Source organism: Terrapene carolina, unplaced genomic scaffold (genome assembly GCF_002925995.2).
Source record: "Terrapene carolina triunguis isolate 2854851 unplaced genomic scaffold, T_m_triunguis-2.0 Scaffold62, whole genome shotgun sequence".
NCBI classification, from domain to species: Eukaryota; Metazoa; Chordata; order Testudines; family Emydidae; genus Terrapene; species Terrapene triunguis.
Genome location: NW_020664413.1, coordinates 14,855,820 through 14,927,908, shown reverse-complemented (window position 1 = coordinate 14,927,908; position 72,089 = coordinate 14,855,820). Strand labels below are relative to the sequence as shown.

Genomic DNA, 72,089 nt, shown 5'->3' with positions numbered 1-72,089 from the left:
TTCTCAGCATCTTCTGAGTAGCCACCTTACAGAACCTCAGCCATAAATTAAAGCTGCCCTTCTCATGACAGAAACCCCAGTGGAGGCATCAATGATGAGAACACCTGTCCTTCCACAGATGTGTGTTCCCTTGTCAGGGTTTCACAAGTGTATGCAATTTGCACCACCCTGCAGCAGCAGGAACAGGGGTAAAACAAACCTGTGAATGTTTTGTTTTAAAAAATTCTGTCTGAGGCATGCAAAGAGTAGAAAACTACAGTTTTCGAGTTGCAGTGCCAAATTTTTCCCCTTCACTGGATGAGACACTTAAGTTGTAGTTCTTCAGGGGTCTGAAAAAAATAGATCAATGTGGTAAGAAGCCTATACATTTTTAAAGGGTTATTGTATTTTTTTGCAACTTAGAGATGTCACAGGACTTTGACTGCATTTTTAGCTGGTAGTGAACTTATTTGCTTCCCATCATAAAATCTCACATGCTGATCTTATGTCTAAACTGCATTAAAATTTGTTTGAATGCTTCATTTCTTCTTTATAAAATTATTTCAGTTTTAGCTGAGTATGAATTAAAGAGTGGGAAATATTCTTTGTAGTGGTGAAATTGCCTTCTTTTCATGTACATTCCAAGTATTTTCTGTACTGCATTTTTGTGTACTTCATATTTAATTGTGAATAACATTTGATTACATTTTAGAGATATGAACATATAAAAACAAAAACAGTACTCCATATCCAGCCAAGGTAAAAGTATTTCTATATCACAACACTATAATCCTTGTATGAATGGAAACACCGTTATCAATAGTGAGTTTTAGAAACTGGAATGACAAAAAATTTATCTTAATAATAATAAAAAAACGATGGGTTTTATTCCTGCAGATTCTATTCATGAGAGTTCTGCAGTTGTCTTCAGTGAGAGTTGGATCAGGCCATTAGGGTATATCTTCACTGCACAGTTAATCTGGGTGATTGGCAGTCAGGTCTGAGCACCCAGATTAGCGTAGCCCAGATGTAAGAATCCCCACAGCAAAGCCGTTCCTGTGTCCTCGCTGTTTCTGCACTTGTCCATGTATGTCTGGGGACATATCCCATGGTTCTTTCTGCTGATGCACTCCAGGATTCTTTCCCTGTCAATTTTCTGTCCTTTGCAGGAAATTGTGGAAAAGGCATTGGATGGTCCTCACTGCAAAGTGGACAGGTTCCAGCCAGAGTTCTAGCCCCAGCCAGGTAAGCTAGCCCAGACTTACAGCACCTCCAGCCCTGGGTCAGGGTTTTCTGTGTGAATGGAAGGGGGATTTGGACTAAAACATGGGTAAGAGCCCAGGTTAACTTGCAATGAAGCCATATCCTGTGAGTGAAATTTACCCCTGTACATAGGCCTCCTACTTGTCCTCTGAATTTCATCCATGTAGAGAAATACTCCCATTCTTTTCAATAGGCTGTGGATCTAGTCCTTAAAGAATAAGAAAGGAGAAATGACAGGGGAAGGAGAATACTGATGACAGTGCTACTGTCTAAGATTAAGTTTTGATCATCTAACTTCTTCCCTGGCTGGAAGAAGGAAGGAGGTGTGGTCAGCATGTTCAGCAATGGTATAGGCCACAATGATATAGGCCACAATACAGCAAAGCACTAAGCATGTGAATAATTCCATCTGTGTTCAGTAAAGCACTTAAATATGTGCTTAACAACCACTGCTCACCATGAAATGCAACCAAGAAAAATGTTACAATACATACAAGAAGCAGACAACACAAACAGTTCTGGCTATGTAGCTTTCTCCGAGGCATAAAGCACGGGGATTAGTAAACAAAATTAGCTTTCTTGATATTCAATCTTCAAAGCTGTAGAAACTGAAACTAAGCTTGAGAGTTTGCTGTGTATGCTAGGGAACACAGTTAACAAACATTAGCCAATAGTATTATTACAAAGTGACATCACACTTGTCGCCTGAGTCTCCTTACTCTCTTGATTTACAGTATGTAAAAAAAACAAGTATCCTAACTGGTAATGGATGTTCCATGACTGAAAATATAGTGAAATTGCTGCCATCCAATTATTTTCAATATATAAAGAATGATAATAAAAAGAACTTTAAAAATCAACCAAAAGCTTAACCATGCAAAACTAAAAATGAAGCAGACATTCACAATACTTTAAATCCAAAATTTACCAAGCTATCTATAAAAACCACAGTTTGTGGGAATGAGCATAAAATTGGGCTACCGGCAGTCTGTGGGCCAGATTTTAAATCCCTTGCCTACATTGGTGCAAACTTACTCACTTGAGTAACTGATCACTGTTTGTGAAAATCTGGCCTTAGATCTGAGTCCAGTTCAGATCTTCTTACTCATGTTGAGTACCTTACTCTGTAGCTAGTCCATATAAGTGAATGGGGCTATTTACAGAATAAGGTACTAAATTTCATGAGTAAGGATGCAGAATCTGACCTTATATTTTCTGAGGTATATTGGAGGACCTGATTATTATACCCTTATTTATCATGAAGAGCATCTTACTCCTTGAGTAGTCCCGTTGGTTTCATTGAGACTACTTGCAAGTATTGTATTACTCAAAATGAATCAGAATCTGACCCCTCAATTATTGGTAACTGACCCATGTTGTAGGTGCAGATGTTTCAGGATAGTTTAAATATCCTCATAAGAAAGGCTTATAAACATAAGAAACAGAGGAACAAACACTTCTGTGTTGATTCCCACAGCTCCAGCAATGACTTATTATATAGAGCAGGGATCGGCAACCTTTCAGAAGTGGTGTGCCGAGTCTTCATTTATTCACTCTAATTTAAGGTTTCGCGTGCCAGTCATACATTTTAATGTTTTTAGAAGGTCTCTTTCTATAAGTCTATAATATATAACTAAACTATTGTTGTATGTAAAGTAAATAAGGTTTTAAAAATGTTTAAGAAGCTTCATTTAAAATTAAATTAAAATGCAGAGCCCCCCGGACCGGTGGCCAGGACCCGGGCAGTGTGAGTGCCACTGAAAATCAGCTCGCGTGCCACCTTCAGCACGCATGCCATAGGTTGCCTACCCCTGATATAGAGAGATGTAGAGCATTAGTGAAGAACATTCTAAAATTAATTATACTGGTCATTCATTTATTGGGCCCCAATAGGACAATGGCAAATTGTGTCTGGAGACACCATTATTTTGTGTTTTTTTATGACAATCTGTAACAACACAACATGCAGTGGAGGTTTTCTTACGGTAAATGACTGCTCCTGAAGTTTAAAAACATCTAACTTTGGTTTAGATACCTTTTATCCCTTTGGGTTTCCTTTCATTTTTGTATTTATTTTTGGTACAAGTGGGGATGCAAACCCTTTCTGTTGTGGGTATTTTACCATATTTAACGTTATTTTTACTATGCAGCATGTAAGAATATGATTTAGAATATCTAATTTTTAAAAGGCCTCAATGATATGGCTGAGTCTACATTAGAAAATACTGCTATGTTTCACAACTAGTATCAAATATGGCTGTTCCTACCCACTCAGACAGTGGTGAAAACAGTTTTCCAGTTGATGTAGACAGGATAAACTGAGTTCAACTCCTGTTTTGACAAAACATTTCTATCAGGGGTTAACCATGATTTCTTATAATGGATATTGAACTTGATTGACCCTTTTCGCAGTACAATTACAGTACAGTCAACATTAATTGAAGGGGATTAGGGTGTGGATAATGGGGAGCCATGTTTGACACCCATTGCCAAATATGGTTAGATTTTGTAGTGCAGACACAGCCTTGAAATGTATCTTCCTTTCTTTTCTCATCATCATACCAAAATAAAAAAGGAACTTCTAAGATCTTGTTAAGATTGGGGGCAACACTATTCTAGCCTCAACCATATTTAAATACAATTATTGCTAGGAGGGTATTAGCACAATTTCCCTGAAAAAAAAATTCCACCAGAAATTTTGTTCTGAGAACTGTCCTAGCCCAACTATGACATAGGCTACCTCCTTCTAAGTACTCCGTAGCATGATTTTATGAAATATTCTTACACAGTTAATCACCAAAATAGCTTTGGGAACACTGTTCAAAGAAACCACCTAGAATCCTTCAGGAACATGTGTGCTAACGCTGACATTATATTCTTAAAATTGACACTAAAAATACCATCAAAAGCAGGGCTGGATTTCCAATTAGGCACAGTAGGCACGTGCCTAGGGGCACTGGCGTTCTAGGGGCGCCTAAAAGTTAAAAGTAGGTTAAAAGTTAAAAAGTTAATACATATGCAGTTAAAAGTGACTTTCCCTAGGAAAGAGATGCTCCCTTCATCCTGCTACGTCCCTTCATCCTGCCTTACAGTGGGTGGCCAGGGTCCTGGTATGGGTTGGTGACTGCCCAGCATGTGGCGCTGGAGCAGGGTAAGCATCCGAGTCAGCCCGCCTGGGGCACTGTGAGTCACAGCTGGGTGGAGTGGCTGCTGAAGGCGCTAGGAGCGTCCCAGCCCCTTCCCAATCTCGGCCGCCCCAGTGCCTCTGCCCGTGCTGGGGAGGTAGAGGGAGGGGCGTAGCCAATGCCCCATTCACTTGCAAAGGCAGAACCGGAGCGCAGCTGCCGCGCCGGGCTGCAGGAGGGACGGAAGACATCCATGGACCGCTTGCCATGGGGAGAGGTACAGTCTCCCCCTTGCGCCTTGCCTGAGGCAGGTAGGTTGCACTCGGGCTGGGAGCACCGTATGTGGCAGAGGGTCTTGTGCCTTCCTGGGGAGGCTGTGCTCTGGCCACCCCGGCTGCTCCGCCCATGGAGAGGGGGGCTAGGGGCGGGCATCCCTGCTTTGAGGAGCTACTGCGGGGAGGAACAGAGCCAGTTCTGGGGCTGTGGGGGCAGAGATGGGGAGAGTTTAATTTTTTATGGAAAACACAAAGATTGCTGTAGGCCGGTTGGGTGCTGAAGATGCTGTGCCTAGGGGCGCGTAAGGTGTAAATCTGGCCGTGATCATAAGGTTGTATATTTCTAGTCCTTTAATGAGCCTATGTCAGTTTTGCTCACTTTACAAGCCAAATCACTTTTTTTCTGACTGCCAGATCTGGAAGCTCTACCTGGAAACTTGAAAGTATCTTGAAAGTCAAGATGGAGTCTTGCTTGCTTGTGCATCATAACTACGGTAGTAATAAAGATTCTGCAATTCTGTTGATGCATGGGTGGCAATAGTATCTAGCTCAGACTTTCATAGCTGTTTAGGCTCTGCAAGACTAACCAAGCAAGTAGTAAAGCAAGCTTATTTTTGCCAGTGAAATAGGAAGACATAATTCAGAATACTCACAAGGAGCCGTTCTGCTGCATAAGAAGATGTTGATTGTCTGATCATAGCCAAACTGTAAACAGGGTTGTTACTAATATGAGTCTGCTCCCAGTATGGACAGAGTGGGGTTTATTTTTTATAAATAGGAGACAGCCAAAAGCAAAGAATCATGCACCCTTCTGCTGTGCTGGGAGCATTCCAGCAGCATCTCTGTTTATTCACTAACAGTAACTTTATACATGAGCAACAAACAGTATATTTGCTATGAGCAATCACATGGTGGCAGCATAAAAGTAAAAGCACTACATTTAATGAATTTGAATGAAAATTTGAGGTCTTAAGTGGTACATAGCGTTTGTGCTGGCTCTCTGCACAGGGGTGAATTTTACCCTTTGTAAGAACACGACAGAGAGGATTCTAGTTATCTTTGTGTTCATTATTTGTTGCACTGTTGCCCTAAACGTGAGCACTTTGAACATGACCATACTGAATGAGGTCCTGAGGATCCCCTGCTGTTTTACCACCCACAACTCCTTTAAACCATATGCCTCCTCTGTGACTGCTGCTATAGCTATTCCCAGATCAACCAGTAGCATTTCAGCATTTCACATGTGCATTCTTCTTGGAAAAATCAGCAAATGTCACATAAATATCAGCTATGAAAGTCAAAGCTGACCCAATGCAGCTCTGACTTACGCAATTATCAAATTTGCACCATAACAGTAGCGATAGATACTCCTTTCTTTTTCACAATAAAACAAGTTTGTGGAGGAACCTTAAGCCGGGGTTATATCATATTATTTTTTTTTCCGTTATCAATAAAGGCCAATCTCAGGAAAGGGGCATGCTTGGACACTAATTCAGGGTCTCTGTTCTTTGTTGCGGATGGGATAGAGCAGGGTCGCAACCTTCAGCACACGGCTCATCAGGGTGATCTGCTGGTGGGCCGTGAGACGTTTTGTTTATATTGACTGTCCGCAGGCACGGCCTCCACAGCTCCCAGTGGCCATGATTCGCTGTTCCCGGCCAATGGGAGCTGCGGGAAGAGGTGCGTGCTGACCGCCGCTTCCCACAGCTCCCATTGGAGATATTCTATGATTCTATAGGGATATATTGGGGATATTCTATGATTCTATGGGGATATATTGGGGATATTCTATGTTTCTATGATACCCTGATGGGCCGTGTGCCGAAGATTGCTGACCCCTGGGATAGAGTATCAGCTCATTCACAACTAGTTTCCTAGCATTGGAAAGAGAAAGATTTACTTTAAAAAAGGAATTAATTGTGGGACAATATTGAGTCGGGTGGTGTTATGCCAAGATTGGGGAAGAAACAAGGTTTTGTGGGTTTTCCAGCTTTTAAATTTAGGAGTGGAGCATAATTGAGGGAGGTTGTGCAAGGGGCTATGTGTACCATTGTGTCTCTCATTCTCCATGCTGTAATGATGTATCTTTAGTTGCTGTGATGTCTAAGGACTCAAAATGGCATATTATTTTACCATTGCTCCACTGAAAGTAATTATGTTTACTATTGTACTTCTATGTACATACAGCCTTATTAATTCGTACTTGTGATTGGGGAATTCTGTGAATTAGACATATTTGTGAACAATCAAGTGACAGGGTAGGAATTGCAGGCCAAGGAGATAAGACAGTAGCATTAGGTCTGTGCAGCTGAGGAGGTGATCAGGGAAGACAGAACTTCTGTCTTCTCCCTTGCAAGTTTGAGCAGCTGACACAGAAGCAACTCCATGTACAGAACAAAGAGCTCCACATAGGGTCCATAAGGATACCACATGACAGCCTGCAAAATTGCAGAGATAGGGAGAAGAACTAATAGCCATTTTGGGACATCCCAATTGGCCAGGCTTATCTGTTACCTGACAACATTGCTAAAGGAATAAAGATATAATGGCATGCAGATTCCTTCTGTCTCAACAAACACACACGTGAATTCTGAGCACAGTGTCATTAAAACTTTGCTCTTTAAATATTCTGTGAAATTTACTGGAGAGAAGATTGCATGAGGAATAAGGTGAAAAGAAAATTCTCTTCACATGTAGTTTTTCTCAGTTTGCACGATTAAGTGTATCAACTTCTTCTTCTTCTTCGCCACTTCCCTATTTGGGGTCTGGGACTTTTATAGCCTTCTTCCAAAACTCACAATTGGATGTCTAGCTGTCCTGCATGTAGCATATGCAGCAAAATGTAACATAAACCTTGCATATTATTTTTTAGGCTCTTGCCACCTAAGGAAGCAATCACATTTGAAATTCCAGGCTGCACATAATTGATCGTCTGTTTAAAGCAGTGGTCCCCAACCTTTTTCATCCGGCGGGTGCCAGACGATGAGCCACGGGGACCGTGGCGGTGGACGAGCATCTGCCGAAATGCCGCCGACAAGCGGCAACGTCAATAGGTGTCGCTGCTGAAATGCCGCCTAGAAGCAGCAGCATCCAGAGGCGGCGCTGCCGAAATGCTGCCAAAAAATCGGCAGCATTTTGGCGATGACGCTGCTTCTCGGCGGCATTTCGGCGGATGCTCGTCCACCGGCCAGTACGTGGGCGCACTTAGACGCCCCGCGGGCACCGCGTTGGGGACCCCTGGTTTAAACTATACAATTTTTGATACAATAGCAATGATAATGTCCAATGTACTAGATTCTCCTTTGCCAGCAGTTCTGACAAGGTCTGGGGCCCTTTTCTCACCTTCCTCTAGCTGCTAACATTCCTATGTTGGCTGGCTTGAAACTTTAGCTGTTGTTGCTGCTTTTTTTCCTGCTTCTTCGTGATATTACAGATCGCCTAATTACCAATAAGCTTTGTTAATAAAGTGTTTTTACTCACAGATTAGAGAGAGCAGAATAAGAAAGAGAAAATAATTGTGACATCAGGACAAATTTAGGACTGAGACTTTATTGTAAATGTAGGTGAAATTATCTTTTGAGTGATATATGGCATGATTTACAACTCATAGGCTAGAAGCAGTTATGTTCCTACATTCGGAATGTCCAGATTATATGCAGTTATATACACATACATACACAAAACTATGTTAAAAGGACATTATTAAGGCTGCAAAGTCAAGTACTCAAAAATTAAGGAATGCCAGAGTTAAGGTTGCCTGTGCAACCTTAATTTGCCCCTCCCTTGCACACGTGTATTATGATACAGTCTTTAATTACATGATCACATATTGGTTTTTTTCCCTACAAACCTCTACCTCATTCAGTGTGAAGAGTGGACAGTGCTCACTTAATGATCAGCAATCCAATATTTTGTTTTCTCCTAACTGGGCAATGTGTGACCCAGTGCCTTATTTACTGTTCAAACGCTGCTCTGAAGACAGAATTATTAATTTACTTTATGGGCTTTTCTGTGATGCTCAGCACTATAGTATATGATTGCTTTACAAATACAGTATTAATGCATTCATTTTCACAATGCCCCTGCAAGATTAGGGGAACTGAGATAGAGAAAGATTAAGGTCAAAAGTATCCACCTAATATTGGGTGCTCAATCTGAGATGTATAAGACCTGATTTTTCAGAGGATTTAGCATTAGTCCTTTATATGTTCAAACCACAGCTTCTGTTTACTTCACTTACAGTTGTGAACGCTCAGCACTCCTGCCAATCGGACCCCAGTGTATCTTAGTCACGCACCCAGGAAAATCAGGAATACTCAGTTAGTGACCACCTGTAAAAAGTTTGGATTAAGTGACTTTGCTTGCATTATATAGGAAATCTGCCCCAGATTTTCTATTTAGGCATTTAACTTCCATTGATTTCAACTGAAGTCAGATGCCTGTATACTTTTGAGGATCTGGGCATTTGGAATTTTAGTTCAAAGTGGGTTATGATCAGAAAACTAATGGGGATTTCTAAAGAGTCCAATCACAGTCACTAAAGACAAACAACTATGGAAATAAATATATTAAGATGGGATTCAATTTTTTTTAAAATAGTCTGAATTTCAGTAAAATTTGATCAGACACCCTCCCTGCTCTCCAATGTATGCACACACATTAAGCATTTCTAATTTTAAATATTTTGGAAGAATTATTCTATTGGCTTCATCAAATTTTGTTTTAGAAAGACAAAATGCACATGGCACTGTGTAAATATTTAGCTATATATACATGTTTTCTTGTAAACTAATAATAAAAAGGAAGGTGTTTTATTTTCAAATGTTCCAGCAAAAGAACATCTGCTTTGCTGGTGCTGTGAAATATTCCTGGCTTTAGGACTGCATTTGAATCCATTTCCATTGTTCCTTTGATTTCAGTGATCACAAACTACACATTCTGTCTGGAGATCTCAGGCACATACAGAGTCAAACAGATCCCCAGGAGTTTTCCCCTATTGCAAATAATTGAGATTGCAGAAGAATAATACAAACAGCAAAGCTGTAGATTAGCAAGGGAATTTATTCACTCTTCTTTTGGGAACATATCCCTGCACCAAGGTTAATTTGTGAGTTGTAAATATTTTCTATGTACACCAATACCCCAATATAATGCGACCCGATATAACATGAATTAGGATATAACGCGGTAAAGCAGTGCTCCGACGGGGTGGGGCTGCGCACTCCGGCAGATCAAAGCAAGTTCGATATAACGCGGTTTCACCTATAACGCGGTAAGATTTTTTGACTCCCGAGGACAGTGTTATATCGAGGTAGAGCTGTATTTTTGATGGAATTAAACAATAATGGATGTTTCTAAATCCAAGACAAACTACTGAGCGGTGATTAGATACCAAAATGATATATGCCTTAAATATTCCACGTATGGACACACAGATAATAAAGAAAATAACTGCTCTCCTTCCTGCTAATTACTTTATTTTCATTACAAAGGGGACAAATACTGGACCTGTATGAAGTAGCCCTCAAAAGCTACGCATGGTACTTATATGGCTTCCATCACCATAGTATCTGTGCACCAGATAATCTTAAATGTGCTTATCCTCACAACACCTCACGAGGTATTAAAGTAATATTATTCCCATTTTCCTGACAGGAAACTAAGAGACAAAGTGACTTGCCCAGGGTTACAAAGGAAGTCCATGGCAGAGCCAGTTGAACCTGGGCCTCTTAAATTCTGAGCTAGCACTCTGTTGGATCAAAAGCGGTACACATACGTGCTCCAAAAAGTATCATTCGTGTGTATCTGCCCAGTCCTTCCCCACCATCCAGCAGTGGCACCTTGTTACACAAAGTGCAATTCCAGGGATAAATTTCTAATTCCTTTCTTTTCTCCATTCATTGCATCTTTCTTTTCATTTTGCTCTTTGGGCCTGAATCTGTATTTGGATACACATAGCTACTTCTTTTGTATCCCAGAGAGGAGGTCAGTAGCTGGAGGAGAATGGCCCAGCATGTTTGGGACGCTGAAAAGCATCCCATCAAGTTTAGTAATGGCATCAGCACTGCCAAAGTTTGGATCTGGCATCTGAATCGTGCAAAATCCTGGGACAAACTCCCAAAATTGTACCATCAAAATAGAAATAAGGGTTACTTCTACTATTACATTAAAAAAAATCTGGTCTGGAACACATCCGGTATACAAAATCTCTAATTTGGCACCAATATCCTTCTGAATCTATATAATTTTTGTATATATACCATCCATTTTTACCATCTAAAGTTAGTATATATGTAACTTCTCCCTGTCCACCAAAATAGTCTAGATACCACTGTATCATGGGCAACAGTACCACAAAAACACATATCCAGCAACTATGTCCAGCTTGGTCCATCTGGGTTTTGGCACTGAACACCAAAATCATGCTGTTACTATACAATCATATGGGACTTAAAGTTGAAAAGGTGGGCACATGCTTATATTCTTTGCTGTATTGGGGCAAGAGTGCTCAAAACTTTGAAGAATTGATTAAAGAAAAAATGAGAACTCAACTCACAGCTGAAGGGGCTAATTCTGCAGCCTTTTCCCTAGAAAAACTCTCATTGGCTTTAATGGAGGTTTTGCCTGAGCAAGAGCTGCAGGATTCCAACCCTTAGTTTGTATTGTATTCCAAAAAGAGGAACCTACAGTATATCACAAGGTACTAAGGAAAATGCTGCAAATTACACATACTCTATTTGTGAACATCTCAGTATAAAGATAAAATCTGTGCGTTTGGCTTTTTGCATGTAAATCGAATTGTAATTTAGTAAAACAGAAAATGAAATATCATTGCTCTTCTGCAATGTCATTTTTAATATAGACTCAGACCAGAGAAACAACACATAAACTGATAGAAAAGGACTGCAATGGAATTATTTGCTACATTTGTATCACTTTCCACATAAACTACTCTACTTTTTCCTAGTCTTTGTGCTGTCAACCCACAGAGAATGCTTAGACCAACAGAAGAAAACTACTGGACATTTTCCATAGACTGCATTAAAGTAAGTGCTTGTGGGTTTGATTTTACATTTACTAGTAAATGGCACTACTATTGAAAATAAATAATCAATATACTCTTATAGCAGCTTTTTGATTATTTCTTCTCCATTTCAGCTAAAATGGCTTATGTAGACTAATCAGAGGCATTATGTTAGGATATTGGATGCTATAGAGCTATTAGTCAGTTATCATGCTTTCACTGTTTTTCCTGGACAAAAGTCCCTACAGCAAAATGTGATCAAGTAAGTACTGCAAGGGATTCTGTTTTGCTCCCTGAGTCACGGTCTTCTTTGATATTTGAAAGGAGGCCAGCCCTCAGGCTATAGCAGTGCCTTTTCTTTGTCCCATGAAATTCCATTCTGCTTTTGCTGAGATATTAACCATTAAAAACTTCAATTTTACCTTCCCTTTACTTGCCTTCTTCAGGAAAATGTTGGCAGCACCCAAATGTTCTAAGGCCGAACTCACAATGCTGCTAAAGAAGCAGCAGCACACACTGTCCTGAGAACACATGGGAATTACAAAAGCAGCTGTAACAGTGAGGTAGGAAAGACACTTGGCATAGGTTCCCCATCCCCAAGCCATTGCACATGGTCCCATTGAACCATACCTTCAGGAGGCCCTGAATGAGACAGAAACCAGGCCAGGCTCTCTCCCACCTCCAAATCCTCCCTAGAACTGTTATCTGAACCCAGTAACCATTCCTCCCCCATGGGGATGTCATGACATCAAGCTTGCTATGAAGCTGTAGATGTGTAGAACCATAGTTGCACCAACTCTAATGTACAAAAGTAAAATGTGGGCATAGAGGAGGTCTGAGGAACATCAGATGGATGATTCTTGTCATTTTCATCGGCTGCTCCATATCAAGTGGCAGGACAGGATTAGAAATTAGGATATTCAAAACCGAACCCAGCAACTGCCTTCATCAGCACTGGTTTGGTTTTAGGGGTTTTCTTGGGATGGACATATTATTAGAATGACAGATCAATTAATTTCAAAGCATGTGTACCGAGAAATGTGCCTACATGGCTGGCAATCATGTGGGTGTCAAAAGCTTTGGTGGTGTGAGAAAATTGCCAGTGATAGATATAAACTGAATATACAACTAGGCCACCTTAAGCACTTTGCCAGAGATCAATCAAGGTGCTCAATTTGCAAGGAGGCCACAACACTTTGAGATTTGCCGATGATGGTGATAAAACACGGGGCTTGTGGCAAAGCTGCCATAATTGACCCCCTGACCTCTTAGATTGTACAGTTTTTTGGGGGTAGGGGGTAGGGAAATTGTCTTTCTATGTCTAATGTGAAGCATATGGCACATTTCTCAGTGCTATAAATAATTAATAAAAGGACACTGCCAAACTTTTTAAACCAGGTCTTATTGTTATTATTTTCCTACTTATTATAGGGGATTTTTTTATTGTAAGAAGAGCTACTTGCTTTTTACCAGTGGAAAAAATGCATATACTTAGCTACCACAATGAGTACATGATTCACAAAATGTACTGCTGTGAGACAGCTACTTCTGTCTGCTCTTGCATTTGGACGCTTCAAAAACAGAACCAAGCAGTATCCACTTCTGCATTTAATGCTTAATCCATATTTATATGGAAACTGATCCTGCCATTTCAAAAGATCCTAATTACTGAGACTTGAGTCTGGTGGTGCCTGCAGCCGTCCTCCCCAATCCCACTATTTCAACAGGGCCAATTTACAGGAACTTGGTTGATTGTGGTTTAATCTTTGCAACTCTTCCTCCCTCCATCTAACAATCAATTGTCCCTGTGTCTTTTCCCATATAACAGAAGGTGAATAATTCTTTCTGCCTGTTTATTCAAATAACTGACAGCTCTCTTTTTTTTTTATTGATCCTCCTTCAAAAGGACCTTGAAGAATCAGATGGTGAAACCAAGGCTCTTTAAAGAAAAATAAGTGGGCGGAGAGGCGCCCGCCCGCTTTACTTCACACCCTCTCGTAGGGACGAGGACGAGAAATTGGACGTCACTGAATGGTTCGGTTGTTGCGCCCGCCCACCTCGCCGTGCTGCGTTGGGAGGGACGAGGGAGTCGGCCATCTTGGGTTCGCCCGGGCTGTGAGCTACGAGCGAGCGGGGGAGGGACTGGCTGGGTTGCGGAAGTGGCCGCGTTCGCTCCCCCGTAGTGGAGCGAGAGAGGCGAGAAGGAGCGTCCAGGGGCCCCCACCTTTCCCCGGCCAGCACCAGCTCTAGCGAGGAGGATGGCAGGGCGGCTACCGGCTTGCGTGGTGGACTGCGGCACGGGGTGAGCGCGGGGGCGGCGAGCCGGCGATGAATGGGCAGCAGGGCGGCTGCTGACAGTTTGGTACCAGGCACCGGGGGCGCCCCCTCCCGTGTGGGTGCCTCAGGCCGGGGGGGGGGGTATCTCCTCCAGCCCCGGTGGGGAGGCTGCAGGGACGTGTCTTGCCCCACAATAGCCCCCCTGGGGCGGTGGTGTCAGCGGGGAGAGGAGGCTAGAAAGCGGGGGAAGGGGTTGAAGTGAGCACCCCCCCCCGTTTCTCCCCACCATCCCCTTCCAGCGCAGCTCCTTCCCTTCTCCGCATACGGCTTTGTGGGGGTGGGCTCCCCCCCAAGAGCACCCTCTCCCCCACACCTGGGTGGGCGCGGGCTCCCACCCTGACTTCAGCACCCACCCCCTGACTCCCTGTGGGAGTGGGCCTCTCCCCAAGTAGCACCATCTCCCACCCCCAGTTCATTTTTGGCTGACTGTGCAGGGTCTGCTCTGACCCTCCAAAATCAGTCTGACTCAGGGGCAGGGTCACACCCTAAGGTGAGCATTCTTCCCTGGTCCTCTTGGGGTTTTTTTGTAGGGTCTCCTCTCCACCCTAATTTCATTCATTCCCTTTGCTGCTCTAGAAATCTTCCTGGCTCGGTCATTCAGGAAGCAGTGTTCCCCACCCTTGCCTGAGAGTCTCCAATCCCAATCTTGCTGCCTGTGTCTTGCAGGAAGCAGGCTCCTGCTCAGGGGCTGCTGAGGTTAGGGTGGACCCTACTCATAATCCAGCTAGGATAGCAAAATGATAAAAATATTATTTATATTGTTCAGTCATTTAATTGTGTGCATTAAATATTCTGAGCTCACGGGTTATTGCTAAATACCATGTTTTTTTTTTTAAATATATGGATCAAATCATTTATTCAGTATTACTTCTCTGTAGGGGAAACCCTCCCCCCTCTTCTAGTGAGCAAGCGCAGCGGAACTTCCTTAGTTTTGTCAAAGCCTCTTCCTGCTTTCAGGCTTTTATACCTTATAAGGCAGTTTTCAGTGTCAAACCTGAACCAAATCCCTTTTAGAAACTATTTTGTATTTAGTAACTAGCCGATGACGAGTAGAGAGAAAGTACCAGTGAGAGCTAATGCAAATAGATGGAAGGGACAGAGGTTCAGAATTCCTTTCAGTTGTTGCCTGTGTTTGCTGCTCCTAGTCTTCCTACTGTGTGCAGAGACCCTGTAGGTAACAGTAGGAAGTAAAGACTGAGTTTGAACTTGGGAGGAGTACATTGTATCCTTAATGGTAGTGTACTGAGGAAATGCAGGATTTTTTTTCCTTCTGTGAGTTACTGATTAGGGTATGATTTTTACAGATGGAATGATTTATTTTTAAACATTCCAGAAGGCTTTATTGTAGAATCTATCCAGATTTTTTTGTTGTGGTTCTAGCTCCTCCCTCTTTCCTACGGAAAGTGAATGTGTTAAGTGACTGTGCTATCTAAGGTTTCAAATAAGCTGCTCTTATTTGTTTCACTTCCCATCCATTTTTTTGATGTTTATAGAAAGTTTTGTTTTAAACTAAAATTGATTTTTTCATAATCTATTTGGCATATTGCAAACTCAGAGTAGATGCATATTTAACTTTTGGGGGGGGACTTGATCTTTCAGAATTGTGAAAATTGGTTTACAGTAGTAATGTGAACCCATCATCCTCTTTAAATTTAAAAGTGCCAATTTGGACTAACAGAGCATCAATAAATTTTCATTTTTATAAACTGCACACGTGCATATGTATATAATGGTGGTGCAGTAATGATAACTTAGGTAAGGTTGCATTTAGAGTTACAGCAGGAATAAAGACCTTGAATTTATATGAAGTCTGAATGTACTCTTTCCTTTTGTATTATCACATTTTATGTATTAGATAGGGAGTGCTTTGTCATATTCGTTATTTTTGATCATGAAGTATTTCAGTAAATCATCTACTACAAGTGAGTACATGGCCCCTGCCCTGAAGAGTTTACAAGCCCAGAACCTGTAAAGAGAATTACTTATACTTGCAATGAATTTCCATTGTTTACACTAGTCTTTGTACAGGAGTAAAGGATCCCTTTTTATTATTGGGGCCTACATTCAAATAGGGGAATAAGAGAATATATAAAACAAGGATTACAGTAATGTGGTTACTCAGCAAAGACATGTACAGGTTTTGAGGGTTCTGTTTCTTTTTTTTTTTTTTTTTTTTTTGATACTTTGGTGTTTGTAGGCCCCACTAAAATGTACTTTAAAGAGTCTTGTACTGACATTCTAATTATGGGACTTTTCCCACCAGTTTTCATTTATACCCACTAAACCAGTGGATCTCAACTTTTCCAGACTACTATATCCCTTTCAGGAGTGTGATTTGTCTTGCGTGCCCCAAGTTTCACCTCACTTAAAAACTACATGCCTACATAAAAATACCAAAGTGTCTCAGCACAGTATTACTGAAAAATTGCTTACTTTCTGATTTTTACCATATAACTATAAAATAAATCATTTGAAATATAAATAGTTTACTGACATTTCAGTGTATAGTATATAGAGCAGTATAAACAAGTCATTGTCTGTATGGGATTTTAGTTTGTACTGACTTCGCTAGTGCTTTTTATGGAGCCTGTTGTAAAACTAGACAAATATCTAAATGAGTTGATGTGCTCCCTGGAAGACCTCTGCATATCCCCACGGGTACTTGTACCCCTGGTTGAGAACTACTGCACTAAACTATCATCATCATTATTTAGAATAACTTAGTTAATTATAGTATCTTTTTAAATAGTTGATTACAATGAGACTTTCTTTATAACCCCAATTTTCATATGCTATGATATTAAAAATTCTCCTTTTGGGGCTACATTTTCCATGTTTAGAAGTGATCTTTTGTGTGGGGAACCATGAGCAAAATCTCTTGAGCCACTCATTAATGGAAAAGGGAAAAATACCATTTCAGGATTTGAAGGGCTTTTTTGCTTGCCAGTAACTCTGATGGGGGCAGAGGGGTGCCCTCTATGCTTCACGTGTGAATAGGCTCTTTGCTAGATTTTGGAGGTGGAGTTGAAAATTTTAAAATTAAAAAGTTATAAGATTGAAAATAACTTTTGAGCATGCACAGTTAGTAGCTGCATGGACTTTTAGAAGAGCCTAGTGAATCCTAGCCCACTTTGTGACATTAAAATGTACATGTGGAGGAGCTGTTGACACAACTTACAAAAATGTCTCATTGAAATACACATCACAGTTCATCAAAAATAATGTCATTTATATTTCTATCTGTTGCTGCTGCCATCTCAGTTGCTTTTTCAGATCTGCTACTGTCATTTAAACCACCTGTTGAAGAAAAGTAATTGGAGAATCAAACTAATTCTAAAAAGAAGGCCAGATCACTTTTATATTGTCCATTGACCAGACGGGAAGCTTGCACAAAGATCAAGGGAGAATATGGCCCTGATAGTAGTAACTCAACATTTAGTTGAGGCTATTTGAGAAATATTAATGCAATGAGGGAAAAACTATGCAGGGTACTTTTCAGCTTCTGTTATGTTTTTTGGCCATTTGCCCATGCTAGTACCTGAGTTGCCCACATCACACAGGTAATGTGGTAAATGTGCAGATGAAATACATATTTGGGCGCCAAAAGTAGTTGAAAATTTGGCTTTTAGGAACACAGAACCAGTGGTCTGTCTAGTGCAATATTATGTGGGCAGTAGCTGGATGATTTAGAAGAAGATGCAAGAAACCCAGCAATTGGCAGTTATGGACTTTTAACTCATGGGCCTATTTACAGCAGCTCATCAATGCATTGAGATGGATGGGGTAGTGGCGTGCTGTCAATTCAGAAAGACAGTGCTACCTCAGTTCCAAACATGATCTGAATGCAAGTTTTCTTTTCAGAACCATAAGGGCTAGAAACTAACTTCTTAACAAAATGAAAGCTTGAGAATCTAATCTGTCATGCGGGCTGGATAAATAGTTAGGTGGGACTGTGGGTCACCTGTTTGACACCACTGACTTAGTGTATGAGCAGTTTCCTTTTTATCAAAAGTAAAGTAAAGGGGAAAAAAATAAAATGTAAAATTACCAGAATATATGAATGCCATGCTAAGGCTACTTTTGTAATCAAAAAAGGTCTGGGAATGCAGAAGTTATCCTTGGACAAACAACCTTTTACAAACATTCCTAGTCTGAAAGTAGGCCTTGTCATGTAGCTGGTTCAGGAATCTTTATGTAAGCTACCAGGTGAAGCAAGTACTACTAGAATTTTAGGTGATACACATCTTGCCTAGATTTATTGATTTTTTTTTTTGAGAAATAATTCAATAAGTCAAAGAAGATGATATCTCTAAATTGAAAAGGTTGTTGAACCAATTTCTATTTTTCTCTCTCATCTGAACATAGGTTCTCCATTTTGTTTGATTCTAAACTAGTGTTCAGGTGTGGGAAGTGTCTTATTCTGATGCCTTTCTTGTGAGACTCCTTTTCCCCCACTTGTGGTCATTGCATGGTCTTAGAACTTTACAGCTGTGTAATGTGGACTGACTTAGACTGTGAGGAGTGAGACACAGTACATGCTGTCACTGGACTGATTCGAGTTTTAATTCTTTGGATGATGCAATATCTCTTGATTTTTTTTTTCTGACAATGTTGCATACTTATTAGCATTGGGGTTTTTTTTGTCATGAGTTGCCTTAGATTTATCTCCATGTTGTTCAGCATCTGCAAGAGATTTCAGAAATATCACTGCTCTTGTATATTTACTGTCAGATTTGAGCCTATGTGGTTTAAAAAAAATCTTAAACGAGACTAGCTTTTATTAAGACAAGATTTAATGGCATGTTTTTGTCTACAGTTCAGTAGGATACTTTTTCAGAAGACAACTGCTTCTAATTTAAACATTGTCCTGAAGTAGAAACATGTTGCAACATAACTATGTAAACTGGTATTTTAATGCAAGTCCGCTCTTGACAGACAAACATCACTTGTTTACCTCCTTAAATTAATATGTTAAGTGGTTAAACTAGTACAAATGTATATGATGCTCTGGACATTTTTATTCACTGTGCAGAATGTCTGCATCACGTCTATATGGAAGAAATGCAGTTAAACAACTGTATATTTTACATACTTCCCCAAAAGATTGGGGAAAAGCTTTAGCAAGTCATGATTGATGTGGGAAAAGTTTCTTAATTTCCCTTTGTGTACTGTCATGAAAGCAGAAGTCAGTGGGGGTGGTCTTGTGTGTTGGGGGACCAATAGCAGGGTTTTCTTCAAGTAGAAGACTTGACTTCGGAATTTGCTGATTCTATCGGCCCAGCAGACGCCTAGCTAGTTGACTTCAGAGCTTAATAGATGATAAATCTTTTTCTCTCAGGCTTCTTCTGATGGATGTCTGAAAGCTGTTGGCCTATTCTAGGGGATGGGCCTGATTTGTTGACTTTGTGTAGTGGTATGTTTGTGGGTTTTTTTTCTTAATGATAAGAAATTTTATACATACCTGTATACTAAAATCTCTTCCAAAATTCTAGGGCATTTTGTTTTACCCTTTAGTTGGACACACTTTCACATATATTAGCTATAATATAAAGTGCAGTTTAATGTTTTTCTTTAGGGTAAGTAGATTATGTGGATGAATTTGAAAGTAATGACCAATTAGCAATGCAGCATATGTCCAGCTCTGTCTTGTGTGTCGAAATACAGAGGCATACTGTTAGGACACTCAAAAATGAATGTGCAGGTCCCAGAGGATGTGGTAGGAGAAAGGGAGCATTCTGCCAATGCCAACACAAATTACATTTGTAATACAAACATAACATTCAAAGCCATGTACCATTTCCTATTTTTGAGAACGGCATTCAAATAAAATATACTTTTTTTTTTTTGGCATTTTTAAAATTACTTAAAATGAGTTTCACAAGTGGAAAGCAAATAGATTCAGAAATACAAGTTATCAGGGAGGTATGGTAATATATGTGTTTGTATTAATGCTTGTATTTGGCTTTGTTAATCTGCTATGGTATAACATTTACAGATATAATCCTCTTTATATAGCTTACCCTTCATAGATGGCTAAACCAGTGGTTCTCAAACTTCTATACTGGTGACCCCTTTCACACAGCAAGCCTCTGAGTGCGACCTTCCCCCCCCTTATAAATTTAAAAATACTTTTTTATATATTTAACACCATTATAAATGCTGAAGGCAAAGTGGGGTTTGGAGGGGAGGCTGACAGCTCGTGACTCCCCCCCACGTAATAACCTCACGACTCCCTTGAGGGGTCCCAACCCCCAGTTTGAGAACCCCTGGGCTAAACTATAAATTGAGGAGATTCTGAGTAAGTTCCCATTTTGAGCAATGGTATATTTTAAATGGCATGTTATCGTCAGATCTAACTTTTAAATATAAAGATACAATTTCTAAAGAGTCAAGTCACTAGTGCAGTTATTTTACAAACCTTGAATACCTGTGAATTTAACTTAGTAGCAAATTATATTTTGGTACCCAAGCCACTTTGAACAGTTAGAGGAGACACCTTTCTCTATGCTTTCTAGTAGCTGCCATAGTGCTGATGGCTGCTTGACGTGATCTTAAGGTAGGTGCTGAAATGACATAGCATGGAAAACTTGATTTTAATTGGGCTTTCATTTGTACATCTTTATCCCAATCGGAGTAAAAACTAACTGATACAGCAATTGTGATCCTTTCATTGTTTGTGTGGTTTTTTCTTCTTCTTGACACATATTAAAATCTGTATTAGCAGCCATCACAACAGCAATATAACATAACATTCTTCTCAAATGGAACAACATTAGAAACTGTAAGCACATGGCTTCCTCCAATATTTCTACTGAACTTCTTTAAGCTCCAGAGAATTAAAACGCCACATCTGGTTTGCTTTATCAAAATTGGCAGTTTTGTTGCATATCTTAATATTTGAAATATAAAATTAAGGCAATAACTAATTTTACCCAAACTGGATAAAAATGATTATCTTCCGCAAAAGCATATCCTAATTGTCAGAGACACCCAAAGAATTGGATAGGTACAGTTTGTATGCACACAAATATCTGCTTCAAAAAATAGGTATCTTAATATGGAGCTCTGTCTCCCCCCCCCTCTCCCCCGGCTACTAGAAACTACTTTTCCAACTCCAAAGCCTCCTGGTTGCTTCAGGAGGAACAGGTCTCTCTTCTAGCCTCCATTTTTGTGTTGTCATCACCCATGAATAACCCCAGTGTGTGGCTCCTGCTGCTCTGGTTTCTGTGCTGCATCATGAAATTGACATGATTCTTGAAATTTTTTTTGCTACCTAGAGCTTTCTGAATGTCAGTAGTGAAACTGACCAGAATGTTGTTAATGTCTCTCTGCTGCTGCTTGACAAAGCCATAAGTAGTACCACACATAACACCTGTCTGTGCTGACTCAAAGATAAGTCTGATTGTTTTTTCCCAGTAGGAAACTTATTTTACCAACCATAACAGCCTGACATATTTGATATGTTTTAATTTACTGAAAACTTAAGTATAATAGACACTGATTAGCATTACTTTCCCCAAGAAAAACTTCCCTCTGGCCACTGGATTCCCAAAGTATTGTATTTATAGAATATCAGGGTTGGAAAGGACCTCAGGAGATCATCTAGTACAACCCCCTGCTCAAAGCAGGACCAATCCCCAGACAGATTTTTGCCCCCGATCCCTAAATGGCCCCTTCAAGGATTGAACTCACAACCCTGTTTAGCAGGCCAATGCTCAAACCACTGAGCTATCCTTCCCCCCTAAGGATTGGACTCACAACCCTGGGTTTAGCAGGCCAATGCTCAAATCACTGAGCTATCCCTCCCAAGTATTCCACCCACCTGTGGTATTCTGGTAACAGTTTTTAGACATGTGTAGTGCTGCTAAATATGGTATATTCAACAAGAAGAAAAGGTCAAACAATGAATCACCATGACAATGAGGATTCCAATGGCATAGACCAGGGGTGGCCAAACTTACTGACTGTCATATGTGGCTCAGACAATCTTCAGAAGTTTGAGAGCTGGGGTGTGCCTACCAGGGCTCCAGTGTAATAGCTGAAGCCCTGAGACACCCCCCCCCACACTGGGCAGAAGCCCCTAGCCCCAACACCCTGGTGCAAGGCAGAAGCCCCAAGCTCTTCTCTTCTGCCCCCCCCTCCCCCCAGTCTGGTAGGCAGAGAATGCAGGGGGGCCCTCTGTGAGCTGCATTTCAATTGTAAAAGAGCCACATGCAGTTCGTGAGCCACGGTTTGGCCACCCTTGGCATAGACTGTGTTAGAGATCACTCCTTGTTTTGTCTTTTGGGAGAGTGCTATACCACAAACACCAGTGTCAAATGAGAAAAAACATTGGTACCCTAATTTTGTCCAGAAACTGTTCAGATCCTGTGGTCTGGATTTGTATTTGTTTGGAATTCATGGTGCCATAATGCATCCTCCACAGACTCCAGTCTCAAAACTCCCATCCTCTTCTGATATCTTAGAGCCCCACAATTGTGGTCAAGACACTGTTCAATATCTGAATTTATTATAAAAAGGTTGGTCCTGGACAGGTTTATCATGCTGTTGTGGATGCCAAGCAGCCTTAGTAGTAACTATTCATAAGCTAGCTACCAAAGGAGGACTATCAAACATAACTTGGAAGCAATAGACTCATTAGCTATGATTACACTAGGAAAATTTGACCCAAAACTCCCACAGGTTCTGCTGAATATTTTTAAACTGGGAGCTGCAGTATAGACAAGGTTCTGGTGGCCTGTGCCATTTTTTTAAAAAATTGCCATTTTAATTGAAACTGTGATAAGATGGATTTGGCCACAAGAGATTTGCTTTCACTGCTGCTTCTAATGGTTTTAACAGTGGTTCAGTTGGTTCCCCTGGTTCAACCGGTAGTGGTAGAATGAATGGGAATATTTTGGTGGACTTCCCCATATAGCGAATTCCTTAGAGTAGTTAAGAACCTATTTCATTTTTTACAGGTTTACTCAGATTCAGGAAAGAGAAACACACATAACTGTAGAATTTGGATAAATCATAGTTCTGTTTATTAAATACAAGGAAAACCATAATACTTTGAAATGTAAATCAGCGTTTTAGAAGTTTTTTTCTTTCTTTTCCAAGATACCTAGACAATTATTGTCAAAATAAATGGTAGCTTCCTTTCTCTTTACACAGCTGTAACTCTCTGGTTTCACTTTACATTTTATCATGATCTTATTTAATATTAATGGATTAAGGTGAGTAAGTATGTATTGTCACAGTGAAAATATTCACCGAAGTGAATTTACAGTAGTCTCTCTTTAGGGGAAGAATGTTTTTTGTTGTTTTTTTTTAAAATTCCTACATCCGTTGACTAGCCTCGGTTCAACAGCATCCTCTCAAATATCCAGTGTTGCAGTAGTTGCCTGGTCCAGTTGTCTGGTTTGCGCATCCCCTGGGTCTAGAAACACTTTTAGACTCCCATCTTTGTTTTTCTAGTCTGCATCCTCACAGAGTATTTTGTCTGGAATAATTTGAAATTGTGTGCATCTCCTTCAATCGCAATGTTAAGTTTCCTTTTCTGACTAGTTGTAATTCAGTCCTGTTAATTTAAAGTTATTTAAAACCCAACATTTATGATTAAAGTAGTTGCGAACAAAAAAAAAAATCAAAATTCCTAAGATAAAGACCAGTCCCATACTAGCTAGTAATTAGAACTTCACTAGTACAGAAGTTTGGGGCACTGGATTGAAGAAACTGTGCTCACTGAAAGTTTTCTTGTCAGCAAATTGTGAATTTTAGTTTGCTGATCTCAGTTCTTGCCTAGACTTGTCATCCCATGTCTGATTCTTAAGAGCATTTGAGAAGATATATTAGAGCTGCGCATAGAAGAAATTAATTAGCCTTTCTTCCCTTGTCGTTTCCCAGTAATTCAAGTATTGAAGGGATTCCAGAGGCTTCACTGCTTCCTGACCAACTTTTATCTGCTCCAGCTGTAGCACAAAATCTGTTCTACAGGAGAGGATTTTCAATTTCTTTTCCTTTTTTCTCCTCTTCAGGAGAAATGAAAAATACATTCTTCTTGGGCTCCCCAACTGTCCTGATCCTCCATATTGATTCAAATACAGCAACAACATAAAAGACTGAAATTAGTCCTCAACAGTCCCACAGCTTTGTCCACACTTCTTGTGGTCACTTCAACATACATATGTAAAGACTAAATATGTTCTCATTTTTTATCAGTGATGCGCCGAAGTAGTTTTTGTGATGCTTTAAAAACAGCTGATCCCTGTCCACATCCTGCTTGCACTGTTGTAAATGTCCTCCTTAACTGTGGAAAGAAATCTGATACTGCTTTGAGTGCAGTATAAAAACCCTAATTAGAATACCACAAGGCACAACTGATGAAAAATTAGTACAAAATTTTCTAGTGTAGATAAGACATTACTGGACTGCAGATTTTCCAAGGTCTCCTTGCTGGAAAGGACCAGTTGTGGGCCATTTTTTTGCATGACTTAATCCATCAAATCTTGCTGGTCATTGAACATCTTTGTAAACATTGAAACAAATGAAATGGTACATTAGCATATGTATTTTGTGCTGTTTAGTGTTGTAAAAGTTGCTACTGAGAATGTGCTTGAAAGGAAGTAAAAAGAAGCAGCATTAATCTGTGTGGACTAGATGTAATTTATTTGAGCATAATTGTTTCAGTTGTCAAATGAATGTTGAAGGCTCTTGTGTCATCCAGGGTGTGGTTATTCTGCCGTTTAATGATGAAAGATTGTAGAAATGTGTAGTAGATTTTATTCACTGATAAATTTTGCACCACATAATATTTTGCATATTTGCTATGTGGGAAAAAGTAACAATGTAGAGTAATAAGGGAGTTAGTCTATAAATTTCCAATTGGCTTGAATGTCCTTACTAATTTTATCTATCTTACGTTGTATACCCAGTCGTTAAGGACATCTACGTAATCACTCTTTTTGTACCTACCATCATTCTATGTAACACTTAAGTTTTCATTAACTAAAAGATTACAGGGGGAAAAAAAATTCTCTCCATTTTGTTTTGTGTATTTGACAGCACTGTGTGAATAGTCAGTTTCGTTATTTCCTCTGCTAAAGGTAATTATCTTGTTTGTGTGGGTGTGTCAAACAACAGCAAGGGAAACATACATAAATAAAGTACAATTTGGAAGAGGCATTCAGGTAGAGTAGTACTTAAAATTACTTTCAACTCATTTTTAAAAATTAATTATCTGTAGATAAAAATATAAAAATTTTTAATTCTAGATATTATGGAAGAAGTGAGTTTTGAAAAGGGATTTTAAATAGTGGGGGTAATGGTCTGCAGAATGTAATATTGACTCAAGACCTACAATTTATAAAAAAATAAATAAAACAAAACAAAAAAACGCAAAACCTGTAATGAGAAAGCAGCAATCCAAATGAACTATGAAATATCTGAGTACTGCAGCATCACAAAAGGTGTTACCCCACAGTTACATCCTTCTCCACAGCTATTTAAAAATATATATATAAATAAATAAAATAAGAAGGAAAGTTTAGAAGACAGCAGACAGGGCATATCAGTCAATGGCATATACATCAACAACATAAGATATGCCAATGACCTAGTTTACCCATCTCTTTCACAAGGGAAGAACTTGAGAACATGCTTATTACTGTGAACAGTGCCAGCAAGAAAAAAGGAATGATGATCTACATTAGAAAGACAAAAAGTATGCTAAGTAAACAATAACACACAAGGTAGGCAACACCAATACCTCAATGCTCAAGTTAAGAACATAACATAAAAATGGCCCTACTGGGTCAGACCAATGGTCCATCTAGCACAGTATCTTTTCTTCTGACTGTGTCTGGTGCCAGATGCTTCTGAAGGAATAAACAGAACAGAGCAATTATTAAGTGATCCATCCTGTCACCCAGTCCCAGTTTCTGGCAGTCACAGGCTTAGGGACACCCAGAGCATGAGGTTGCATCCCTGACCATCTTGGCTAAAAGGTATTGATGGACCTATCCTCCATAAAGTTATCTAATTCTTTTTTGAATGCAGTTATACTTCTGGCCATCACATCATTGCCTGGCAACAAATTCCACGGGTTGACTGTACGAAGAAGTACTTCCTCATGTCTGTTTTAAACCTGCTGCCTATTCATTTCATTGGGTGATCCCTGGTTTTTGGGAATAAATAAAACTTCCTTACTTGCTTTCTTCATGCTATTCATGATTTTATAGACCTCTGTCGTATTCTTCTCTCCCCCCCCCCCCCCTTAGTTGTCTCTTGTCTAAGATGAACAGTCCCATTCTTCTTAATATCTCGAATGGAAGCTGTTCCATACCCTAATCACTTTTGTTGCCTTTCTCTGTACCTTTTCCAGTTCTAATATATCTTTTTTTTAGATGGAGCGACCAGAACTGTGTACACACACACACACACACACCTTGAATACTATTATGGCTTTATATAGTGGCATTATGATATTTTCTGTCTTATCTATCCCTTTACTAATGGTTTCTAACATTGTTAGTGCTTTTTTTTTTTTTTTTCCTGTTGCTGCACATTGAGTAAATGTTTTCAGAGGACTCCAAGATTATTCTTGAGTGGTAACAACTAACTAGATCGCATCATTTAGTTTGTATAGTTGGGATTATGTTTTCAAGCCTGTGATTCTTTGCATTTATTAACATGGAATTTCATCTGTAATTTTGTTTCCTAGTCACCCAGTTTTGTGAGATCTTTTGTAATCGTCACAGTCAACTTTGGACTTAACTATCTTAAGTAATTTTGTATCATGTGCAAACTTTGCCACCTCACTGTTTACCCCTTTTTCCAGATTGTTTATGACTACGTTGAACAGTACTAGTCCAAATACAGAACCTTGGGGGATCCCGCCTAATTACCTCTCTCCACAGTGAAAACTGACTGTTTATTCCTAGCCTTCGTTTCCTGTCTTTTTAATCAGTTACTGATCCATAAGAAGACCTTCCCTCTTAAGCAAAGTAAGCAGTCATAGGATAAGAGCCTTTAGTGAGGGGCCTTGTCAGAGACTTTCTGAAAGTCCAAGTACACGGTATTAACTGGAACACTCTTGTCCACACGTTTGTTGACACCCTCAAAGAATTTTAATAGATTGGTTAAGCATGATTTTCCTTTACAAAAGCCATGTTGACTCTTCCCCAACGTATTGTTTCATGTGTGTGTCTGATAATTGTTTCAATCAGTTTGCCTGGTACTGAAGATAGGCTTTTTGGCCTGCTATTGGATTGTCTCTAGAGCCTTTTTAAAAATTCAGGGTCACATTAGCTATCTGCCAGTCATCTGGTACAGAGACTGATTTAAGTCATAGGTTATATACTACAGTTAGTACTTCTGTAATTTCAAATATGAGTTCCTTCAGAACTCTTGGGTGAATACCATCTGATCCCGGTGACTTATTACTGTTAAATGTATCAGTTTCTTCCAAAACCACCTCTGTTGACATCTCAATCCAGAACAGTTCCTCAGATTTGTTATCTAAAAAGAATGGCTCAAGTGTGGGAATCTCCCTCAATCCTGTCCAGTGAAGACCAATGCTAAGAATTCATTTAGCTTGTCTGCAATGGCCTTGTCTTCCTTGAGTGCTCCTTTAGCACCACTATCATCCAGTAGCCCCACTGATTGTTTGGCAGGCTTCGTGCTTCTGATATACTTAAAAAAAAATAAAAAATCTGTAGTTAGTGTCTTGCTAGTTGCTCTTCAGATTCTTTTTTGGCCTGCCTAATGACTTTTTTGCACCTTTCTATTTTCCTCAGTAGGCTATGACTTCTAAAGGATGCCTTTAGCCTCTAACTGCCTCTTTTACTGTGCTGTTTAGCCATGGTGGCATATTTTTGGTCCTCTTACTCTTTGGGGTATACATTTAGTTTGAGCCTCTATTATATGGTAGTTTTCAAATCGTTTCCATGCAGTGTGAAGGCATTTCACTCTTGTGATAGTTAAATGGAAGTTAAAAGGAACGAACTTCATCTTTTTTTTTTTTTTGGTAGTTCCCCTTTTTGAAGTTAAATGCTAGTGTGGTGGGTTTCTTTGGTATTTTCCCCACTTACAAGGATGTTAAATTTAATTATATCATGGCTGCTGTTACTGAGTGTTTCAGCTATATTGACCTCTTGGACCAGATCCTGTGCTCCACTTAGGACTAAATCAAGAATTGCCTCTCCCCTTTAAGTTCCAGGACAAGCTGCTCCAAGAAGCAGTAATTAATGGTGTCTAGAAATTCTCTGCATCCCATCCTGAGGTGACATGTACCCAGCCAATATTGGATCGTTGAAATCCTTCATTAGTATTTGCTCTTCTGTTTTTGTAGCCTCTTTAATCTCCCTGAGCATTTCATAATGACTGTCTTCATCATGGTCAGCTGGTTGGTAGTATATTCCTACTACCTATAGCCTTATTCGAACATGGAATTTTTATCCTTTGAGATTCTCTGATACAGTTTGATTTTTACTATATTTGACTTTCTGCTTTCTTTCACATATATGCCACTTTTCCACCAGCATGAACTACTTTGTCATTCCTATATTTTGTTCCTCTGGTATTATCGTGTCCTGTTGATTATCAACATCATCATCATCATCATCATTCCATCAAGTCTCTGTGATGCCTGTTATATCAATATCCTCATTTAATACCACACACTGAAGTTCACAAGCACTTATAAAATTTGTCAATATTTACTTGTCTGCTTTCATATGATGTAATTGAATGGCACTCTTTTTTTCATTTTACTGTTTCTCTTCAGTTCCTACTTTGTTGTGGAACAAGTGAATAGTTTCCCCTACTTGGAGAGTCTAATAACATCAGACAGAAGATGCGATTAAAAAAAAGTATTCAGTAACATACAAAGACTTCTGTGTAGTCAAAAGTTAAAACTGCATATCAGCACTAGATTGCTGATGTGCTACATATGGTCACCCCTGCTGTACGGATGTGGAAGCTGGGCTCTTAAAAAGGACACAGACAAAACTCGGAGGTTTTGAGTTGTGGTGTTACAGAAGAACGTTAAAAATTAGCTGGATCACCAAAATGACGAATGAGGTGATGAGAAGGATGAATTTAAAAAGAGCACAATTATTGGAGACCCTGTGTAAAAGAATAATATCTTTTTGGATGTATTGCTTGCTTATCACAGAGTGACTCAATTTCAATACTCATACTATCAGACAAGATTGCAGGCAAACCAGGAAGAATGAGAACCACCTACATTGGAGATGTTGTTAGATGGACTGGTATCCAAAGGAGAGTGGAAGCTGTACAGCTGTGTCCTGACTGAGAAAAATGGAAGGTGGAAATTGGCAACCTCTGTATCAGAGACATCACTTGAAGGGAAGAGAGAGAATGTTCTGCAGACCACAGTAATGAAGACAATTCATGTGTAGGAGGCAGCAAGTTACACAGTATTATTCACTATTCAGTGTTTCATGCAATTATGAGGCATTGCTTCAGTTTTATTCTCTGTTCCTTTCCCTCCTGCGCTTAATCCAAAATATGCAGCTTTAATTTTAATGATTCACTTACTGTATCTCTATGAACAATTGGCCATGTCGTGGTAAAACCTTGTTGTGATTGCTAAGAGAAGTAAGTGGTGAAGAAAATTTTCAAACTGAGGTTTCTTTTGTTTGTTACCCCTTTGCAGATGTCCTATTTGCATATGTCATGGTTACATGGCTGATTGGACATGTGTCCTGATTCTGGCCTCTGAGTCCACCCCTGAGGTGTTAGGTCTAGTGCTGTGTTGTATGTATTCAGATGGAATATATGGGCCCAAAGAGTTAAAGATTTTTAACATGACCCTGAAACTGCCCAACATTGAACAGTTTTAAACAAGGTTTGGGGTTTGTTATGCAGAGACCTCTAGCATGCTTAATACCATGGCATTAATACCATTGAAAATCTTTTTAATATTTTAATAAAGATACAGACAAGAAGGAAAAACAGTTAAAGCATTTGAAATGTTAAGTAAGGTTGTAATTTAAACAACATCATTTTGTTCACTTTTGCTCTAGCTGGAGAGAGTTTTTAGAAAGAACCCCCTTAGATAACTGTCCTTTCTGGAGAAAAAGTTAGGTGAGATGGGCTGGAGCAGTTATTGCTGCCGTATTAAAGTCCGATCCCATTTCCTGGATGACACATGTATAAGGGGAGAGAGTAGGGTGACCAGATGTCCCGATTTTTATAGGGACAGTCCAGATTTTTGTGTCTTTTTCTTATATAAGCTCCTATTACTCCCCACCCCCGTCCTGATTTTTCACATTTGCTGTCTGGTCACCCTAGGGGAGGAAGAACTACACAGATTAAAAAATGCACTTCTGTCTCTGGAGTTGACTTTCATTTGCAACCTCACTGTTTAAGAAATGCAGACATGGCACATGGTCATATCTGCCACCCTGAGACCTGGCAAACTTTAGCTGTTAGGAGTTTTTCTTTTAGATGATTCTTTGGTCACAGGCTTACAGCAGTGTTGCAGAATATACAGTCTTGGCTGGTTAAGCCAGACTCTTTTTTTTAAAAAAAAAAAAAAAAAAGGGGGAAGGGGGGGGGGGGGAGAGGGAGAAGAAATAAGATGGGAAGGAAAAGACCCTGGATGGGGAAAACCGGACAAGACAACAAAGACTCACTGCCCAGATGGAGTTCAGGATTTAGCTAGAGCCAGTGGAGGTTGCAATGTCCTCTGGAACCCTCTTGTTGGACCAGTCTGATCAGAATGACAAAGGCATAGTGGTGTCACAGTTGATCGCAGCGTCCCCTGAGATGGTGGAGGTGGCAGCCATTTTGTTGAAGCTCAATCCTTCTCCTTCTTTTGCTCAGGCAGCATTGTGGTTTTCAGCTTCTTGTTCCTGATTTCCCCCAAATTCTTGTTCTTTTAAGGACTGTTTACCAGGCATGTCCTTAGCAGTCCTTGAGTTATATCAGCACTCCTTTTTGGTTTAGACTAATTGTCTTTTTCTGTTTTCCTATTGCACCATTTCCCACCAACATTTATCATTATATGGAATTGGAACGTTTCATAAACGTATCTACTTTCTCACAGCTTGAGTTGCTAGTGAGGAGGCTTGCCAGGCCTCAGTTATCACTACCGCCTGTACCTGTCTTTGGGTGGAATTTCTCAATACTCTCACTCTTCTATTTAGTCTGTAGAAGAGAAGAACGAGAGGGGATTTGATAGCTGCTTTCACCTACCTGAAAGCGGGTTCCAAAGAGGATGGATCTAGACTGTTCTCAGTGGTACCAGATGACAGAGCAAGGAATAATGGTCTCAAGTTGCAGTGGGGGAAATTTAGGTTGGATCTTAGGAAAAACTTTTTCACTAGGAGGGTGGTGAAGCACTGGAATGGGTTACCTAGGGAGATGGTGGAATCTCCTTCCTTAGAGGTTTTTAAGGTTAGGCTTGACAAAGCCCTGGCTGGGATGATTTAGTTGTGGATTGGTCCTACTTTGAGCAGGGGGTTGGACTAGATGACCTCCTGAGGTTCCTTCCAACCCTGATATTCTATGAGTCTTCTCTCTTGAGTTAAAGGGAAAGAACAGACCCAACTTGTATTATTTTCAGAAACGCAGGTGGCTCTTGGGAGAGACCCAGCCTGGTCTTGGTTTTCCTTCCAGAGTGTCTCCCCTCATCCATTCCCTCCTCGGATTGAAACTCCTTTTCTCAAAGCCTCCCTGGTTACCGGTATGTCTTCACTGCAGAGTTAGGTCAGGCTTTAGCCGAACCCTGCTTCCATCCATGCAGGAAAAACCTCTAGTTGGGGCTTGAGGGAGTCTCAAGCCCAGGCTAGCAAGCACAGTTAAGGGCGTTGACTTGAGCTCAGTTTTTGCTTCAGTCCAGGCTGGCAGCCCACCTATTTTGCAGTGAGAATGAAGAGGTAGGCTAATTAAACCCAGGTGCTGTTAGTCCTGCAATCCTAGTCTACAGTTCCACCTGAGCTGCACTTTGTCTACCTCCCTTATTCTACACTGGAAATCATCTATGCTGCCTCAGCATTTAACCCAAGATTTGCCTACTCCATTTCTACTGTGCTTCCACAGCATTTGAACAGAGATGTTATAAATAAATTCTCTTCTTGTGCTGCCTGGAAGCTGACACCAGTCATCTGCTGGTGTGATATCAGTAAGGCCTATATTTGGGGGGAATACACCTAAAAGAACATTTTTTATGTTTAGTGGACAGGAAAGAAACTGAAAGGTAGAGAAGTCAGTCGGGTGTGCCATAAATCACTTGGCTTGCAGACTGAAATCCTTAATGACATTCACATTAAAAGTTCTTGTTGCCAAATGCTGTTTACTTTTATCTTTAGAATTGTCTGCATTAATAATGAGTAACTCCATTTGGAAGTTATGTACATGAAGAATTGTTCTCATGTCACTGCCACAGACAGCAGCGCCATGCTAGATGTGAGAGAGCACCCTGCAAATGAATTCATAGAGCAGCCAGTTTCTTGCACCACTAAGAACTATGGGATATCTCATCAGAAATCCATCCCCGCATACAGACTAGTACAGCACCATACAATGCAGTTATGTAAGTCTGGCACAGGTAGGGGTTTTGCAGTGGGGATATTTCACCCAGACTATATTAGCTTGAGTTAACTGCAGTGGAGACAACGCTCCCTATTAGCGCAATAAAACACCTGCGGCTGACTTGTGTCTGCTGGTTCGGGCTTGCAGAGCTATAAAATTGCAGCATAGACATTTGGGCTCAGGCTGGAGACCAGGCTCTGAATGTCTGCGTTACAATTTTTAGCCCCACAAGCTCGAGTCAGCTGTGGGTGTTTTATTGCATCGTAGACATACCCCCAGTGTGCCTGAGCCCAGTTACCATTTGCTCAATGGCTTCTGTTACAGGGCCTAGGTGTGAAGTCTTCCTTTTGTCTCACTGTTTTTTTCCACTTGGCTAGTCAAGCCATTTGAGAGACTGTTTGCTTCCTTATTTAGTAGTTAGACCCATTCAGCCTTCATGGTTTGCAATTACAAGTCTTGTGACTGAGGGGACATGTGCTGAAATTCTATGCTCTCCCTGACATTCCCATAATATCAGAAATCCTACACACAAAACATTTGGGGGGACAGATCAATATTTATTACTAAGCACTCCCACTATGGTCATGGCATATAATAATGGTTAATTGTTAATGATTTTAAGTGTTGGTTCAGTAGTTCATAGACTAAAAGGAGGATGCTGTCTTCCATTTACTTTCAATTATAGTTTGGAATTGGGTAATACTTTGGAGTGAAATCTATATTAATGGCATCAGGATTTATTTTTGATAATACCTGAGAAGATCAAATATTTGATCTGTAGTTACTCATGTTAGTATCTACACCCTGTGGCTTTACTTAATATTTGTATATAGTATGCCAAGAACATTTTTACTCCACTTGCCTGGCCAGATTTACATAATCATAGCCAGGAGTAGTGATGGCTGAATTATTATTTTGTAAATAGTAGCTCCCTACTGAATTTGGGTAATGTTAACTGTTTTAAGTAGACGTTAAAATTCTGATTACCTTACAGGAACAATTGTTGTATGCAGTGTTGTTGTAGCCATGTTGGTCCCAGGATATTGGAGAGACAAGATGAGTGAGATCTTTTATTGGGCCAACTTCTCTTGGTGAAAAAGACAAGCTTGCAAGCGCTCCACAGACCAACATACACCAACTCAAAGTGGCACAAGACTCCGCCAGAACAATACATGAAAAATCTACAGACAAATCTCCACTGCTACAGTGATCAACCCCCCGCATAACACACCTTTCAAGATCCATGGGTCTACACATGCCTGTCACAACATGTAGCGTTCCTCATCTAGTGCACTAAATGTCCCAATAGTAACTGGGTGAAACCAGACAATCGCTACGCTCTCGAATGAACTCTCACAGGAAAATGATAAAAGAAAAAACATGGTATCACCTGTGGGTGAACACTTTTCACAAAGCGATCACTCTATACCTGACCCCTCAGTCCTCATCCTCAAAGGAAACGTGCACAACACTTTCAAAAGATGACCCTGGGAGCTTAAGCTCTTAATTTTGCTAGACACTAAAAATCACAGATTGAATAGAGATACTGGTGGATTTATGGCTTGTTACAATAATCTAACTCACTAACAACCCCCCCCCCCCTTTCCTCCCTATGATTGGAGGGGTGTTAGTTGGCCACTTCACCTTGAATGGTCCCTTGAAATGTGTTAACTACTTATGGTAAACAAGTGTGTCAAATCTTATGTTTAGCAGTGACAGTTTGAGTTATGCTACATCTACACCAGAAGTGCTACAGGGGTGTAGCTTCACCAATGCAGATGCGCCACTGTAGCGCTTCTGGTGAACGCGTTCTAAGTTGATGGGAGAGAGCTCTCCCACTGGCTTAATAACTCCACCTCCCACAAGAGGCAGTTCTCCTGCTGACATAGTACTGTCTGCACTGGCGCTTAGGTCGGTATAACTTATGTAACTCGGGTGTGGATTATTCACACCCTAAGTGATGAAATTTATTCCGAAGTAAATTCTAGTGTAGACAAGGTCTTCGTTTCCCAGACCTGAAGAAGACCTTTGTGTAAGCTTGGAAACTTCTCTCTCACCAACAGAAGTTGGTCCAATGAAAGATACTACCGCACCCATCTTGTCTTTCACAGGAACAATCTTAGGTTTTTTCTCTCTCTTCTAATGAAAACCATTGATAAGTGTTCTGTAGTTCAGGTCATACAAGGTGATCTACCTCCCTATTATGTTTTACATTCATTTGTGTGAATTTGGTACTGTGGCATCCTAGAAGAATGTTATAGAGCAATATAACTTGATTGGAGCAATGTATAATATACTATTAGTACAGAGTTCTGTTTGGGAAAGTTAGGGGAAGAGAACTCAACTCAAAGTGCCCACCTTCCTCTCTGTAAGTCAGTCCTGACTCAGAGAGGTCCCCAAATCTAATAAGGTTTTTCAAATTTATAGAAAATACTTTAGGGTATAATCTGTAAACAGTGATGCTATATCAGTAGTCCCTTCTGCAATCTTTCTTATATTGGGATCCTTTCAGTAATGGAGAAAGGGACTCAATTACTACTGCAAATAGGATTAAGACAGGGTGTGTCGCATACTTCATTGATTCAAACATTAGTCAGACACATCTTGGTTTACATGAGCGGCACTAGGGAACTTACTTTAGTCTTGTAAAATTCACTTTGCTTAAGGCGTCACTTTTTCAGTGAGTAAAATCTTTCCATTTTAACATCAGCATTGGATGAGTAGATCTGGTAAATTTGAAAAATAGTTATGCAAAGCTAGAGGGTGCTATTGGTTATATACAAAGTAAATCATTAAATTATTCATTATGACTTGTTTCCCCTGTTTTTTCACTTTTCTACCTCACTTCTATCCCCTCCCCTCCCCTCCGATGTCTCAATTTTTGACCACTCCATGTTAACTTACGGAATAGTATGTGGAAGTCTAGTCTAGTTTGTTAAAGGTGAATCCTCACTTTGAGAGACTACATTGGTAGTACAGCTGATAACATGCTGTCTCAGTATTCAGGCCTGGTTTACACTTTTGAGTGCAATAGTCAGGTCAACCTAACCCCAAAGTAGATGTGAGTAGGTCAACAGAAACGTTTTTCCATAGACCTACCTACTGACTCCTGGAGAGATGGATTTACTAAATCAATGGAAAAACCCTTTCAATAGATGTAGGAAGCATCTACACTACTGTGCTGCAGCAGCACAACTGCTGCTCTGTAGATGTAGCAGCTGTAGTGTAGACATGCCCTTGGAGACCAAAGTTGAATGAATGTTTCTATTCTAACAATTAAAAAAAACAAAACAAAACAAAAAAAACCACTTTATTTTTATTTTCAGAAGTCAGGCTGCTGTGTTCTTGCTGAATAAGCAGTATGTATTTTTAGATCTGCTGATCTCTATGCTTTGAATGCAGTGTTTTTACTGAAAATAAATCTTTCATCTGGCTATATTTTTCTTTCAGTTTTCAGAGTGTGTGTGTATACTGGACTTTTTCCTACATCACAAAACTACTAAGCAGCATGTTGCTATCTGCAACAACCTAGTTTTTATTAGAATCTGCTGAATTTGATATAAAACTACTTAACTCTTTTTGTATGCTAGGACACTTCTTGCCTTTTTTCTGTGTTGGATGTTGCATTTGACGAGGGTTTAGGTTTTCAAGACAGAGTATACTTTTCCAGAACTTACTGACACTGTTCCCAGAATAGAAGGCAGATTATCCTGAATAATACTTAGCAGACCTTCAAAAAAAAACCCAAAAAACAAACAAACATTAAAATGTAAGAAATTGTAATTTCTCTCTCTTAATGTTCATAGGAGGGTGGGGTTTAATATTACACATTCCTTTCATGCACACAGCTATGCCTTTGCAAATATTCCTGTTATTTTCATGAAGATGTTTTTCTCTGAAGTATACAAATAAGGTTAAGGTTGTGCTTTAAACGTTTAGAAAAATGTTCAGTTTCAGGCTTGATTTAATTGATTCAACTCCATTGGAAGTTTGTTTGTGCCTTTATGACTACTCTTAAGAAATGTATTTAACCAATATTTCTGTGGCATTAATCATCACATAATATCTTAGACTCAGTATGGATAGGAATATTAGTAGCATAATCTGTTTTGCCTTTTGTTTTACAGGTATACAAAACTGGGATATGCTGGAAATACAGAACCACAGTTCATCATTCCTTCATGTAAGCATTTGTTTACACATGCACTAAAGTTCATGGTCTATTTATTTTTAAAATTAGAAAGGTAGCCAGGAGTACATGGCAGAATCACAGTGCACAGGGCTGGAAGTGGAATGGAAGCATTTGTCCCTGGGTATTAAGTAATTTTCCTGAAGATGTAGCCTCGATTTATGCAGAACGTAAGCTTCATTTAAAAAAAAAAAAAAATCTAGCCTTTGAGGTTGAAAGGCTCGTAAAGGAGGCTGGCTTTAGAGTAATGGTAGCACAGGTATGGTTCACCTTTCTAGTAGGCTTAGTTCTTAAGTAGTAAGAGACCATGTAAATATTTCAAGTTGTGACCATATATAACTGGAGAAAACGCTCTAATTTACAACTTTTGGGTATGTTTTCATATCTTCAGTTCGTTTGACCTGATGTATTTTCCCCAGACTTTTTCAGTGTTTCCATTAACAGTTTCCCAACTTAAGTTTTGCAAATGGTACTTGTAGAAACTAATTTTTTTAACTTTTTTTTTTCCTTCATGTAAAACTTGCATATTTATTCTATCCTCTTCATGAAGGGGTTTCCCGTGATTGGTGCCAAACTGGAGTAGAATGTAGAATTCAATTAATTTCCTTTTGGAAATCCTTTTAAACTTTCTGGATGATTTGGCACCAAGTCATTGATCACCTGGGCCAAACCAATCGAGTATCAATTCTTGGTAGAAAAAACTAATCAGCACAAATGAATTTCACTGAATGAGTATCAAATGGAAATAGAATAAGAAGCAAGTAGTGCTTAAAAACTGTTGTTGCAAAGTAAATATTGTGGATAGTTGGGGCTGTCTTGCTTTTTTGGCAACAATACTTTGTATGGGAAACTAAGGTTGGTGCATTTAATATTTCTTATTGTTCCCCTGTTTTTACTCCAGTACTATAGAACCATTTCTTTTCTATGTGGGTTTTTAATTTGGAACTATCCACCTTTTTGTTGTTGTTGTTTTGGATCATTTTTGCCTTTTTTGTGTGTTTACTTGATATATCATCTCCAGTGTGCTATCCTCAGTTTTGCTTTTCCCCTTAAACCTGCACTTTCGATGTTGCCTTGTCAGCACTTCATATTTCACCAAAAACTGGTAACTACTAGCCCATTTCTTCACTTTAGAATTTTAATTTTAAATGTGTTGTGGAAATCGCTATTTCGCGACAGGACGTTGAGAACAGTATTTAGGAGCTAATGTTGCCGAACAAATGCCTTTAACTGAATAATCCATTTGTCATTCTTTTTGCATTATAATATTAAAGCTGGACTTTTCACTTCAAATATGGACGTAAATCTACTTACATGGATTAGAATATTTAAAACTTGCATTTGTACACTCCTGGATATTCAGATGTTTCTTCTATTTATTCTTCCTACATCTCTTCTTCCTTGCTAGTAATTCTAACTTGATCATAGTGATCTGCTTTAGACATTAAATATTGGAGTGGGAATTACTTAAGAGATAAGCAGGGAAATTATGTAACAGGCCATCAAGAAAAGAGGATAGTGGCACATATATATGTTAAATCTTTGAGGAAATAAATGGATTTTAAATATCCATGAGTAAATTCAGTTACTTGTATATAAAACACAAAGAAATTGCCATATTATGGAAATAGCTGCAGTTTAAATGGGACTGCTAATGAAAGGATCATAGTCTGCAACACTGTCATTTGATGAAATTAAATATTTCCCCATCTGTCCTTTAGGCCAAATTATATAATAATTACACTAATTGCATGAGTTTAAACTAATCCACCACCCAAAATGGGGTAAAATAGAATTGGTAATCCACATTAGATAAATTGCAGCAGTACTTATACATAAAATCGTACTGAAATAAGTGAGGCTCTCTTTTAAAAGCTTCTATGTTTTTAGTTTCTTTCACTCCACCTTTGCTATTTTAATTTTTTTTCTTTTGACTTTAAATATTGGCTATTGCACTCTATTTGATTCTTTTGGGGGTGGAAATGCTTACTATGTAACCAGTTTGAGCAGCATTCCTTCCCTCTTGATCAGTTGCTTCTCTTTCCTGATCTCCCACTCTCGAATAATTTTTCTCTCCCACTGTTCCTTTATATAGATTTCCTGCTTAATTCTGAATATGCGTCTGTACTGCACAAGGAAACTTGCTGGAAAAATAAAGTAAAAGTGAAATATTGCATTGGCCAGGAAGCCTGTTTTTGAACCCCATTGGAGTTCACTGGTTCTTTTTCTTTCTTTGCTGTCTCCCAGCTATTTGTTAATGTCCAGCAAACCATTCCGCTTTCTTCCCTTTGATTTTTACTGTGTGATCTATGTTCAAAATATCAACTAATTGATATCCCTCCAGCGTAAGCACTCCTATTTTCTTGTGTCCATATCAAAATATTTTTTGTGTGATCACAAATTTTAAATACTCATTCTCTTCTTTTTCCAGTTGTTACATTTAAAATACATGGCCCCATCAGTTTTTGAGCACAAAAGTCAGTCTGATACAAATACCTCCTCTTTCTTTAAAAGCTTTTTCAATCTTGTGCTGAACAAACCAAAGCCAACTGCTCTCTGATATTGCTGGAGAAGTTCTCATCTTCAAACACCATGGTAACCTGGTACTTTCACTACCCAGATTTAATTTCCAGTTTGTATTGTCACAATGTACTGCTTTTTCTAAATTGCTTCTTTTTTATTTTTAAATATAGCCCAAAATGTAGGCTAGTTTCACATTTCAACAATAAATATGGACTCATCCTATTTTAGGTTAGAGCAGGGGCAGGCAAACTTTTTGGCCTGAGGGCCACATCAGGTTTCTGAAATTGTATGAAGGGCCGGTTGGGGGGGGCTGCCCCCCCCCAAAAAGCCAGCCATGCCCCCCCCCCTCCCCCCCCCCCCCCCCCCCCCCGCTGACCGCCCCTGCCCCGACTGCCCCCTGCTGCCCCATCTAACCCATCCTCTCAATCCTGACTGCCTCCCCCCACCCCTGGGACCCCTGCCCCATCCAACCCCCCCCCTTCTTGACTGCCTCCCCCGAGACTCCTGATCCCATTCAATCCCCCTGTTCCATGCCCTCTGACCGCCCCTATCCACACCCCTGCCCCCGGACCACCACCCCGAATTCTCCTGCCCCCTCTCCAACCTCCCCTGCTCCCTGCCCCCTTACCATGCTGCCTGGAGCACCAGTGGCTGGCAGTGCTACTGCCACACCGCCCAGAGCACCAAGATAGGCAGCCGTGCTGCCCGGCTGGAGCCAGCCGCACCACAGAGCACCAATAATTGAACACTTTTTGACTTGCATATGGAAGTTTGAGACACCTGACTTCAGGAGAGGGTTTAATTTTAAAGGTGATCTGCAGGGTTGAAAAATTTACCAGACACTTGCTAACCAGCAAGTTAACCCAACTAGCCAAATGAAGCTGCAAAAGATTGGAGGGGAAGGTCAGGTGCATCATACCTTTACTGGATCAGGCCAATGATCTATCTACCGAGTATCCTGTTTTTGATATTGGCCAGTACCTCAAGCTTCGGTGTGCAAACCCCCCATAATAAATAAAGAAGGTGCCTATAAGGGGAAGTGTCTTCCCAACTTTCTTTCTTCTGTCAAGATAGAAGGTAAATAAGAATACTTGACTTATCTTTTCAATAGTATTCATTATTTTGTATATCTCCTTCAGGTCCCCTCTCTCTAAAAACTAAAGAATCTTAATATTCCTATCCGTCTCTTTGTGGAAATCTTTTTTCCCCTGACTTTAATTCCTTTTTTGAATCCCTTCTTGGTCTGTTAATCTCTTTATGATGAGGTGTCTAGAACTAAACTCAGAGTTCAAGCAGAGTGAAACATCCATTTGTATAATGGCATGGTATTGAAAATATCTTTATTCCATTCTTTATACATTTTAGTATCTTGTCTGCTTTTTTTGAATGTGGGTGCACATTGAGCAGCTGTTTCCTTTTTTTCTCCTGTCTTTCCGGCTGCTGAGTGGTTGTTAGTTGATTGTGGAGGTAAAGTAGTCCATTGCCGGTTGAGGCAAGTCTTCAACAGGTGGAATGAACAGCCAGTTTATTGACTGTGCTAAAATATTAACTTCTTCTTTGAGTAGTATCCCTATGGGTGCTCCACTTCAGGTGCTCATGCATCTCTTGAGCTCTTGATCAGAGATTTTTCAATTAGCAGTTGACCTGCGCATGCACCCTTTGCCTCTTCATGCCAGACACCGAAGCTACGTAGGGGTGTGTGGGGTGAATCACCTTCAGTTCCTTCTCAACTGCCTCAGCCTGAGACTGAGCCCTAGTATGTCCAACTTGAGCATGCCTTGGCTTTCTATATTTCTAATATTTTGTATAATAAGAGCCCATGATCAGCTTCGGCAACCATGGCCTTAGCTACTGCTTCAGTCCCGATCCCCTGTTTGGTACCGCAGGAGTTCAGATATACTAAGGACCTCTTGATAACAGATTAACCAGAGTCTCCGCTCCGCATGGGTACTGAGCGTCTCTTGGTACCAAGCCTCTGATCTCTGGACTACGATCCTCCAGTACCACAGGACTCTCCACTGAGGGTGCTCCTCGTTTGGATGAGATTGCAGGAGGATGAAGACCACTTCAGTCGATCTTCTTTATCTTTGTCCAGGCTTCTCCAATATATCCATTCAGGAACCCATTCTCTGAAAATCATAGGGATAATTGGGCTTATCAATGGTGATGGAACCAACCCTGGATGCCACCTTTACTTCCTTATGCTCCCCGCCGCCCCCGGCTGCCAGTTGACAATTTACAAGACCACTGGTACCGTCTGATAGGGGGGCCAGAGTTGTACAGCCCTCTCCTCCCCAGTCAGCCCCCCGACAGGAGGAAACCTTTGAGGAGCAGGAGGCTAGGGCAGATAAGGAGGCCCCCTCTCAAATTCCTACTTCATCCTCATCTCTGGACGAGGTGGTTATGGTTCCGCCACCATCCATGGCCGATGATTTTTTCAGTAATTTCATGATCACAGTGACTGGCGCTTTTCAAATTCCTCTTGGAGGCATCAAGAATTCACAGCACAAATTTTTGGATATCCTGCAGTCAGTAACACCCCCAGAATAGTTACCCATCAATGAGGTGCTCCTGGATCCAGCTATACCGCTGTGGCAGACACCTGACATTATTCTGCCCACATGTAAACAGGCAGATAAAAAGTATTATTTTCTTTTTGTTTTTCCACCTCCCCCACCTAATTCTCTGGTGGTGGATGTGGTAAATGAGCAGGGTAGACAGTATTTCAGTAAGTCTGCCCCATATAAGGACCAGAAAAGGCTGGATATCTTTGGGCCAAGGGCCTATTCTTCAGCATCCCTGCAGTTCAGGATTGTGATTATCCGGCAGTCATGCCCACATATAGTTTTGCAAATTAGAACAGGTTCACAGCTTTTATTGAGCATCTCCCACAAGAACATAAGGAGCAATTCCAGTCCATCATCTCAGAAGGGCAGTTGGTGGCCAGAACCATGCTTCAAACATCCTTTGATGCTTCACACACTGCTACAAGTTGCATCTCTATGGCGGTGGTTATGCACAAGGCATCATGGTCGTTTCTTGGGGTTCTAAGAGAAGTACAGAACACCATGGAGGACCTCCTCTTCAGCAGTTGCAAGCTGTTCTTGTATACCACAGATGAGTTCTTGAACACTCTAACAAACTCGAGGGCTACTTTACAATCCTATGGCACATATATACACCTACAAATAAGAAAAGGTTTAGTAGGTCACAGACTACCCAGAGACTGCATCCTGCTCAGTTTTCCAGGCCCCATGGATCCACCAAACACCCCAGAAAGAGACATAAGTTTCAAAGAGAGAGGGCTGCCCAACTGCCTTCCATGACCACCTAGCCATCTTCAAAACAACAGTTTTGATGGATTGGTCAAGGGCTTGAATCTTCCCGCAGCTCTGTATTCACAGCTGCTCCTACTAGCCCACCTCCCTGCACTTTGGACACTGCCCTGCCCACTTCCAACATGCCTAGAGGTGGATCACTACAGATAAATAGGTCAGAACATTAGGTTATACCATACATTTTATATCAGACCCTCCCTTCTCCGTCCCTCAGAAGTCACCTCAAGTGAAGCATCCACAGGGACGCTACTCGATGAAAGTTACTCATTCTGCACAGTAATTGTGGTTCTTTGAGATGTCCCCCTATGCATCCTCCACTACTAACCCTCCTTCCCCTCTGCTTCGGACTGTTCCTTAGGGGTGTTTGGGTAGAGAAGGAACTGAGGGCAGCTCATCCACACACCCCTATAGCATGAGGAGGCATAGGACACGTGCATGGGCCGAATGGATGCTAACTGAAAATCTTCAATCAAGGGCTCAAGAGGCACATGTGTTTCTGAAGTAGAGCACCCACAGGGATATACATCTTGAAGAACCACAGTTACTGCACAAAGTAATTAACTGCTTTTTCTGCATTGTATGCTTAGCATTGCAACATGTTCACATTTTGTTTTCATGACGGTGTTGTATTATTCAATCCTAATAGTGTTTCATTATAGGTGGCCTTTCAAATGAGATTTTTAAGTGTTGTAGCTGACTCATTGTACCTGTACTGAAGCTAGGAATGGTAAACTATTTCCAGGTGGCAATGTTTTAATCTTTTAATTCAGAATATAAAGCTTTATGTATCCTGAAACTTCTGTCATACTTCAATCTACAATGTCATTTATATATCTGTTGCTTATTAAAGGTATTGCAATCAAGGAATCGGCAAAAGTTGTTGATCAAGCACAAAGGAGGGTTACGAAAGGTGTGGATGATTTAGACTTCTTTATTGGGGATGAAGCAATAGAAAAACCAACTTATGCAACAAAGGTATTAAAGGATAGTTCTTTTCTATGAATTTAATACGTCTTAAAAAATCCACTGAAGCATCAATGAGAAACCATTTATTTTAAATTGTAAAGAACTCTTTATTTTTCCATTTTTAACGTGTACTTTTTAAAATAAAATGATATTCAAATGTTGTTTAATATTCAACCAGTTTCTGGTAACTTTCAAGACATTTTGTCTTCATTTGGAAAAAACGTACATTAATTTATTTTCTTTGAAATAACATTGAAGAGTGAAGCACAGTTGTTTATTGTCTATTTTCCAGCATAGATGAGTGCTTATAAAGACTTCAAAATTTCAAATTAATAATCATTCTGGGGTAGGAAGAACTTATAGCACAATATTCTTACTGTGTAGTTTGCCTCCACTTTTAGTGACTTTTTTTCCTGCAGTTACAAACAATCAATCAGACTTCTTATTTTAAACTTTCCAAATACATACTGATGTATCTGTTTTAACAGTGGCCTATCCGCCATGGTATAGTTGAAGACTGGGACTTGATGGAGAGGTTTATGGAGCAAGTTATCTTTAAATATCTAAGAGCAGAACCAGAAGATCATTACTTTCTTTTGGTGAGTACAAATTACTCCCTATTTATGAAAGAATATGTAAGAATTTTGTGTTTATTACACATACAACCTTTTATGTAAATACACCTTTAAGCTGCACCACCTATGTAGGAAGTTAAGTCATGTGCATTGGTTGAAGCCAGGCTGGTCTGGCTACTTCTCTATAAGTTGCTTCTTTATTTTTTATGAGCTTTAAAAGCAAAGGAGTGTCTGATCTACAAACTCCTGTTCTTCCTTTATTTCTGTTGCCCCAAACTTTCTCTGTTGCAACAGCTCTCCATTGAAGTGAATAGTGATGTCATGGAAACTACATTTTAGGTAAGTATTTCTCCAATGATGCAGTAGCAGTCTGTGCGCTGTGTGTTTAATAGCAGTTGTATTAAAACGGAACAATTACTGTATCATTTGGATGCAGTTGCTAAAGTGTCATTTCAGTTGCCGTACTTTTTACAGAGCCTGTGGAAACATGGAGTGTAAATCTATTCAGTGGGATTTGTTTTGCAGCTTTGAGTAGTTCTAGACATTTTATGATTGGATTTGGGGCAAGGTTTGAGCCTTCTTAATTCCTCACAACTGTTGCTCTAAGCTTTTTCTTGGATTTTGATCATTGAATTTGCTACACAATTTAGCTACAATTAACTTGTCAAGTTGCCCACAACTTCAGTCTTTTTTTAAAAGACTTTTTAAAAAAGAAAAAAGTACACATATAGAAGTTAAAAACATAGGACTGGAATGAACTTTTTCGATCATTAAGATCAGTTCAGTTTGCTGTCACAGGCCGCCTTGTTATTTAATCCTGTTAATGAATTCATCAAGCTCCATCTTAAACCTAGCTAAGCAATTGTTCCCACTCCTCCTATTGGGAGGCAGTTCCAGAATCTCATTCCTCTGATGGTTAGAAACTCTTCCAATTTCCAACCTAAATTTATTCATGACCAATTTATAACTCTTCTTGAAAATTTCCCTACTTTTATATATAAAAAAGGTAAATGCAGAAAATGGCTCTAGTATCACAACCATAGTTTGTTCCATGGATATAGTGTGAATCTGCATCCACTAACCAACCACATTGAATCTCATTGAAATCAGTGGAACTTCAATGAGGGTTGCAGGTTGAAGTCCATATTCTTCCTCCTACTGGAACTGTAGCATATACCTACACGAAAGCAACTGGTAGCAACAATTATTATGTTTATTTCTTTAAATATTCCTCACTCATATAACATTCAGAATGCATACTTTCAAAGAACAGACAGTTGGCGATAAGTCCAAGTTTACGATAGTAGCACATCATATGTATTCTGTCCCAGTCTCCCTTTAATAGTCATTACCATATGAATAAATTATATCTTCTTCTGATATTGCCTTTGAGAAGAAAATAGAACATAATATTCATGTTCAGTTAGGTGAATGGCTGAGAAAAAATAGGCTCTTTGTAATTGGGGCTATCAAAATACTTGGAATATACAACAGTCCTTTTTTTTTTTTTGGATGATTGTATCCATTGACAGAATATAGTACTATGTTGCAGTGAAATAACTGCCCATGATAAGAGGACGCCAATATATCTTGGTAAATTGCGGCAAGAATTGAGTTTCACATCACTTTGTGTTCCTGCATGACGACACACACTGTGATATCCCTATGGTGGAGTTTGCATTAGTTTTCTAGCCTTCATGGGAATTGACAGGTTTACTAAATTAAACAGTTTGCTGATAGCTTTTTAAAGCACAGCGTGAATTCCTGCTATTTGTACCCTGGGTAAACTATTAAGCTCACAACCTGAAAACTTTTCTTGGTGTTTATAAAATCTGAATAAATGCAAGTATTGGATTTGAATTGATTTTAAAAATCACTTCTGTCACACAGACTGAACCTCCACTAAATACTCCGGAAAATAGGGAATATACTGCTGAGATAATGTTTGAGTCCTTCAACGTTCCAGGACTGTACATTGCTGTTCAGGTGAGAATGCAACTGTTAAGTGGAGGGAAGGAAGGATGATTTTTCTCAACTTTAATTTAAATGATCTTTAAACCCAATGAGAAAATTGTGCATAATTCTACTGGTTTGGAGATTGTATTTGGGTTAGAGGTTTTCATTGGGTGACTGGTTCAAATCCAGCATAGTGGTCAAAAATACTTACTCCAGCTAGCAGCCAAATGATATTATGTAAAATTAACTGGTGGTTTCAACTCAGTTCGTGAAGGACAGGTTTCCCATGAGAAAACACACCATAATAAGTGGCAATAGGTCAAGAACAGAATAGGCCATGAACAGGAAGTTGTCTTTCATGTCTAGAGGCAGCCCTTTGGATGGGAGTACCTCTGTTTTGCAGAACTTGCACTGCTGTATTTCTGTGCTGTGCCTGTTCTGTGGCTAGAAAACATTAGGGACAGGAACTATCAATATGCCCCCTTTTTTTTTTTTTTTTTTTTGCAAGCTGTTTTATATAGATATTCTGCCACTCCATTTTTGTTTTCCAATCCATAAATGGTACTAATGCACACAAATTAGTGAATTACAAATCTCTTTCTGAATAACCTTTAGTATAACTTGAGCTTTAGTGAAAATTTTTATTTTTAGAAAGCATTGATCTGTTTCCTTAGGAATTTTTGTTTTAGGAGCATGATATAGTTTATATTTGTTTGAGATGGAACACAATAGCACGTAAGCAGATTCCCTTTAGAAATCCGTTTCAATTTTGTGATTATGCTTTTTACTACTTGACAAATTCTTTCTTCTATCCTGGTGTATAATCAAATATGCAAATAACACATATATAGGTACTAATTTGCCATTGGAGAACATCATACTGGCTCACATATAGGTTCATCTAGATTCCTTCACATTTTCTATCAGTTGTTCATCCACAGGTCTAGACCCATCCCATTTCTCCAAAATATAAACTATGTTCCACTTCTTTCATTCACACTTCCTTGGACAGATGTTTGTCTTAGTACTGTGTCAAGCAGCAATCTTGATATTCAAACATGCATTCACCATTCATTTATATAATTGTGTAGACCTCTCCAAGTGGCACCTATCATTATATCGTTATTTCTGCCAGTAGTGTCCTGCTCTCCAATCTGAACATTTTTTTTTAAACTGTGTGAGGAATACAGAGGATGATGTATTTTGTCTCCTAACAGTTTGAAGTTCATTTCCTCCAGCGCTTCAGACAGTAGAAATACAATCTGATGTTCCTTGCTTGTGTAAATCACTTCAGGGAGGTCCGAACATGAATTGATGCTTAAACTTACATGCTCCAATTAAATCAGTGGAACCATACCAGTTTACAACAACACAGGATCTAGCCCAGTAGTTTTCAACCTGGGGTCCGCAGACTATGTCTAAGAGGTCTGTGAAAGATGGTTGTTACCATAGAACAGTGGTTTTCAATCTGAGGTCCGCAGACCCTTAGGGACCACCTCCATTTGAAATTTTTTAGGGGTCCACAAATGAAAAAAGGTTGAAAACCACTGATCTATCCCTTAGTTTATAAGTGTATTTGCCTACAAAAGGAAACTAACTAAATGCCAAACTCTAATTCTAGTGCTTTTGTTTAGAATGCAATACATCTTCAATTCCCTTTTCAGTACATGGTAATTTATGCTACAGTAGTGTCAAAATCAGATGTACTTGTTACAAAGTCATATTTTTTCTCATTTTTATACTGAAACTTACAAATTTTGTAAGTTTCATTCTTTGATTCTATATAAGGGAAAAATGAAATGTATTCAAATATTGAGGGCTTAGGTTATTTTGATTCAGTTGTGCTTAAATAGACTTTGTTCACTTTGGCTTTTTGTTTTGTACCTTCATTCAAAGGGTATAAAACATCAACTGTAGAGGAACCTCAGTATAGGCTTTATGCATCAATGTAAAACTAAAGGTTCAAATTCTGCTTTCTCTTTTGCAAGGCTGTCCTTGCCTTAGCTGCATCTTGGACATCGAGACAGGTAGGAGAACGGACATTGACTGGCACAGTTATAGACAGTGGAGATGGTGTTACTCATGTTATTCCTGTGGTAAGTATACTTCAAAATACCAAAGCCGCATAATGTAATGCTATATCACGCATTGTAACCTTGCTGAAGAGAACATTGATATAGGAGATGGCTTTTGTTGTAGTTAAAACATGTAAGTAGATAAAAAGGAGTTGATAGATGAAAATGTAATCTCCACAATGGGACAGACATACATGTGACTATTCATTTTGATCGTTTTTAGTTAAAAATTCACATTTTGAGTGTGGGTTTGCTACTTACAAAATGTTTTAGCTCATTATTAAAATTTCAGAGATGATGCAGAACTTAGAATAATTAAGACATTTCAAATAATCTTTTAAATACTGTAAAGAGTACTGCATATGCTGTACAAACAGTATATCAGATAATAGAATAATTAAGTCTTCTGGTTTGAGCTTCCTTTTTAAAGGTAAGGGAATTTAATCTCCTGTTAAAACATACGCAATTTACAAATTAATCCTCATGAACACAAATATCCTATCACTTTTATGATAGAATTCAACACCTGCCTCCCCTTTCCTTCTCTATGACATGTGGGGATAGGGAGGGTGGAATGAAAAATTATAAAAATGGTGGACCAACGTGATGTGCTAAATGTCATTTTGATCACTTTGCTGGACTGTTATGTCTCCTCCCGACCTTCAAAACTCTCATCTCTTTGGCCTGTGTAAATTGTAAACTCTTGCATACTTATGCCTACAACTCTTGAGTGCTATTGAACAGTAATGGGTGAGGGAATGCCTCCCATCACTCAATGGCACTCACTTTATCTGATTTAAGGAGCAAATATAGAGAGTAAGAAGTTGTTACTCTAAGTGCTGACAGAATGGATGTGTCTGGTCTCTGTTGTCTGTAAGAATGGTAACCAAATGCAGGGCCTCAGAAATGGAGAATAAAGAGCTATGAATAATGGGAATGTCCTCTGGGCTCCATCAAGGGTACAAGATTATGAGAGGGATTGTGTGTGTAAGTGTAACTCTCTGATAAATCTGAATTGTGGTAGTGAAGGACCCAATCCTGTAAGGATATGAATAAGCATTTTCAGAATCGCACTCTATATGCTTCAATAAATAACTCTTTTTTTCGGAAGCTGATGGAAGGCATTTCTTTCTCCTTCTCCAAATTAATGTTACTTCCAGGCTGAAGGCTATGTGATTGGCAGCTGTATCAAACATATTCCAATTGCAGGACGAGATATAACATACTTCATTCAGCAACTGCTGAGAGAGCGAGAAGTAGGAATTCCTCCTGAGCAATCCTTGGAAACTGCTAAAGCAGTGAAGGTAAAATGAAAATTCATGAATGGCAAAGTTATACCACAGTATAAATTTATTTTAAAAAATCATATTAAAAATGACTCCCTTCTTAATTATCTTTTTCTAAATGAGAATATAAATGTTGATATTTAAATACCTAAAATATAACATGATATTAATATACCAGTGTCAGTCTAGAACCATCTTTTCCCCTGAGACGTAACTATTGTAATACTTAACTGGAAACTCTCCTGGTGCTAACTGTAAATGAAACGCCATAATGACTTATCTTTTTTTAATTCACACAATGCACCGTCAACCTGTGGAACTTGTTGCCAGGGGATGTTGTGAAGACCAACACTATAACTGGGTTCAAAAAAGAATAATTTAATTTCTTGGAGGATAGGTCCATCAATGGTTATTAGCCAAGATGGTCAGGGATGCAACCCTGTGCTCTGACTGACCCTAAGCCTCTGAAGATGGCACTGGACGGCAGGGAATGGATCACTCAATAATTTCCCTCTGACGCATCTGGCATTGGCCAATGTCAGAAGACAGGATACTAATCCAGAATGGCCATTCTTATGTCCTTATGATTTCTTCTACATAGGTAGCTGTCTTTTTTTTTTTTTTTTTCCCCTGCAGTACAAATCTGTTATAACTGATCCACTGAAGGATGTTCATCTATTAAATACATTATACATTTAGTACTCATTTTTCATTACCGTCAAAATTTGAGGAAAAATGGAATCAAAACCAACTTAGCCGGTCAAAGCATGCTACTTGCTCCCAGTGATGCATAGAAATGATTAAAATTATTTAATTGTACATAGTGTCGCTTGAACCTTTTTTTTTTTTGTACTCTGTGTAGCTACTTACCAACTTCCAACTCTTTCCAAGAGCCTGAACCACTTTAAAAAAGGAGCCTTATTTGTACTATATTTAATTGTGTTCAAACAGCTCCATATTGTAAGTACATACCATTTTTTTCTACTGTGTTGGGGAAGATTTCTACAAATGTATATATTTAATTTTCAGGAGCGCTTTAGTTATGTCTGCCCTGATTTAGTAAAAGAATTTAACAAGTATGACACTGATGGTACAAAATGGATTAAACAGTATACCGGAATCAATGCAATCTCAAAGAAAGAATTCACCATTGATGTTGGTTATGAGAGATTCCTGGGGCCGGAGATCTTCTTTCATCCTGAGGTAAATTGGTGTGAATTATAGTGGTCTTCAGATTTTTTCAATTCAAGCTGTAGAACAGCAGTTTAAAATTGGTACACTAAAATCTAAATGCATTTGAAAGATGTGAAAACTTGCCTATCTCAGTTTACATTTTAAAGTAGATAATTGCTGTTGTAAAAAGCGAGTGAGTTTTACTTCTTGATATTGGGTACCCTTTCAGTATACAAATTACAGCACTTGAGCAGTCAAACACAGTATAACCCTAGAACATTTTAAATAATTGGATTGCTAATATGGGTTATTGTTCCTCTCCTTCTTGCTAAGCATTTATCTTTTAAAATTAAATTTCTTATTACCCATCGTGCATTGTTCTGTCTAGTCATTTAAAATACCAATTTTCATTTCATTAAAAATTTTCCCTCCCATTTCCAATTCTGTGCCACTCGCCCTGTTTTCAGGGTCATTTTAGAAAAAGCAGATAGGAATAACTCTATCTATTTCTTCCTCAGTCCCTTCTCTTTCTTTATTCTGTTATCATGGCCACTTCCTCATTCTGAGTTAAACTGTGTGCTTCAGTACTGAGCATCTGAGAAGTGTTGGAGGTCTTTGAACTGTTGCAAAAGAATTGTTAAATTTACAAAAGCAGTACAAGAGAACAATTGGCAAAATGGAAAAAAAAAATCTAATCACTTCTTTTTCTTTTTAACCTTTTACTAAATGGCCATTAAAATAACTACTCAGGTTTCTGTTTCCTGTATTAGTTAACGGTTACAAATGTAGTGCAATAAGATGGCTTGCTTCATTTATTTCCCCCCTTCTTCTGTTTGGTATAAACGGTGCAGCATTTGACTTGACCGTTTTCCATTTGTGAATGTGTGGGAGAAGGGGAAGGGGGGGAAACAACTCCGAATATCCTTCCTGTTACTCCTGCATGTACTAATACTGCTTTTTCAATTAAGGACGTGTCTGGGATTAATCCCAGCCTTTTCCTGTTTCTCTCTTTCTATTACATGTTGCTCTCAAGTACTCTGACTCCCTACTACTAATGAGCTTTCTTCTCTTTCAAGTTTAATTGAGTTCTTTCTTTTCTCACTTTCCTGGGATCCCCTGGGTAACCTGCATACACATAGTAGGTCAAGAAAAAGTGTGTTGCTTCTAAAAGCCAGAAAATAATTACTGCTGTTTCAAATTGCACTTTGATTCTTGCTCTTTGAATTAAAACGGCAAGATTTTTAAAGTATATTGGTTTAAAATTGTGGTGTTAGCTACCTCATTACAGCTGTTTTTATATTCAATTTGACTTCTGATTTTAGTTTGCTAATCCTGACTTCACACAACCCATTTCAGAAGTAGTAGATGAAGTTATTCAGAATTGTCCTATTGATGTTAGACGTCCTCTGTATAAGGTCAGTAAGAGTGAAGTTATTTTAAAATAGTTTTGTTTCAGTGGGGTCCAAACATGCATGTCCTTTACTAGATATAGATGTCATCTTTTTATACTGAAATAGTTGTTATAGACTTGGTAGTAGTTTTTGATTAAAAGCAAACTGCACTGTCATTGGGTCTAACATACAGAAGACCACTCAAAGTGAAGACATTTTCACTAACAGCTTAATTTTAACCAGAATTGCAGTTTGAACATTTTAATCTATTTTAATGTTTCAGGACTGTAATACTGTTAAAAAAAGGAGGAGGAAAGGGGTTAAAAATGGGGGGGAGGGGAAATGAGGGAAAGAAAAGATGATGGTAGGGATCAAAGAGATTTTTAAACTTTTTTATACAATTTACCTTTCTTCAGAGTAATAGCCCAATTTGTGTGTGGTATTTTATCTAACGTTTTAAAATTTGAATAATTTAAAACATTCTGTGTAATAACTTAAAAAGCCATGTAAAATTGGTGATGACCATAGGTTGAATATCCATGTCCAGGGCTGAATAATATTGAGGAGCTAACTTTTAGAAGTGACTAGTAATTCTGGATGCCACAATTTTGGGTGTCCACATCAACACCCTAAAGAGGTCTAATATTCAGAAATGCTAAATATTCAACTTCTGAAAATCAATCAGTCAATCCCCAGTAACTGCTCTCCAATAGAGTACCCAAAAACGGAGGCACCTGAAATCACTAATCAGTCAAATATTTAGGTCCGAGTCCTTGTAAACAGGAAGCACCCTTAATATAATTATAATAATCAGCATCTGTCTTCACTCTTATGTCCAAGACTAATAACTAACTTTTGATAGTCTTAAAATTACTTAATGACCTATTTCTACTGTGTATGCATATTCATTATAGAATATCGTCCTCTCTGGAGGTTCGACCATGTTCAGGGACTTTGGTCGCCGTTTACAACGAGATTTGAAAAGAACTGTTGATGCCCGGCTGAAACTCAGTGAGGAACTGAGTGGTGGCAGACTGAAGGTTTGTTTCCTTAGCCAATACATTAAACTAATGTTCATGACTCACGTCTATCTCTTTTTATTATGCTTTTTTTTTTTTTTTTTACTGGAAATTCTAGGTCTTAAGTAACAAATTACTGCAATGACACTCTTCTGTTTATGTTGTCATTTTGAACTAAAGTTGATTCTTCTTTTATATAAAGATCTTCTAGGTTATTTTAACAAGGATTAATGTACTGTAATGGACTCCTGAGAATAGTCTCCACACAATACTTGTGTGTTGGAGAGCTATGGTGCTGCTTCCCTTGCTTCACAGCTGGGCTGCCCATCCCTTGCTGCAGTCATGAGCTGTAGAAATCTCAGGGTATGTCTACACTGCAATTAGACACCCCTTGGGCTCGGGGGTGGGGGTGGGGAGAGCTGTTTAATTGCAGAGTAGATGTTAGGACTTGGGCTGCAGACCAGGCTCTGGGACCCTCCCACCTCGCAGGGTCCTACAGCCCAGGCTCCAGCCTGAGCCCAAAGATGTACACTGCAATTAATAGCCACTTAGCCAGAGCCCCTTGAGCCCGAGTCAGCTGGCATGGGCCAGTAGCAGGTTTTTAATTAAAGTGTAGAGACATCCTCCCTCTCCCATAGGGGATAGGGCTTACTCCTCTTATGGGGAGAGGGCACTCCACCCTATGATGAGATGCTGACCTTGACCTTGCTTTTTGTAAACCAAAACAAATCCCCAAAACAACAACAAAAAATGTCTGGGAAAATGTGAGGTAAAATGAATGTCTATCCTTTCTGTTTTTTTCGAAATTAGGCCCTAAATCTAACTTCAGTGCAGCGTTTGTTGGATACGTTTTATATTTCTTTGGGTTACTCTAGCTATATTACAGTCCTTAACAAACACTAAGCATCTCTCACACATTCTAATAATGTTTTCAGTATTGTTGTAGCTGTGTTGGGTCCATGATATTAGAGAGACAAGGTATGTGAGGTAGTATCTTTTATTGGACCAACTTCAGTTGGTGAAGGAGACAAGCTTTTGAACTTACATTGAGCTCTTGTTCAGGACCTATTACTGAAATTTCAAAATTACACACACACATATTCCCCTGATTGAAAATAACCTAATTGAGTTTTCGCTAAGACTAGCTGACAGAACTGCTTGAATCAGTCAACTGCTTTCTGTTTCTGACATTGCATGCCTGAGTCATCTGTAGTGACCTTCATATATCTCTGGGGAGGCAGGGAGGTAGACTAAGGGCATGTCTACACTTACCCTCGGAGCGATCGATCCAGCAGCGGTCGATTTTTATCTCGTCTAGTGAAGACACAATAAATCAAGCACTCTCCCGTCGACTCTGGTACTCCACCGGAGCGAGAAGCATAGGTGGAGTCGACTGGGGAGCGTCAGAAGTCAACCTACTGCAGTGAAGACACTGCGGTAAGTAGCTCTAAGTATGTCGACTTCAGCTACGTTATTTTCGTAGCTGAAGTTGTGTAACTTAGACCGACTTAGCTTGCCCTCCCCCCCCCACCAGTGTAGACCAGGCCTAAGTAGCAAAGGGCATGAAGGACATAAGCAATGAGAGCCATGGGGACATGATTGAAGGATTTGTAAAGACGGGAGTTTAGCAAATGTGGTAATCTGAGGAAATAAGGTGAGTCTGTGCGAGAGAGGGAGGGAGACATGGGTGGCTAGTGACCCGGCCGTTGAGGGAGGCTAGTCCCCAGCCCCTCCCCTTGTGCCCAAGGCCCTGGCCCCCCTTATGCCTCTTTTTTCCCCGCAGGAGTCCAGAGCACCCCCAGCAACAGCCTCCCTGACTTCCTGCAGGAGGCGGGCCAGCCAGGCAGAGTACTCTAGACATGGAACTGCAGGAGGGGGCCTGGCCTGGGGGCGGTGTGGGTGGGGCCACACTAGGCTGTTTAGGAAGGCACAGCCTACTGTTGCCTATGATACCCACTGCCCATGGAGAGAGAGAGAGATTGGAGGGAAGTGAGGGAGGTGCTGTGGTTCCGGGAGTGTTTCAAGCAATGACTACATAACTGCAGAGACGCTTGGCTTTTCCAGCACTGCTGCCTTGACTCTGACACACCATCAGCACTGTTGGAGCCACACATCCTGTGCCAAAGCCCTGCTACAGCTAGGGCTTCCCCATGGCACTGTTGCTTTAATGTCCTAGTGCATCCTTTCAATCATGGATGCCTCAGCACAGAGACATTGGTCTCCATCCCAGACCACCTCCTAGGCCTTTGTTCTCCCCAACAGTAAATCAATTATTGAAAAATCAAAACACACAGACTTCCTTATTGCATCATTTTAAATAATTCTATTAGTAGTTGCAAACAACTTTTCAAAATGATTAAACTTACCTGCAGTGATTGCTTGAAACACTCGCAGAACCACAGCACCTCGCTTCCCTCCAATAAATCTCTTTTCCCCACACACACACACACACACACACACACACACACCTTATTTCCTCAGGTTACCTACCACACTCGCTAAATTTCAATCAACTTCATGCACTCACACCAACTCACACTCACAACACACCCAAATATACCCATCATTATCAAACTACGTCATACACACTATTTCCTGCAACACCAATATTCCAGACAGTGAGGAAACATCCGTTTCTAACCAGTCGAAAGTTTGGCGTTAAAATTTGTATGTTTTGTGTGAATGTAAAGAGGAAGATGCTGCTTTGTGGGTGATCTAATTTAGAAAAGGAAAATCTGTGGCTGTAGATTACGAAGTGATGGCACACATCTCAGCTAGGAATTTCTTGGTCTTTATTATGATTATGTTTAGGTGGAATCGCCACATGAAATTTAAAAATTAACTTTTAAAATAGTTTTTATTTGGGGGAATAGTAGGTGTGTGATAGTTGTGTAAACGTAGCATAGTGCACATATACATGCTGTTTAAGAAACAATTTAATTATGAGCACTAAACTTAGATCTGTAAAGAAAAATGTACACTCTATTTAGTATTGCTAGTAATAGCAAGTTTCAATTGTTTTCCTTTGTAGCCCAAACCTATTGATGTACAAGTCATTACGCATCATATGCAAAGATATGCAGTTTGGTTTGGAGGATCAATGCTGGCTTCCACAGTAAGTTGGTTATAAAACTTAACATGGTTCAGTCATTCTAGGTACACTTTGGAATCCTATTTTATCCTTGATGCACATTCATTACACCTACTGATGTATTTGGGGCAGCAAATATAAACCCCTTTGAGTCTAATGAAGACTTTAAAGATTTAAAGGAGCAAATGACAACCAAGTGTCATGAAATGTATTTGTTTATAATAGTTACACTAGTCTAAATGAGTATTCTTATTGAATACTGTATTTGGCTTTATGGCAAAATGTGATGTCTATTGTATGGATTTGTTTAGCAGTAATTCAAAACCAAGTATAGAGTTTCCAAATTCAATATACACCTCTACCCCAATATAACGCGACCCGATATAACACGAATTCGGATATAATGCGGTAAAGCAGTGCTCCGGGAGGGCGGGGCTGCTCACTCCGGTGGATCAAAGCAAGTTCAATATAACGCGGTTTCACCTATAACACGATAAAAAAATTTGGCTCCCGAGGACAGCATTATATCGAGGTAAAGGTGTACCTTTGTTTTCCCAGTTATTATTGAGATTTACGTATAGTTGAAATGCAAGGAGAACATCTGACTTTTTGTTTCCTCTTTTCCAGCCTGAGTTCTACCAAGTATGCCACACCAAAAAAGATTATGAAGAGATTGGTCCTAGCATCTGTCGTCACAACCCAGTGTTTGGAGTCATGTCTTAAAACTGACCTGAGAGGGGTCAGGGCTAGGGAATGGGGGAAAAGGAGGGTCTTGCTGATTACTTGTTTGTCTGGATGGCGGGTATTAAGATAACAAACATGACTTGACAATACGAAAAAGACCAAACACAATTAAACAGGAATATTTTAATAAGTGTCTCAATATGCGGATATAGTGGAAAGCCAAAATAATTAAGTGTTTTTCTTTAGATTGAATATTTGAACCTGTGCGTAACAAAACAAAGAAGTGGGTTTTAGTTCTTTCTGTGCCCTGATATTTTGTATATTGATGAATTATCCAAGATTTGATGGGATTTGACGGTGTGTAGATAGTCAGCTCTCTAATGCTTCAATTGTACTCTTACATGTGTACAATGCAAGAACTTGTTTATATTTCATACTTTTTTATACTTTGAGGAAAAATATCAATTAAAGAAAAACTGTAATATTTGAGGAAAAAATACCAGTGACCAACTTAATGGTAAATTAAAAAATATATATATTGGGCACATGAAGCTTACTCATGTGACTCTAGTTATTGCAAACTATGACCAATCTAAATCCTCGGTTCCAACTTTGCAAGTGCTTTTGGAACAAAGAAGCTAGTATCTTGGGTTAACCGATGCCTGCTAGTGCTTTCTGATTACTCGGTGCATTTTCATTCTATTTCTTGCTTAAAAAAACAAAAGTAAAGACAAGACTGTTGGACCAGTATTGCAGTTCCGTAGTGTCATTTCTAATTAAAAAACAAATAATCCCATTATCGAAAGTGGTGTATTTTAAAGCCTAACACCATTCCAATAAAGGCACAACATTTCTTTTTATATTTGTGTGAGGCTTTGTTGATCACATTGCATGAAATCTTCATACACACCTCAGCTGGTTTGCAAGATAGAGATCACTATGTGTATTGTTCAAACTAAAATGAAATTTTTAGAACTGAAATTTGTGTGGCATCATCTAATTAATCCATCTATACATCTCAGTGTTCGGTCTTATTCATCTCCGTAGCTTATTGCTACATTTTTTTTTTTTTTTTTTTTCATTTCATTTTCTGTGGTGGTTTGCAGGAGACAGCATTGCCTTTTTTCAATTTTCATAGCTTATGTGCAAAAGTAAAATGAAGCTCAAGGTTTTTTTTATAGTTTCTAGAAAGAAGTTGAGTGTATTTAATGTTATCTGCAATTTCTGTTAATGTTTGAACTCAGAAAATACAGGGAAATCTTTCTAAAGAATGTGTAGCAGGAGGATTTTCTGCTGGACTCACAAACTTAGTTAAACCAGTTTATACAGAAGACCACAAGAGGGAGATCTTTTACTTGATTTTTTTTTCTCCACTGAAATGAAAAATGGAGACATCGAAATCAAGGCTAGAGGAAAGAGATGAACGTTTATTGTGATATCTTTCAGTCACTTGAAAGAGAAGAGAAAGCATGACAAATGAGATCATTCTTTCCAGAAAATGAGGATAAATATGGAAAGGCATTTTTACACCTATTACTAAGACATTTTATGTGCAGCAGCTAAAAATAAACAGAACCTTGAAGCAAAATAAGAAACTGTTAATCGTGATATAAAATTATCTTAATATCTTTTGAATAAAACTCTAGGTACGATTCCTATTCTCTCCTGACAACTGCTATAATTTCTATGTGCTTTGTTCATTGGTTAACGATATCAGTGCAAAAACATTCCACTTGGCTTCTAAGGTTGACTTAGAGGCCTGAGCATAGTACTTGGAGATGGAAGCTTGAGTTCTATTCCAAGTTCTTACATTAACTCAGTGTTTGTCCTGGGGAAAGTCACTTAACTTCTCTGTTTGCCAATCTATAAAATTATGGATTATACATCTCATGTATATTGTAAGGATTAATGTTCTACAGCACTTTGATGAAGTAAACTGCCATATGAGTAGGCTCTTCCAAAGTCACGGACACGAAAAATGTGTCACGGACTGTGAAATCTGGTCTGTCCCCATGAAATGTGGTGTCTTATATGCTTTTACCCTATTCTATAAAGATTTCATGGTGGGAGACCAGCATTTCTCAAACTGGGGGTCTTGACCGAAAAGGGAGTTGCCGGGGGTGTCACAGTATTGCCACTCTTACTTCTGCACTGCCTTCGTAGCTGGGCGGCTGGAGAGCAGCGCCTGTTGGCCAGGCGCCCACAGCTCTGAAGGCAGCACCCCGCCAGCAGCAGTGCGGAAGTAAGAGTGGCAATACCATACCATGCCACCCTTACTTATGCATTGCTGCTAGTGGCAGCTCTGCTTTCAGAGGTGGGCTCCCGGCCAGCAGCTGCTGCTCTCTGGCTGCCCAGCTCTGACTACAGCGCCGCCGCCCCCAACAGCAGCACAGAAGTAAGGGTAGCAGTACCGCAACCCTCTCTACAATAACCTTGTGACCCCCCCCACCTCACTGTGAAATTTGATTTTTAAATCCTGTGCCTGTGAAATTGACCACAATGGACCTTGAATTCATAAATAGATAAATTCATGGAGTATAGATTCATCAATGGGAATGGGCGACAGAGGATGGATCACTTAGAATCATAGAATATCAGGGTTAGAAGGGACCTCAGGAGGTCATCTAGTCCAACCCCCTGCTCAAAGCAGGGCTAATCCCCAGATAGATTTTTTGCCCCAGATCCCTCAAGGATTGATGATTACCTGTTCTGTTCATATCCTCTGGGGCACCTGGCATTGGCCACTGTCAGAAGACCGGATACTGGGCTAGATGGACCTTTAGTCTGACCCAGTATGGCTGTTCTTATGTGAATTTGGTAGGGCCCTACATATGAGTGGCAGGTGTTCTAGAATTTTCATTCTTTACTGCAGCCGGGAAATAGCAAGTTGCACACTTCAATCAGTCTAGTCTTGAAGGTAAAGCTGTATGTACAGCCATCATTGTGCTGTTGTCTGGCAGAAAAGTGAAGTTCAGTTGTAGCTTTTGAGGCTTTATTTTATTGTATTTTGCAAACAAGAATACTTTCCCTACTTCAGCCTGAAACCCATCCAGCCAATAACAGAATACTGTTAAGAGAGAGATGCTGCCTGAATTGGGTTCAGGAAATAAAAATATCTGTTACTTAACACCTCTGCGTTGAAAAATAGCAGAAATCCCTCCAGAATTTCTGAGAAAAGGAAGAGGCTAACTAATAGTGTAATGTAGGGGTGCACAGTCTGCAGGCTGTACCTAGCACACCAGAGCAGCATTTCATAAGTCCCGCAGCCTGCTTCAACACAATATACTAATGGCTGATTCATTAGCGTTTTGTTATGTTTACATCATTTTGATTTACACAAGAGGATAAATCGAAACAACCTATGTACAGTATTGTCTATCTAAATACACATGAAGCAAACTGAACTTAAAATATAAATCAATACAGGTGACTTTAAACTTTATTAAAATAGGTAGAATCTGCTTTGCCCACATAAGCTTATTCTTAGGTTTATGTGGCCTTCCTGTATAAGAAGGTTGGGCACCATTGGTCTAATGTGTTCATCAACAAGTGCCTTACACACTGGCTAATACCCGGTGTAGTGGTGTGTGTGTGTATCTGTGTGAAATCTAAAGTTGCTTTTAAGGTAGGACATATAGTGCAAAACACATTTAATAAGAACTCCATTTTGTGATGGTCTTCTCCACACCACTGTATCATTTACACAGTTGACCTAGGGTAGGGTCTATACTGCGATAGAAGACCCTTGGTACAACCATGGCTGTCCTGAGTTCGCTGATTCAGGTTCATGGGGCTGTACCTGTGGGGCTGTAAAATTGCAGTATAGATGCTTAGGCTAGAACCCAGGCTCTAGCACAAACCCAAATGTCTACACTGCTATTTTTAGCCTTGCAACCCAAGCCTGAGAAGTAGCTGACCCAGGCTCTGAGACAGGGTGCCACAGGTGTTTTACTGCAGGTACCCATACTCCCAGGACAAGCAGGTGAATGAAAGATGGACCCAGGCGGTTTAAGTGTCTTTCACTTAGTGTCCCTCTCCATTATGATCTACCCATACCCCCTCATGTGCATTTAATTGGATCCTATGTGATGTTTAAAGGGCTCACACCGTATAACCAATGACTTGGGGTTGGTCCTCCTGAGCCTAATCCCTAGGACTCAGCTCACTTCTGAATCTCCTTGCATGCCCCCTCAATGAGGTGACTGAGGGAACCAATGGGGACCTCAGTCCGTGAAGACGTTAGGACTCCCCATCTGTTCATGGTCAAAAGGTTCTCCAGCCATATTCCAGGTGTCATTTATTGCTGAGAGCTGGCCCTTTTAACCTACTTCTATATTGGATACCGGCCACATACTGCAGGAGACTGAACACTCCTCTATTCCTCCAAGCAATAAATTCCTATTTTTACTCCTTTCAAGAGCTGTTCTTCTATGGTGTTGTAAAGAAGGCAAAAACCTTCTGGCATCTGGTCACTGTGGCCCAATGTGAAACAATCCTTTCCTGGTCCTCAAAAACGGGCTATTGGGCAGACCTACAGCATCCTGGACACAGATCAACATTCCCACCTATGGGGGAGGGAGAAGCTGCAAGATGGCCTTTGATCTCTTGGCTTTAAATTGATGGAGGGGGAGGGAAGGGAAAGGGCTACTCAGTCCCTCCCTGGCTGGCCAACGGGAAGCAGAAGAAACAAATTCACTGTGAGAGAGAAGGAGAGGCCTCTTCACCAGCATGTCTTAGCATGACCTGTGCCCTCCCAAGTGTGGTTCATCCCCCTGTTGGTCTGCCCCTCCCCCATCCTATTGATAGGCTAATGAGCGTGCAGGCAGTGTCAATTGGGTGCACCCGCAGAACATACTTTATTTGGAGAAGGGGAGCTTAACAAGGTGGAGCCCTCAGATACAGGAAAGGGGCAAAGTTTGCCCAGGATGAAAGGTTTCAAGGGACAGCCAGTGACCTCTAGTAGCAAGAGGAGCCCAGTTCAGGCAGGGACTAGCCTCCCTTTCTTACCCCCCTCTTCCCTTTGTTTGGGGGCAGACTGACATTGCAAACCTGATACGGGCAAGAGGCCTGTAAGGCTGTTCCTAGCCAACAACCTGTGGTCAGGCCTGGGGAGCACTGCCAAGAGCTAGAGGTAAGGACTCAGAAAGGACCCTGGGAGTAAGCTAAACTCTTGCTGGAAACAGTGAGATTGCCCAGGAGCGGGGGGCTCCTGTAGGGGAGCCAGGGATAGGAGAGTGCAAGAGAGTATGGCTGAGTGGCAGCTGACTACAAGGTGTCCAAAAAGGAATGAAATGCTGAGGGGGAAAATCTATGGAGTGGGAAGTGACTATCTCTGGATATTTAGTAAGCAGATTGTAAGAACATTTCTCGCTCTTGTATCAATTTGGAAGAGGAATCCAGGAATCCATTTCAGAATCAGAAAATCAGAAACTTAGATTAGCTTTCTGTAGGTATACCTTGAAAAAATATAGCTTTTAAATAAAGTTCTCAATTTTGGTAGAAAGATCTGAAACAAGACTAAAGAATACACCTGGTGCTGTTTTAAAATTCATGCCTACACTTGTTCATGCTACCTTGTGATAATTGAATACTTTGAAATTTTTTCTTTTGTAAATAAAATTTGTCCAGTTGTCATCTCCATAATATTACAGTATTTTATATGCAAGTTACTTAAAGCATACATATGGTCTAGAAGTGAATATGTGAAAGTGATCTTTTCTGTCCAGTATATATACCCAGTGTATCTTCAAATCCCATCTGCTATCAAAAATATTTATATGAATGCAGCACTAATTTTCACCTATGATTCATTGAGGCATTTCCAGTAAAGACAGAGAAATATTAATGCCATTGTACAAGGCACTGGTAAGCATTTGGAAAACTGTGCATGATTCTGGTCACCCATGTTCAGGAAAGATGAATTTAAATTGGAATAGGTGCAGAGAAGAGCTACTAGGATGATCAGGGGAATGAAGAAACTATCTTATGGGAGGACACTGGAAGAGTTTGGCTTGTTTAGCAAAATGAAGGCTGAGATGGGATAAGATCATCTTCTATAAATACATCGGGGGAAAAAATACAAGGGAGGGTGAAGAGCTAAACTAAGGATAGTGTTGGCACAAGAACAAATTATATATACTGGGCCATGAACAAATTCAGGCTGGAAATTAGGTGGTTTCCAACCATTGGAGAAGTGAGGTTGGTGAACAGTTTCCCATTAGGAGTTGTGGGAGCAAACAACTTAATAGTTTTAAGAGAGCAGAATAAATTTGAGTAATTGTATGATGGGGTTGCTTGTGATGGCAGGGGGCAGGACTCAACAGCCTTGGGGCTCACTTCCACTTTGTCTTATGTTCCTAAAGCTCATGCTTAAGGGTTTCAGCTGCATGCAGGTGTAAGGAAGGGATTTCCCCTGGCACCCCCATATATTCTGAGAGGGTTTTTTATCTTCTTTGAAACGTCAGGGTTGGCCATGGTTGGAGATAGGACATAGGATGGGGAGGGCCAGGATGCTGAGCTGGCTCCAAGCATTCTCTCTGTCAGGTGCTTGGCTGGCTGGTTCTTGCTAACATCCTCAGGGTCAGATTGGCAGTGACCTTGGGTTTTTTGTTTTTGTTTTTCTTCCTCTGCAGCGTGTGGGCATGGGTCACTTGCCATGATTATCTGGGTATGTCTCAATCATTTCTCTGCCAATGTGGGGGCCGTGGGCACTGGTGAACCTCAGTCCCTCCCATTCTCTGCCTGTGGCATGTAACGGTCTAGCCTCCTGTGGGCTGTAATAGTCTAATTTAGGTTGCTGGGTTTATTGTGCAAGTGCTGAGTGATGTTGGTGGCCTGTGATGTACAGGAAGTCCGATTAGATGACCTTAAACTCTCTGACTCTGGCTTTATGACTAGAGTAAGGTGAACAAACAGCTGCCTTAAATGTTTTGGAAATACTGCACAAAAGGAAAGTTTTTCTACTTTGTTAGAACTGCACAGCCAATAAAAATACTGGAGCAGCCAGCTGGATTCTATTCCACTTCATTCACCACCAATAAATTGTCAGTAATGTTGTGATTACTGAATCTCTTACTGGCGATGGGAGAAGAAAATCAGTATGTGGTGATTATTATTATTTTTATTATTATTATGTATTGTATTATTTTAGGTCCAAGATTTGCATATGCTGGATCGGTTCTTTAATCAATCATTTTAAATTAGCAAACTTGAATAACATATATAAAGATAGCACTACCCAATGTAACTTTTCTGATAGCTGCTTTTAAAACCTGTGCAGTATTTAGTATGCTGGTTTGTGATTCTGATCAGTTTGACAAGTCACTGCCTGAACTCTGCTACCTATAATTCCCTTGCCTATATCAAAACTTTAAAAATATCTAATTCTTTAAAATGTAACTTTAAACCTCAGGTAAGGTTGGTGGAGAAGGCTGAACTAGCCCCCACAATATTTTGTTACTTTGTATTCTTTGTCTTGTCTATAAATACTGACTCCTTCCACCAAGTGTCTAAACAAATTACCACCAAGTGTCTAATAAAATCCATGTTGATTGAGTTCAACAGCTCTTAACACTTTTGAAATGTAGAACAAACACTTCCTCTGTTCAGCATTATAAATAACCATGGTTTTAACTCCTTTCATCTTGAAGTACTAATCTCCCTTATTGTATTAAACTTTTCTATCCCCTTAAACAGCATGTAGGTTAGTACCTGATGGAACATCCAAATGAAATTCTTGTGTTCCCATTATTACTTGAATGCTGGGAAACACACAGTACATAACTCCTGCTTAATTTTTCATGTAAGTGAAATTTGCTCATCATATGTTTCATTTACATCTAGCCTTTCAAACCATTAGGCTATCTAAGCACTACATCCTAATACCAAGATTAACATTACTATCTAAAGACAGACAGGGTTTTCTTTGCTGAATGGTTTGTAATAGATTTCAAACCGGAAATGAATACACCTGCCATACTTGAGTGAATTGGGAAAATAATGGAAGTGAAACTTCCTTTATAGCTTGTCTGAGGTAGATGCCTGCAATTTGATTTTATCTATAAAGCTTTCTTTTAAAGATACTGATGTCAAGTTCTTCTCATTTTGATTATTCTAAACTGTTTATAATGCTAACTTACAATTTTAATAAAACTCTTTCCCGATCCTGTTTCTTTTTTTCTTATTTGGTAAAATACATTTATTTTCCCAGTACTTTGTTCCTTACAAAATGCAAGCCTCTTTATGAAAACCCTTGTTTTTGCATCAGTATTCTCAGCATTGTCATTTTTCTATGCTCAGGGCTTGGAAGCTTTAATTTTAATAGTTATGAGGGCAGAAGAGGAGCAATCATTCATTTCTCAGTAACAGATTAGTGAGTGTAAAAAAAAATCCTGTTTGCGCTCCTTCTAGAATGTTGATATTTGGTTAAGCCCTTTGTTGGGCTGGCCCAGATGATATCTATTCCTTTTAACCATGGTCCAAGACAACTGGTCATTGGCAGTTAAATCCTCCTCCTAAAGTTAAGATGAGCTGCTTTGCTGTAGTTTTCATTGCCAATATCTTGTCAATTTATTAAATCAATAGTATTTAACATAAATGTAGTTGGGTTTGCAAGAGATACTTCAGCTAGGGAAAGTAGATCTGCCTGGGAATGGGTATGATTTCTGAAGAAGATGGTGTAGTGATTTGTAACTATAAGTTGGTATTTGCAAAAGCAAGTGTGCTTAACTTCCCCTTGTTTTGTGACTAATTCACTTAGCTTTTTGAAATTAAGAGCCCTGTTCTGTAACTGCTCTAAAAGAAAAAGGGTGGAATGACAAAAGGATGCTAACTTCGTCTGAAAATGAACTGCAACCAAAAGTCAGAATTTCCAGGCACTTTTTTTTAATGCAGTAATGCTGGCCATCTACCCTAGATGATACAAATATTGGTCAAAAATCATAAACTTGTTTATGAGTAGTCCTCTGAATTAGAAGCAGGTTATACAGTTATTTTCTGTAGTTTGATTATTCATGTGACCATATAATTGCTCAAATGACCAAAGATTTTCATAGGTTCATAAATGATGAGCTTCAGATCGATAGGTGAATTTCATTTACTGAAGAGACTTGTTTGGCACTGCAGTAGTCAATAAAAAGGTTAGTTGGTCCATGTCACCTAAGTAACTTGTCACAGAGCTTGAATTGCAAACTCCAAAAGCCAATGAAGCAACTGAATTTTCATTACAAACAGTATCCAATCATCCATAATTCCGATACGTCTGTAAACATTATTTCAGATAAGCCCTTTTGTTGGCAATTTGACACAAAGATAGGTCTTGAGTTTGTCAAATTACTCATAGTTCAAACAGCTCTTGTTGCCAATGGGTGATTTAAATAATGTCTTAAATGCACACAGTGTGAGCAGCAATGTCTAATTTATAGAACATATGACAGTTAATGACTTTTAGGTGTAACACTACCATTTGCACTTTATGGCCAGTATGTAGGACTTCTGTCTTAAACTGGGTATGTTTGGTGAAAGGCATTACACAAGTTTTCCTAGCTGCCTTACTCTGTCTACAATCAAAATGTTTCACATCTGTGCTGTCCCAATTTTAAACTAGGCTTTTTGTATGTAGAAATACATCACTGGTGGAGATGACCACTCAGTCTGTCACTCACCTGGGTCATATTTCCACATATCTCTAAAGCTAGGGTTTGGTCTTGAACTGGAATGACCCCAGATTCATTGCTGTAGTCTAGCTGCCTCCTACATTTTCTCTAGATTTCCCAGTGTAGCTACCTCAATCTGAGAGCATGAAGTTCTGCTTCAGTAACACATTTCACTTCCTTTTAAGCCAAGGAATAGCGTTTATATTTTAAGGGGGTTGTTTTAATATATTTCCTGGGCAATGCTTTTTTAACCCCTCAATAAAGTTTTGTCCAAAATAATTGGACAATGTCTTCTCTGTTGTTCTCCCTCAGTGCAAAGGCTGAGGCACAAACACCTGTTCCTGTCCTGTGTTCGTCTTCCCCTTTCCTCTCACTAGTTAAGGAACCTTCAGTTACCAATAGTTTATCTGCCTCCTTTTAAGGACTGGTTTGCTGGAGATTATTTATAACCTATTCTGACCACAGAGAAATTTATTCAAGGAGGACGTTCATTGTTGCAGCACCTCTTACAATTACATCAACTTCTTCCCTATCACATGTTTACTACATTTCTATACATTTGACTTACATTTTATTTGGCAATAAATTGCTGCTCGAACTGCCTAAAATTAATTTTACTACACTGTAGTAGGAGTCAAATAGCACTAGCATCACTGGGTTTAAGGCAAGTTAACAAGCCAGCTCCCATTCTTGCTTTTTTGGCAGGGAAAATATATTACTGTGAAGGTTGGAAGCTTTCAGGTGTATGGGAGAACTGAGAGAGAGTCCTGTTTAAGGTAAAAATAGGTATTTCATTTTTTTTCATTCCACTAGCAACTTCAGTGGGAGGAGCTCCATGACAGCTGTTAATCAATGAGAACATAGAGCATGCAAAGGAAAAGCCCAGAACTTTTTTTTGCCTAAAAACTGATACCTATCAAGTAGTAATGGCTGAAGCATTAAGTAAAACTTTCTCTTAAGCCTCTCCCTAAACAAAGCCACACTCTTTGCATAGAACTGGAACTGTCATGCCCAAACCAGGCTCCTAGGTAGTCCACTGACAATCATGGAATTCAGTTAATTGGGACACAAGAACGATTCCTGTGTTAACAACATTGCTTAGCAACCCATTCATTTTCTGGTGGCTCTCAGATTCCTGCTTCAGGTGAACAAGTTTACATTTAATCTAGTCATATTTTGTATCTAATACCATGTAGCATTTAATTCACAAAATATGGCCAGTGGAATAAAAGTCTGCAGTTGTACTTAAATATGTGTACATATTGGGAAAACCCTTTCCTATTTCCGAGTAACCACTTTCAATGCTGGACATTAACCATTTCTTTGGAGGAGAAGGAAGAAAGGGAAGATGTGATGCTCCCAGCGGTGATGCAAGAGCATGAGTACCAACCTCAGAGCAGACTATTGAAAACCAGGGCACCAACCCCTAATTGGCTGTGAGTTCTAAATTTAGATTTCACCAACCTACTGTACCAAGTACAAATTCCGTAGGCACTTTAACAGCTTCAACACGGAGTCACAGACAGCCCCCTTGGATACTCGGGTCTGTCTTCCCACTCGGGTGACTGTATCTCTGTGATAGATGGCCCCTTACACTAAGAATCACAACAATAGGTTACTTCTGATCCCAAAGGACCAGTCACTTATGCCAGGTCAATTGTGCTTTAGGTCTCACACCAACGACAGTGCCTGTAACAATCCTATATCAAGATTTCTTAAATAGAAAAAGAAATTTACAGGGCTAAAGCAAACAAACATAGACACACAAATGAGTTACAGCCTTAAGTTTCAAAAGATAATATTGATTTCTATAATCAGCAAGCTCTACTTGACCTTTAGGGCTAATCCAGGCTGAGCAGCTGGGGATCTCTTGCTTATGCCTAGGAACCCTCCTCCACTCCCTGATTCCCAGCAGTATAGAGGTACTTAGTTCCTTTTGTTTGGGGTTTTCATCCCCCTCCTGCCATGTGCTCGGAGCTGCAACTTCATGTGATGGAAGGAGTCTACTCAAGTGACTCATCTCCAAGGGGTGGAGAGCAGAACAATAAGAAGAGTCTTTAGTCCTTTTGCTGATGGTTTCTCAATCCAGATGTATGGAGTTTCTAGTTGTAAGATCCAACCAGATAATAGGTCTCCTCTTTTGTAAGGGGCATAACTTTTTTTTTTTTTGTAGAAGAGTAGCTCTTCATGCTAATTAATGTCCCTCTCCTCTATGGTGATTCATATGGTCACAGATTCACAATATAACCACTCAAATATTACATTACAATATGGAACACAAATATCACAAGCAGGAAGCAACTCATAAGCATTCAATAGAGTCTAAACACTTCCTTATAAATCTAATCCCTATTTTATCAATATTAACCCAATATTAAGACAGAGAGATTACAGCTATGCATCTATAAGTATCCAGTTGAGACATGGGATCTTAGCATGAGCTGGCACTTGGCCTACCTGTGTCACAGAAGGCATTCCCTGAACATACTTTAATGGAACCACAATTTTCTCATCACTATAAGCAACTGAAAACAAGCCCAGGTCTAAGGTCTCAGTCATCAGAGTGTCTCCTAAATATTTAAAAATAGAAATAATAAATCTTTCACTTGGTTAGTTTATGGTATTTCTTTGGGAAAAAGGGGAAGGGAGGATTTGCTTGTTTGCTTGTAACTGTGTGAAGAATTTATTGGGGAAAAGTGGAGTCAAAAATGAGTTGTTTTATGGTCATTCTTAGCTCTTAAAAGCAAGTTCTTTAAAGGATTTCAGCAGACCCAGAATTCTAATCTTTAGTGATGTCTTGGAAACTCTTCAAAGTGGGACTTTGGAACCAAGAATACATTTTAGTGGTTTTTTTTTAGTCTAAAAGTTCAAATTTCAAACAAATTAATTTTTAAAATGTTAATCCCATCCTAAAATTAGATAGAAATTGGTTTACATTCTTTTACAGTTGGTCCCTATAATGCTAATGTCACTAATGCCAGCTCCAACCCTGATAAGTCAAATGTAATTTAAAAACTTTAAAATATGTAATTGTGCCATATATTTCAAATTTATGAGTAAGGCTATGATTTAGTCACAGGTATTTTTAGTAAACGTCATGGACAGGTCACAGGCAATAAACAAAAAGTCACAGCCCATGACCTGTCCATGACGTTTACTAAAAATACCCCTAACTAAATCTTAAGTGCTGGGTGGAGTGCTCCTGCAGATGCTGCTGCTCCTGGGGGAAGTGCTCCGGGGTCCCGCCGCTGTTGGGGGCGGGGGGCGCTCCGGGGCCCTGCTGTCATTGCTGGTGGGGGTAGGGCCCGGGGTACTGCTGCTGCTCCTGGGCTGCTGCTCTGGGGCTGCCCCAGCTGCTCGGGTGGCCCTTGGGTTAGCCACACCAGCCGCTGGAGAAGTCAAAGAGGTCCCAGAAAGTCATGGAATCCGTGACCTCTGTGAAAGACTCGTAGGCTTTGCAGCCTTAATTATGAGAAATTTTTACCTTGCAAAATGTGTGTACTTAATCTCACAAATCATATGTAAGAAACTCCTCTTCAGCATAAGCAAAGGGTCACTTAAAAATATTTGTGTAGTCCAACAACTTAATTCAGAAGTTATAATAATGGAAGGAAATGTTAACTTATTAAACCAAAGGACTACAGATTTCTATTGCACTATATATTATCTTTGAGACACTTCTACTCATTACTTGGCTAAAATGCAAACTGCATCAATATTTAAACATACCAGGCCAAATACTCTGTTTATACTGATGTAAATTGGGAATTACTTCAATGAAGGCAAAGGAGTTACAATGGTATAACACCACTGTAAATTCAGTTAGAATCTGGCCTGCCACCTCTAACAATATAACCACAGAATTCTGTAGCTTGCAAATAAGTAATCCATAGGACCATGTAAAACAAAATAATTACTGTAAAACTGCAATAAAAAAGCAATTGCAGTAGTGTAAAACCTCTGTTCTTACATAAACTTTGACATATGCCTCTATTGCTCTCTGGTTGGTTGAAAAGGTTGATTAAAGCACCTGTAAGGTTAATTGCAAAGTCAAATTAAAAAAAAATAGTTAGATCCAAATTATATTTGTCAGCTTCTGAGATTTCTTGCAAGCAAACATTGTATGGAGAACCCATTTATAATTAGGATCTGTGTGTAAAACTAATTTTTTTTCTTCCTCTGTCAAAAAATCCTATTTCATGCTGCTAGTCAAACTCCAAGAATGGGTGAGATTCTTGGTTCTACTCCCTCCACTTTGCCTGGCAGTGTAAAGGGGACAGGATCTGGCCCCATCTCCTCAGGGGGCATAGAATTTGTATAGCCCCCATTACCTCAATTCACAAAGGTACTTGGGTGGGCATCTAAGTCTCAGGTTTAGGCACCTAAGTCCCAGTTTTAGGTTCCACTGTGATCTGCAAAACTCCCATCGAACCCTGTAGGCACCTAAATTTCTGCAGGCTCTAGATGACCTGATGCCTGTCTCCTGCCTAAGCCCCAGACTGAACCAGGGGAAGGTAGGCATCTTCCCTGCCCTCCCCAAAAAAAGTCACATGTGGAGCCCAATCCAGGAGGCATGTTCAATGGCTGCCTCCCAGAATGGGTCCCATTCAAAATCTGGATGGAGGAGGAAGCGGTGATGGTGGTGCCCACCTGGGAGCCAACAATGGGAGATGCTGAGTCAAGAGGAGTGTGTGCTAAGCCCTGCCCCTCTCATGGAGACAGGTGCCAAAGTCCAGGCCAGGGAGGCACCAAGTTCTGCTTAGCAATCCATGAACAGGAGCCTCCTGGAACCAGGTAGCTTAGTGCCTAAGGCGTTTCTTGTGGGAATAAGTTAAGTGCCTGCCTCTCTCCATACAAATTAGCTGCTGCAGCCTGCTGGTGATGCCACTGCCAACCTTCTAGAAGTTATCCCAGTGGTTAGAGCGCTCACCTGGAATGTGGGAGACCCAGATTCAATTCCATTCTCTGCTGAATTAAGGATTTTGAACAGGGGTATCCCCCCTCTCAGGGAAGGGTTCTAACCGCTGAGCTATGGGATAGTATGAGGTAGTGCTCCCTCCATGTCTCCTATTTGAAGCTGTTCCACTGTGGATAAATACTTAGAGTTGTGGAAATGACTATAGACACATGATTAGGGTCCCCAGCTGGGAGGTGACAGAGCATCCAGTCATTCCCCCACCCCCTCTTTCATTATTTATCCACAGTGGATCAGCTTCAACAGGAGAGATTGTGGGATCCCCACATCAGAATAGGTCAGTGGTTAGAGCACTGGCCTGAGAGGTGGGAGACCCCAGTTCAAAGCTTTTCTCCCCATCAGGCATAGAGGGGAATTGAACCTGGGTCTCCCCATCACAGGAAAGCCCTCTAAGCAGTGGGAGAAAAGTTATCAGGCAGGCAGAGGTGGCACCTCCTCTTCCTCCTCCTCCAGCCATTTTCTGAGAAGCGAGACAGGCATCTAACTCATTCCCACAAGAATATACTTAGAGGTCTGTGCCTCTGACTCCAGGAGACAGGTTCCCCTGTGTGGCTTGCTAAGCAGAGACAGATGCCTCCCTGCAGCCTGGATCTAGGCATCTATCTCCATGAGAAGGGCAGGAGGCCAAGAGGCTTTTTCTGGTTCTAAT

The 72,089-nt window shown here is 39.8% G+C and overlaps 1 protein-coding gene across 1 annotated transcript; it reads left to right on the top strand.

Moving 5' to 3' along the window:
• The first annotated feature begins 13,780 nt into the window (after positions 1–13,780).
• Positions 13,781–57,672, top strand: ACTR3 (actin related protein 3). Its single transcript, XM_026647421.2, has 12 exons — positions 13,781–13,968; positions 36,674–36,729; positions 43,447–43,571; positions 44,051–44,161; positions 46,028–46,123; positions 48,082–48,189; positions 49,329–49,472; positions 50,484–50,657; positions 51,950–52,042; positions 52,933–53,058; positions 56,069–56,152; positions 56,756–57,672. Exons 1-12 carry the CDS (start codon positions 13,925–13,927, stop codon positions 56,849–56,851), a joined length of 1,257 nt encoding a protein of 418 aa, XP_026503206.1. The 5' UTR covers positions 13,781–13,924; the 3' UTR covers positions 56,852–57,672.
• The last annotated feature ends 14,417 nt before the right edge of the window (positions 57,673–72,089 follow it).

Excerpts from the sequence above, each read along its gene's own strand:
- ACTR3 (XM_026647421.2), top strand. The coding sequence starts at position 13,925 with ATGGCAGGGCGGCTACCGGCTTGCGTGGTGGACTGCGGCACGGG. Across the intron at positions 48,190-49,328 it reads TTACTCATGTTATTCCTGTG|GCTGAAGGCTATGTGATTGG; the intron begins GTAAGTATACTT and ends TGTTACTTCCAG. Across the intron at positions 56,153-56,755 it reads GATCAATGCTGGCTTCCACA|CCTGAGTTCTACCAAGTATG; the intron begins GTAAGTTGGTTA and ends CCTCTTTTCCAG.